Source organism: Ranitomeya variabilis, chromosome 1 (genome assembly GCF_051348905.1).
Source record: "Ranitomeya variabilis isolate aRanVar5 chromosome 1, aRanVar5.hap1, whole genome shotgun sequence".
NCBI lineage: Eukaryota > Metazoa > Chordata > Amphibia > Anura > Dendrobatidae > Ranitomeya > Ranitomeya variabilis.
Window position 1 is genome coordinate 226,418,552 of NC_135232.1, and position 61,605 is coordinate 226,480,156.

At 45.2% G+C, this 61,605-nt stretch overlaps 2 protein-coding genes across 7 annotated transcripts in view; both read left to right on the forward strand.

Moving 5' to 3' along the window:
* OGFOD2 (2-oxoglutarate and iron dependent oxygenase domain containing 2) overlaps positions 1–1,840 on the forward strand; it is a 15,480-nt gene extending 13,640 nt beyond the window's left edge. For both annotated transcript variants that reach the window (XM_077293178.1, XM_077293177.1), the window contains exons 6-7: positions 430–687; positions 1,432–1,840. In XM_077293178.1, the coding sequence (XP_077149293.1) occupies positions 430–687; positions 1,432–1,704 (531 nt within the window). In that variant the 3' untranslated portion in view covers positions 1,705–1,840. The remainder of the gene's footprint in view (positions 1–429; positions 688–1,431) is intronic.
* A 25,285-nt stretch (positions 1,841–27,125) lies between these two features.
* ARL6IP4 (ARF like GTPase 6 interacting protein 4) lies at positions 27,126–58,095 on the forward strand. 5 transcript variants are annotated; one of them, XM_077293179.1, is made up of 6 exons: positions 27,126–27,256; positions 31,364–31,558; positions 31,809–32,192; positions 32,293–32,410; positions 51,209–51,278; positions 57,323–58,095. In XM_077293179.1, the coding sequence occupies exons 2-6, from the start codon at positions 31,387–31,389 to the stop codon at positions 57,374–57,376; spliced, it is 798 nt and encodes a 265-aa protein (XP_077149294.1). In that variant the 5' UTR covers positions 27,126–27,256; positions 31,364–31,386; the 3' UTR covers positions 57,377–58,095. The 5 variants fall into 5 exon arrangements, with proteins under 5 accessions (XP_077149294.1, XP_077149297.1, XP_077149296.1 ...); XM_077293181.1 differs by having other exon boundaries at positions 27,163–27,183; XM_077293180.1 differs by lacking the exon at positions 27,126–27,256 and adding an exon at positions 27,319–27,483.
* Positions 58,096–61,605: the final 3,510 nt, after the last annotated feature.

A 61,605-nucleotide genomic window follows, 5' to 3' on the forward strand; every position in this document is an offset into this window, starting at 1 on the left:
CAAAGGAGTTTGTATATTCTCCCCAGGTTCTCTGGTTTCCTCCCACACTCCAAAGACGTATTGATAGGGAATGTAAATTGTGGGCAACAATGAGGACAGTGATGATGTTTATAAAGCGTGGTGGAATTAATGGCCTTATATAAATGAATAAAATAGAGAGGCAGAAAGACCATAACGTCATCCATAGGCCATAACCATAAATTCTGTTGATGCAGATCTCATATGCTTGATGCAAAAGTGGAGTAAGACTGGGATATAATACTCGTGAAGATTAATATTGTGATTGGTAAAAAATAGAGCTAAATTCCCTCCTTAGGTTTAATTGTTCATCATTTCCTTCACCCTGTGTTGTCATAAAAGTTACAATGACTATTAATTATCAGAAAAAATAGCAATATCCTATTTCACTTCTTTTGCCTTGCTACCTAGATCCTTCTGAATGAGCTTGGACTAGATGAGTCCTTCATTACCCCTCTCCGAGAAAAATATCTCTGTCCACTTGCATCTGTTTTATATCAAGATTGGGGAGGTGGTTGCTTGGATAGTCACAAAGCTTTCGTCGTGCAATATTCTGTAGATAAAGACTTGGATCTGAGCTCCCACTATGACAATTCTGAGATTACCCTGAATGTTTCACTGGGAAAAGAGTTTACTGATGGAAGCCTGTATTTCTCCGACATGAGAGGGGTAAGCATACTGCACACTTGTTTAGAATTTTTCATTTTTACTAATGCACCTTACTACACCCTGGCTGCTCTAGATCACCAGAAATACAAGCACTTGTGTTTTCACCACCCTTAGCTACCAGGATTTTCCCCATTTAGGCTTACATCACATCATTTTTTTTCTCCCATTTACTATTGAGAAGCCTGTAGGATAACATGCAATACCAAGAACATGCTAAATAATGTCAAGGTTGCAAAGATGCACTTGTAATGTGAAGACAGAAAAGACATCAAGAATCTGACTGTAGGTTTTTTTTGTTTTTTTTTACACAAATTGTACTGCAAAAACTGAGATTTTATAGAGGGGGTGGGAAGAAGGATTGAAATTTTGTGCAATTGCGATGATTTCCTGGCATAGCTATATTTCAAAACTATGCTCTACACAAACGCCAATCTTGACATATTCAGCAACGCAACATTTCGACATTTTTGTGGCTTTCAAATCTCATTCTATGCAATCATATCCTCAATCAATGTTCCAACGTTTTTGTTCAGTATTAGCTACTGAACAGTGGTATTCCATATTCTTCTACAGGATGCGTGCCCTGTAGGTAACGTGATGCACAGTACACTAGAATTACACATTAATATCCTTTGTAGCAGTACACCAATATACAGTCTTAAAGGAGTTCTACATCTTTGCCATCATGGTCAATAGGTCTAAAAAGGATAGACCATTTTAATGTCTCACTACTATTTCACTCAGGTGCCGTCCAATGAGAGAAGCTATACAGAGGTCGAACATACTGTCGGCCATGGAATACTCCACAGAGGTCAGCAAGTTCACGGAGCTCTTCCCGTTACGTCTGGGGAAAGATGGAACCTTATCATATGGATGAGGGCATCATCCATACGTAATAAACTGTGTCCCATGTGCAACAAGGAACCCCAACTAGTAGAGACCATGGGACTAGGAGATGGATTTACAATGATAAAGGAAGATGGAAGAGAAACAGTGGATGTTTGCACTTTAGTCTAAAAACATATAATTCAGTAAAAATGGCAATGTAAAACTCAAATATTGCTGTGAAAATTGATATTTAAAATGTTCCATCTTCTCTAGCTACAATAGTAATATAAATTGAACTTTTTGTAATAAAGTGATTTGTCCAACTTTACAATAGTTTCTTTTGTTCATATAAAGATAAATCTACGTTGCGGTCTTCATGAAAAATCCATGTGGACCCCCGTATCTCCCCATGGTAACAGATTACTTGGCTTGTAAAAGTTTGGGCACCTCTGGTGAAAAACTACTGTTGTGATCAGTTAAGCAAATTGAAGATTAAATAAATAAAAGGCCTAAAGTTAAAGAGGACACATTTTCATTGTATTTTAAGAAAAGAAAATGTATACCGTATTTTACGGATTACAAGGCGCAACGGATTATAAGACACACCCCAAAATTTGAGGAGAAAAATAAAACGTTTTTTTTTTTTTTAAATAAAATTGTGGTAATCCATGCGTATTATTGCTTCCCGGGGGTGATGGCCGTGGTGGAGCAGGATACCAGGGTCGCTGCTGGAGGAGGCAAGAGTGGCACCTTGTTGCAGGCCGCAGGCTGGGATGAGGGGGTTTTCGGATATGCGGCGCACCGCTGCGGGTGTTCGGTGCTGCTGGTGCTCTGCCGACATTTTGTGAAAGCCCAGCGCTCCGGCAGCGGCGCGCTGCACATCTGGACACCCCCTCATCCCAGCCTGTGCAACGCTCCACTCTTGCCTCCTCCAGCAGCGACCCTGGGACCCCTGCTCCATCGCTGCCGGTAAGGTATATCCGCATTATAATCGCACCCATTTTTTGGGGAATAAGTGCATTTTATAATCTGAAAAATACAGTATTTATTGTCATTTCTTTCATTTTAAAAATTACGAGATGAAAAATGTAACAATACAAAAGTTGGGCACCCTTGGAGATTTCTGTGCTCAGATAAGTTTGACCAAGATTTCAGACCTTAATTAGCCTGTTATACATACAGCTCTGGCAAAAATGAAGAGACCACCACATCAAACCCTGTCATGGGCAGCCCAATCTCCAGACCTGAACCCCATTGAAAACCTCTGGAATGTAATCAAGAGGATGATGGATAGTCACAAGCCATCAAACAAAGAAGAACCGCTTACATTTTTGTACCAGAAGCAGTGTGAAAGACTGGTGGAAAGCATGCCAAGACGCATGAAAGCTGTGATTAAAAATCATGGTTATTCCACAAAATATTGATTTCTGAACTTTTCCTGAGTGAAAACATTAGTATTGTTGTTTCTCAATGATTATGAACTTGTTTTTTTTGCATTATTTGAGGTCTGAAAGCACTGTTGTTGTTTTTGTTTTTTGTTTTTTACCATTTTTCCTTTTCAGAAAAAAAATACAAAATTTATTGCTTGGAAATTCTGAGACATGTTGTCAGAAGTTTATAGGACAAATAAACAATTTACATTTTACTTATTACACTCATTTTACTCAAAAATATACCTAATTCAACATATGTCTATTCAAATCCCAGGGCACTTTACAATACATACTAACCCCACATAAGTATTTGCGAGAAGAAGAGATCCCAAATAATTATTAACCCCTTCATGACCTTGGGATTTTCCGTTTTTCCGTGTTTGTTTTTCGTCAATATGGCCATGTGAGGGTTTAGTTTTGCGAAACAAGTTGCACTTTTGAACAACACCATTGGTTTTAGCATGTCGTGTACTAGAAAGCGGGAAAAAAATTCCAAGTGCGGTGAAATTGCAAAAAAAGTACAATCCCACTCTTGTTTTTTGCTTGGCTTTTTTGCTAGGTTCACTAAATGCTAAAACTGACCTGCCATTATGATTCTCCAGGTCAGTACGAGTTCATAGACACCAAACATGTCTAGGTTATTTTTTATCTAAGTGGTGAAAAAAAATTCCACACTTTGCTAAAAAAATATCGGATTACGTACCGGTAATGCTCTTTTATAGAGCCCACGACAGCACCCACTGAGAGAGGGGATCCGCCCCTGGGAACAGGAAACCTACAGAGAGATAAAAGGGGCGGCCCCCCCTCGCTCCTCAGTTGTTTTACAGAGAATAAGGAGGAACCGCCGCCAGGTTTTTTAGTTTAACAGGTTTAGTTATATATACATATTTACAACATCATATCATCTTACTCTATTATATACATCTCCCTATAAGACACCACGTGTAACTAAATAAAGAAAAGGGAGGGAATCGAATGGGTGCTGTCGTGGGCTCTATAAAAGAGCATTACCGGTACGTAATCCGATATTTTCTATTCGCCACGACAGCACCCACTGAGAGATTTACAGAGATTATAGATTGGGTGGGTTAACTGAGCCGAGAACCGATACCCCAAAGGTTAGATCAGAAGCAGCAGATAGGTCTAGTCTATAGTGCTTATAGAAGGTATTAGGCGAAGACCAAGTTGCAGCCTTACATATAAGGTGTATTGGCACGTTCGCTCTTTCTGCCCAGGAAGTCGACACGGCCCTAGTGGAGTGTGCTCCGATATGCAGAGGAGGATCTCTTCCCTTAGATTTGTACGCCAAGATTATAGCATCCCGGATCCAGCGCGACAGTGTGCACTTTGTGACTCTGGATCCTTTGTTTTTCCCCTGGAAAGACACAAAGAGAGCCCTACTCTCCCTCCAGTCCCTAGTTCTTTCTATATAGGTTAGAATAGCTCTTTTAACGTCTAGGGTATGAAGCCTAGCTTCTTCTGGAGTCGAGTGGTTCTCATAAAAGGTAGGTAACAAGATCTCCTGAGACCTATGAAAACTAGTGGCTACCTTAGGGAGATAACATGGATCTGTCTTTAAAACTATTCTGTCAGAAGTCACTGACAGGAATGGAGGATCTACTGATAAGGCATGGAGATCACTCACCCTTCTGGCAGATACTAATGCCACTAGTAATATCGTCTTTAATGAGACATGCTTCAAAGAGGCTGTCTGAAGAGGCTCAAAAGGGCTTTGTGTCAATGCATCCAGGACTAACGTCAGATCCCACTGTGGAATCTGTGGTACCTTAATAGGTCTTGATCTCTCGCAAGCAGAAATAAACCTAGATATCCATCTATTGCCTGCAACATCAGAATTAAACAGAGCTCCTAGAGCCGAAATTTGGACCTTTAATGTGCTAACCGAGAGTCCCAAGTCCAGACCCTTCTGTAGAAATTCTAATATTGAGAATATAGGAACTTCCGAAGAGAGTTGTGCAGTATGGAATTCAAGAAATTTCTTCCAAATCCTAACATAAATACTGGTAGTGGAAGGCTTCCTACTCCTCATGAGGGTATTTATTAACCCCCTTGAGAACCCTCTAAGCTCTAGTAATTGCCTCTCAAATTCCAGACAGTCAAGTTCATTCCTTTTACTTGAGGATGTAGGAACGGCCCCTGAGATAGAAGGTCTTTGGTCTGAGGCAGAATCCAGGGGTCTGAAATTGACATCGCTCTGAGCCACGAAAACCATGGCCTCTTGGGCCAGAATGGGGCTATCAGAAGGACTCTTGCTCCTTCTTCCCTTATCTTTCTTATGACCACTGGCAGTAGATTCCATGGAGGGAATGCATAGGCTAGGTCGAATGCCCATGTTATATGGAGGGCATCGAATATGTCTGGATTGTCCTCTCTGCATAGAGAGGCGAACATCCTCACCTGACGGTTTGCTCGTGTGGAGAACAAGTCTATCTGGGGTACACCCCATTTGGCTGTTATCAACTTGAACACTTTCCTGTTGAGCATCCATTCCCCCTGATGCAGAGTGTGGCGGCTGAGGAAGTCTGCACAAAGATTGTCTATGCCTCTGATATGAACTGCCGACAAGGATAGTAGGTGACCTTCGGCTAGCTCCATGATGTCTGAAGCAACTCCCATAAGATTTTCTGACCGAGTACCTCCTTGACGGTTCAGATAGGCCACTGCGGTTGTGTTGTCGGAGAAGACCCTTGTGTGAGAGCCTCTCAGCTGAGGGAGAAAGTGGAGCAGGGAATAAAATATAGCCTTCAACTCTTTTACATTAGAGGAATTCTCAAGCTCTGCATAAGACCAGAGACCCTGGGCTACCTGATCCTGAAAGTGTGCTCCCCAGCCATCGGGACTAGCGTCCGTGGTAACGTTAGTGGATGAAGTGATAACCCATAAAACTCCCTTAGATAGATTGTCCCAATCTAACCACCATGCAAGGGAGTGTATTACATCTGACGTTAGAACGACTGTGTCATCCAGCTTTCCTTCCCTCCTAATGTCCTCTTGTAATACAAATTTCTGTAGCTGTCTAGTGTGGAATTGCGCCCATTGGACTGCGGGAAGACAAGAAGTCAGGGAACCTAATAAAGACATGGCATTCCTCAATGACATACTACGCTTACTGATGGCTATACTCACTTTATGTATTATGGTGGTCTTTTTCTCATCAGGAAGCCTACATATCTGGTCAACTGAGTCCAATAGGAGCCCCAGAAATTTCTGACATGTCACAGGCTGGAGCCTGGATTTTTCCCAGTTTATAATCCAGCCCAGTTTTTGCAAAGAAAATACTACTTCCCCCAACCTCTTCTCACACTGTAGGGAATCTCTACCTACAATCAACAGGTCATCTAGATACGGAATTACTAGTGTGTCCCTTACTCGTAGGAAGGACATTACCTCTGATAGTAATTTGGTAAAAACCCTTGGAGCCATGGATAAACCAAATGGCATAGCCCGGTATTGTAGGTGACAGACCTGCCCCTCTATAACCACTGCTACCCGGAGAAATTTTTGGTGTAACTGGTGTATGGGGAGATGGTAGTAAGCATCCTTAAGATCCAATACTACCATGTAACAATTTGGAAACAAATTTTTAATAGCTGAACGAATAGATTCCATTTTAAATGTTCTGGGTTTTATAAAGGAATTTAATTTTCTCAAATTGATTATGGTTCTGAAAGAGCCGTCCGGCTTAGAAATTAGAAATAAGGGGGAGTAGAAGCCCTTCCCTATCTGGGATGGTGGTACTTTTATTAATACGTGTTTGGATATGAGGGATTTAATTTCCGTTTCAAGGGCCTCCTGCTGAGGCCTAGATTTTAAGGATGTAAGAAGGAAGGAATCCGGAGGTGTTTGGATGAAATCTAAAGCGAGGCCTGAAGAAACTAAATTGATGGCCCACGGATTGACCGTTATTTCCTTCCATTGCTCTGCAAAGTGTAGAAGTCTAGCTCCCACTGGCAGAACCGGGTCAACGGAATTTATCCGCTGGCTTAAAGGGACGTTTATTGAATAGATTTCCTTTTTGTTTGAATTCTTTATTATTATTCCATCGGTCTTTAAAGCCTCCCTTCTTGCCGAATGGTGGCTTCCTGAACGCCCTTCTGTAAGAAGGAATAAAGGGATTAGGGAACCCCTTCTTCCTTTCACCCGCCTTAGTGAGTATTTCGTCTAACACTGTTCCGAAGAGGTACTCACCCTGACAGGGTATGGCACACAATTTGGACCTGGACTGGGCATCTCCTTTCCAGTTTTTTAGCCATAAGGCTCTACGAGCCGTGTTAGTAAGACTGGCCGTTCTGGCCGCTAGACGGAGTGAGTCAATAGAGGCATCAGAAATAAATGCCGCAGCCCCCTTAATTAAAGGAATAGCGGAGCGCAATTTTTCCCTGGATACTCCGGCCTTAATGTTTTGGTCCAGCTGGTCGAGCCAAACTAGCATAGACCTGCTAGTAGATGTGGCTGCAATTGCAGGTTTAAAGGCAGTTACACAGGCCTCCCATGACTTTTTAAGTATTGTGTCAGATTTCCTGTCCATAGGATCTGATAATGAACCTGCATCTTCGACTGGCAGGGAGGAACGGCGGGAGGTGGATGCCACAGCCGCATCCACTTTAGGTACTTTGGACCAAGTGGTCAAGTCCTCATCATCGAAGGGGTATCTCCTTTTACATGAGACTGGCACAAACCCTTTTTGTCCTTTATTCCATTCCCGTTTAACCAGGTCCTTGATGGCCTGATTCACTGGAAATACATGGCCTTTCTTTTGCGAAAGACCAGCAAACATAGCGTCCTGAGGTGTCTGAGGTTCTTTAGACTCTGATACCCCCATAGTACCCCTCACTGACTTAATCAGATTATTTACACTGTCTGTAGGGAAACAGACGTAATCCTCGTCATCCGAGGAGCCCGATCTTTGAGAAACGTCTGAGCTGACCTCCCCACTTTCTGCTGACGTGTCTGCTGCAGGAGAAGGCGCCTTCCTGGTTCTTTTCCCCACATTCACCGCCGGACTACTACCCAAGGACTGAAGTTCTTCCCTTATCATGAGACGAATCTCCTTCATCCTGACCGAACTCTCCTGCTGCAAGGTGTAATCTATGCAACTCTGACATAATCTTTTAATATAGGAGTCCGGCAGGGGCTCATTACACATCGCACACTGCTTGTGCCTAGATTTCTCCGTCCGCTTACCCTATAAGATAGAAGCAGGAGAAACTACCATTAGCCCCCATAAAGCCAGCTACACATTTACCCAGGAGTAAGGTTAAATACCGTCTGCCGGGTTGTACGATCAGCTTTTGGTGCAGAGCGGCCTGACTTTTTCACCGATTTCTCAGTGGAGTCACTCCTCTTTGAGTGTCCACTGCCTTTCTCTTTGGCATCACCACTAGGCAGGATTAAATCCTCCAGTGGGCGCTCGATATCCTCCTGGGACGACATGTTGCGCAACCAGGAGAGCTCTAAACTGCCTTATATAGCACCGCCTGTGCCTCACAGCTGAGAAAACACTCCCCCTCTTTTTTTTTTTTTTTTATACCTGATCAACAGAGGAGATCAGCGATTATCCCAGGTGTGTGGCCCGCAGTCTCCTTCTCCAGCCGCAGATGCTTGCAGTAATTACCGGCAACCGCTGCGCCCATAGACGAGCCCAGGCTGCCCCCGCGACCCCGGAAGTTGAACCAAGCATTTCCGGGACGCCGCTGCTACTGCGCATGCGCCGGCGTCTCTGCTACACGCTGGAAGACGCTCTAGCGCTGTACCTGCAGCCCTGTTAGCTTCACTCTGGAGGGACCAGGAGGGGAACAAAAAAACCCCCGGGGAGACGCCAGCCTACCGCAGCTCCACCAGGAGCATATCTTCCTACCTGCCCCGGACCCCGGGCTGGACGAGGTAGGTGCCGCTCCGCAACATCGGTGGCCTCATACAACAGTGTCCCAGCAGGGAGACTGTTGATGGCTTCAGCAGATGAGGGGTCCACAGGATCATCCCCCCGTCTCTGTTTACCCGCTCTGGAGCCCCTGCCGCTCAGCAGAGTCGTACAGGCGGCAGTCCAGGCGGGTCTTCCTCTTGATAGCAACTCCATAGAGTCTTCTCTGTGGGTTCCCGTCTAGGAACAGGAAACCAACTGAGGAGCGAGGGGGGGCCGCCCCTTTTATCTCTCTGTAGGTTTCCTGTTCCCAGGGGCGGATCCCCTCTCTCAGTGGGTGCTGTCGTGGCGAATAGAAAAAAAAAAAAAAAAAAAATTGCGCCATTTTCCGATACCCGTAGCGTCTCCATTTTTCATGATCTGATGTCAGGTGAGGGCTTATTATTTGCATGCTGAGCTGGCGTTTTTAATGATAGCATTTCGGTGCAGATACGTTCTTTTGATCGCCCGTTATTGCATTTTAATGCAATGTTGCGGCGACCAAAAAAACGTAATTCTGGTGTTTCAAATTTTTTTCGAGCTACGCCGTTTAGCGATCAGGTTAATCTTTTTGTTTTATTATTGATTGGGCAATTCTGAATGCGGCGATACCAAATATGTGTAGGTTTGATTTTTTTTTTTTTTATTGATTTATTTTGAATGGGGCGAAAGGTGGGTGATTTAAACTTTTATATTTTTATTTTTTTCACATTTTTTTTAAACTTTTTTTTTTCTTTTGCCATGCTTCAATAGAAGCTGGCACAACGTGATCGGCTCTGCTACATAGCAGCGATCATCAGATCGCTGCTATGCAGCAGAAATGCAGGTGTGATATGAGCGCCGACCACAGGGTGGCGCTCACAGCTACCGGGGGATCAGTAACCATAGAGGTCTCAAGGACCTCTATGGTTACTCTGCAGAAGCATGGCTGACCCCCGATCATGTGACGGGGGTCAGCGGTGCGCTCATTTCCGGCCGGAAGCGCCGGTTTAATGCCGCTGTCTGCGTTTGACAGCAGCATTTAACTAGTTAATAGCGGTGGGTGAATCACGATTTCACCCACCGCTATTACGGGCACATGTCAGCTGTTCAAAACAGCTGACATGTCCCGGCTTTGATGCGGGCTCACCGCCGGAGCCCTGCATCAAAGTGGGGTATCTGACCTCGGACGTACTATCCCGTCCGAGGTCAGAAAGGGGTTAAATCCAATATTTATTAGTAAATGTCAAAAATAACATGATAAAAAAAGCAAACAATACCAAAAGGGATACCACCATACACTGATATCTATACCTATACACACAATGTGATATATAGTAAATATTAGCAAGTAACTCCATTGAAAAATAAATCAATCTGGACACAATTCCAAACGGTAATGTCCGTAGTCATATAATATAGTCAGCATATACAGCCCAAATAATACATAACTAACCTATGCTTATGGTGTCCCCGGAAGAAGCAGGAGGCGAAACGCGCATCGGGGTGAGGGGACACCATAAGCACAAGGTAACATAGACGTTTACTGCATTGTATTATATCTGGCTTCCATGCTGGTCCACTCTAGGGGGTTGTTTCGGGTCGCATACCTTCAGCATTTTTTGCCTATATAAACAGAGGCCATTGTTAGTTATGTATTATTTGGGCTGTATATGCTGACTATTTTATATGACTACGTGATTTAATAAGCGCCTTCTTGTGGACATTATCATTTGGAATTGTGTCCAGATTGATTGATTTTTCAGTGGAGTTACTTGCTAATATTTACTATATATCACACTGTGTGTATAGGTATAGATATCTGTGTATGGTGGTGTCCCCTACAGTATTGTTTGCTTTTTTTTATCATGTTATTTTTAACATTTACTAATAAATATTGGTTTTAATAATGATTTGGGATCTCTTCTTCTTCTCGCATATACTTATGTGGGATTAGTTGGTATCAAAAATATACCTATAGGGCTTGTTCACACTCTGCAGATTTTGCTGCGGATTTTTCCGCAGCGGATTTGGAAAAACCGCAGTGCAAAAACCGCTGCGGTTTTCACTGCGGATTTTCCTGCGTTTTCATCTGCGGATTCCTCTGCGGGTTTTCAACAGCACTTTCCTATTGTTGCATGTTGAAAACCGCTGCGGAATCCGCAGAAAGAAGTGACATGCTCCTTCTTTTTTTCCGCAGCAATTCCGCGCGTTTTTTAAAGGGATTTTCCGCAATGTGGACACAGCGGTTTTTGTTTTCCATAGGGTAACATTGTACTGTACCCTGCATGGAAAACTGCTGCGGATCCGCAGCAAAAAACGCAAAGTGTGAACATAGCCATAAAGAGAAAAATCAGAAAAACCGAACATTTTGCAGTGGTCTCTTAATTTTTGCCACAGATGTGGCTCTCCTTTCTTTCACATCCTATGATATCTCAAAGTTTGCTAGACAAGATTCCTTAGGGCTTGTTCACACTTTGCAGATTTTGCTGCGGATTTTTCCGCAGCGGATTTGGAAAAACCGCAGTGCAAAAACCGCTGCGGTTTTCACTGCAGATTTTCCTGCGTTTTCATCTGCGGATTCCTCTGCGGGTTTTCAACAGCACTTTCCTATTGGTGCATGTTGAAAACCGCTGCGGAATCCGCAGAAAGAAGTGACATGCTCCTTCTTTTTTTCCGCAGCGGTTCCGCAATGAATTTTCCGCATCGTGGGCACAGCGGTTTTTGTTTTCCATAGGGTAACATTGTACTGTACCCTGCATGGAAAACTGCTGCGGATCCGCAGCGTCAAATCCGCTGCGGATCCGCAGCAAAAACCGCAAAGTGTGCACGAGCCCTAATACTTGAGTTTTCAGCTAATTCGTTGGACAGGGCATCAAATCTTCTCAGGGCTTTACTTATGCTACTATCTGGAAGAAAGCCAGAAGAGAAAGCCGACCATAAAGTCCAATCATAGTACGGTGAAAAAATCAATAATATTTATTAATTTTAATTTGACCCCCTGATGTAAGCACCATCCAGGAGAGTGAGACCCATATTACATTTGTAAGCATTACTGTTCCTCCACTTTTGGTTTGATTTTTTTTTTTTTTTTTTTTTTTTTTCAGAATTCTGTTTGGTCTCTTCTCTATTCAATATGTCACTCATGTTGTTCTAATGTGCCTGTATACCATCCTACACATCATTCATGTCTACACCATGGACTTATGTTGATATTCACTGGAGCTTTTTTTGCACCGAGCACTTTATTACTTGACATTTATTCTATACAACTCCTTGTATGCACTTTACTTTTCTATGGTTGTTCTTTGTTATTTATTCTCATTAATTATAACACTGTATCAACATTGAGATTGGCACTATAAAATCAGCCAGATTACATCTTACTGTTTATGGCCAATTTTTCTTATCTGGGTGCGGCCTTGTTTTTAATTCTTTGTATACATTGATCTGTTGTTCCTATTATTATTGCCTATGTATTATGGAAATTAATAAATATTGATTTTTTTTCACCGTACTATGATTGGACTTTATGGTCGACTTTCTGTTCTGGTTTTCTTCTATGATTTTCTGACTGTCCTTATGTAATTACTAGCTGTTTCCAGCCAGCTAACGCTCGGCACGCTCATTGCTATCTAATTAACGCTGCTGGTGATTAAACTAAAGTAAATAATGACAACATTCAATAGCGCTTACGCAGGTGGTAAATTAACTTAAAATGAAGTTAATAACAATAACAATTATTAAAAATCTGAATAATACTAATACATTTTATTCACAGTGTAAAATCAAAAACAAACTGGATTCAGTAAGATGTGCGTTTTTTATTCATTCCAGCATCTAAACAAATTTTATAACGAAGCATAAATTGGTGGGGGGCAGGATTATGTGTAGTAATGTGGTGGGGGGCGGGATTATGTGTGGTAATATGGGGGGCAGGATTATGTGTGGTAATGTGGTTACAGGGGTACTATTTAAATCCACATGATACTTATATTATTTAAACATTGGCACCCTGCCACTGTGAGCATTCCTTTGTTTTGTTTTTTTGTTTTATACCCTCCAGAGCAGTGTTGTTGGGCATAAAGGAACAGCATGATGCCCCAACCATCTTACTGCCCCCCTCTCCTCTCTGCTAGGATCATGTCAAGGGCGAGTCTATTCTGAAAGGTCATGGTCAAGTTAGCACCCAACTGCTCAGCTATCCCCCGGAATGCATCCCTACTAAAAATTAATAAGTCTCTATTGGTTATAGTAGACTAGCTATTGAACCCGTTCTACGCCCGGGTGGCGAGCATTTATATTGGTATATGGTCTCCATCCTGGTATGTGCTGCTCCCATGTTGCTCTCCCATCCTGTCATGTGCTGCTCCATCCTGCGCCCCCATCCTGTCATGTGCTGCTCCACCGTGTCATGTGCTGCTCCATCCTGCATCCCCATCCTGTCATGTGCTCCCATCCTGCGCCCCCATCCTATCACGTGCTGCTCCATCCTGCGCCCCCATCATTGCGGGCGGCTGTGCTGAGTGCGGGCGGCTGTGCTGAGTGCGGGCGGCTGTGCTGAGTGCGGGCGGCTGTGCTGAGTGCGGGCGGCTGTGCTTGAGTGCGGGCGGCTGTGCTGAGTGCGGGCGGCTGTGCTGAGTGCGGGCGGCTGTGCTGAGTGCGGGCGGCTGTGCTGAGTGCGGGCGGCTGTGCTGAGTGCGGGCGGCTGTGCTGAGTGCGGGCGGCTGTGCTGGGTGCGGGCGGCTGTGCTGGGTGCGGGCGGCTGTGCTGGGTGCGGGCGGCTGTGCTGGGTGCGGGCGGCTGTGCTGGGTGCGGGCGGCTGTGCTGGGTGTGGGCGGCTGTGCTGGGTGCGGGCGGCTGTGGGTGGCTGTGCTGGGTGCGGGCGGCTGTGCTGGGTGCGGGCGGCTGTGCTGGGTGCGGGCGGCTGTGGGTGGCTGTGCTGGGTGCGGCGGCTGTGCTGGGTGCGGGCGGCTGTGCTGGGTGCGGGCGGCTGTGCTGGGTGCGGGCGGCTGTGCTGGGTGCGGGCGGCTGTGGGTGGCTGTGCTGGGTGCGGCGGCTGTGCTGAGTGCGGGCGGCTGTGCTGAGTGCGGGCGGCTGTGCTGAGTGCGGGCGGCTGTGCTGAGTGCGGGCGGCTGTGCTGAGTGCGGGCGGCTGTGCTGGGTGCGGGCGGCTGTGCTGGGTGCGGGCGGCTGTGCTGGGTGCGGGCGGCTGTGCTGGGTGCGGGCGGCTGTGCTGGGTGCGGGCGGCTGTGCTGGGTGCGGGCGGCTGTGGGTGGCTGTGCTGGGTGCGGCGGCTGTGCTGGGTGCGGCGGCTGTGCTGGGTGCGGCGGCTGTGCGTGGCTGTGGGCGGCTGTGCTGGGTGCGGCGGCTGTGCTGGGTGCGGTGGCTGTGGGCGGCTGTGGGTGGCTGTGCTGGGTGCGGCGGCTGTGCTGGGTGCGGCGGCTGTGCGTGGCTGTGGGCGGCTGTGCTGGGTGCGGCGGCTGTGCTGGGTGCGGCGGCTGTGCTGGGTGCGGCGGCTGTGCGTGGCTGTGGGCGGCTGTGCGTGGCTGTGCTGGGTGCGGCGGCTGTGCTGGGTGCGGCGGCTGTGCTGGGTGCGGTGGCTGTAGGCGCCTGTGCGTGGCTGTGGGCGGCTGTGCGTGGCTGTGCTGGGTGCGGCGGCTGTGCGTGGCTGTGCTGGGTGCGGTGGCTGTGGTGGTTGCGGCGGCTGTGGGTGGCTGCGTGGCTGTGCTGGGTGCGGCGGCTGTACTGGGTGCGGCGGCTGTGGGCGGCTGTGCGTGGCTGTGCTGGGTGCGGTGGCTGTGGTGGTTGCGGCGGCTGTGGGTGGCTGTGCGTGGCTGTGCTGGGTGCGGCGGCTGTACTGGGTGCGGCGGCTGTGCGTGGCTGTGGGCGGCTGTGCGTGGCTGTGCTGGGTGTGGTGGTTGCGGCGGCTGTGGGTGGCTGTGCGTGGCTGTGCTGGGTGCGGCGGCTGTACTGGGTGCGGCGGCTGTGCGTGGCTGTGGGCGGCTGTGCGTGGCTGTGCTCGGTGCGGCGGCTGTGCTCGGTGCGGCGGCTGTGCTCGGTGCGGCGGCTGTGGACGTAAGTGGCGTAAGTAACAAATAGCTGTGGCATGAAGTGCCACAGCCTCATGGCACAGCAATTTGTTACTTGCGGAGGGTGAGTATACTTACCTGTCCCGTTCCACCGACGCCATTCCGGGCCATGAATATCCCCCTGCTCCCGGAATCTGCGCCTGCGCAGTCTGCGCTTTCCGGCGCCATTTTCTTGAAGACACATTGCAGTGTGTCTTCAAGAAAATGGCGCCGGAAAGCGCGGACTGCGCAGGCGCCTTTTCCGGCACCAGGAGGACAGATTTTCTGTGTCGATTCCGGGAGCAGGGGGATATTCATGGCCCGGAATGGCGTCGGTGGAACGGGACAGGTAAGTATACTCACCCTCCGCCTCCTGGCTCGTCCCTGTTTCTCTGTTGGAGATCGCGGCGTGCGTTCAGCGCTTACGCATACCGCGATCTCCTGGGAGCGTCGCTCTGTGGGGTCCAGACTGCGCCGGCGCTTGCGCAGTCTATAAAGGCTTCGGACAGAGTGACGCTCCCAGCGTTATATTATAGATATGATTTATCCAGTCCACTTTTTTTGCTGTAACGATGGAGAATAGCTATTCAAATCCTGCTGCTACTTGATCTCTGGCTTTGAACTTGGCTGAACTCCAATAGTGTCTATGTGAGAGTCGAAAGAAGTAGGAATGCTGGTGTGACGCTTGTGTCTCTGGTTTTCCGTTGCATAGACCGTGTCTTTATTTGGAGTCACAATCTGGAATGGTATCAGGAATTTAACAATACCACATGTACCCTTCCATTCCACTGTCACTTTTGGATAAAAGCCACTATTTCCATGGCCTTGTACCAAGTTAGTGGTTGTGGGACTGCAGTATGAGGAACCTAAGTGCTTTAAGTCAGTGGTACCCGTTAAACTGTGGAAATACGTGTAATTCCCGGGATAGAGGCTAACTGCATTGGCCTTTAAGGCCATGTGCACACGTTCAGTATTTTTCGCGTTTTTTTCGCGTTTTTTCGCTATAAAAACGCGAAAAAAAGGCTAACATATGCCTCCTATAATTTACAGTGTTTTCCGCATTTCTTGTGCAAATGTTGCATTTTTTTCCGCGAAAAAATCGCATTGCGGAAAAAAAAGCAACATGTTCATTAAAAATGCGGAATTGCGGGGATTCCGCACACCTAGGAGTGCATTGATCTGCTTACTTCCCGCACGGGGCTGTGCACACCATGCGGGAAGTAAGCAGATTATGTGCGGTTGGTACCCAGGGTGGAGGAGAGGAGACTCTCCTCCACGGACTGGGCACCATATAATTGGTCAAAAAAAAAGAATTAAAATAAAAAATAGTGATATACTCACCTTCGATGTCTTCCCGCCTCTCCGCTGCATGCTGCCGCTTCGGTTCCTATAGCTGGTGTGCGGTGAAGGACCTGCGATGACGTCGCGGTCCTGTGATTGGTCGCGAGACCGGTCATGTGACCGCGACGTCATGGAAGGTCCTGCGCACACACACCAGCTATAGGAACGGACGCCGCTGAAGAGATCAGCTGTCTGCAGGTGAGTATAACCATTTTTTTATTTTTTTTATTATTTTTAAACATTCTATCTTTTACTATGGATGCTGTATAAGCAGCATCTATAGTAAAAAGTTGGTCACACTTGTCAAACAGTATGTTTGACAAGTGTGACCAACTTGTCAGTCAGTTTTCCAAGCAATGCTACAGATCGCTTGGAAAACTTTAGCATTCTGCAAGCTAATTACGTTTGCAGAATGCTAAAAAAAACGCAAAAAGAAAAATGCGGATTTCTTGCAGAAAATTTCCGGTTTTCTTCAGGAAATTTCTGCAAGAAATACGGACGTGTGCACATACCCTTAGGCAAAACCGTCAATGAAAAAGACCTGGGTGTATGGGTGGATGACAAACTCATATTCAGTGGCCAGTGTCAGGCAGCTGCTACAAAGGCAAATAAAATAATGGGATGCATTAAAAGAGGCATAGATGCTCATGAGGAGAACATAATTTTACCTCTATACAAGTCACTAGTTCGGCCACACTTAGAATACTGTGCACAGTTCTGGTCTCCGGTGTATAAGAAAGACATAGCTGAACTAGAGCGGGTGCAGAGAAGAGCGACCAAGGTTATTAGAGGACTGGGGGGTCTGCAATACCAAGATAGGTTATTACACTTGGGGCTATTTAGTTTGGAAAAACGAAAGCTAAGGGGTGATCTTATGTTAATGTATAAATATATGAGGGGACAGTACAAAGACCTTTCTGATGATCTTTTTAATCATAGACCTGAGACAGGGACAAGGGGGCATCCTCTACGTCTGGAGGAAAGAAGGTTTAAGCATAATAACAGACGCGGATTCTTTACTGTAAGAGCAGTGAGACTATGGAACTCTCTGCCGTATGATGTTGTAATGAGTGATTCATTACTTAAATTTAAGAGGGGACTGGATACCTTTCTGGAAAAGTATAATGTTACAGGGTATATACACTAGATTCCTGGATAAGGCGTTGATCCAGGGAACTAGTCTGATTGCCGTATGTGGGGTCGGGAAGGAATTTTTTTCCCCATGGTGGAGCTTATTCTTACCACATGGGGTTTTTTTGACTTCCCCTGGATCAACATGTTAGGGCATGTTAGGCTATGGGTTGAACTAGATGGACTTAAAGTCTTCCTTCAACCTTAATAACTATGTAACTATGTAACTAAGTTTGGACTCTCCGTTTCAGTCCAGCCCCAACAAACCCGTTGAGACGTCATTTGTCCAGTTTGGACCTCCCCCTAGGAAGTTCTGACCGATCCTAGATATTGGGAATTATTTCAGCTAGGAGGTCACGCGAGGAGAATTCAGCCCAACCCAGAGGGGCGGTGGCAAATATGGGAGGGAGCGAGCTAGGGGTTAAAACCTAGCTACCCACCTTTAGTCTGTCATTGTTCTGTCATGGAAGCCACGTCACGTTACATGTGGGGACGGACCAGAAACTAAGCAGGTGCCTGTGGATACCAGAGCTTCCCTCCATCCACTCGTGATAACAAATGGTACGTGACACATACACTATGTTCCAAATTATTATGCAAATTACATTTTTATCAGATTTTCCTAAATGGTCGGTGCAAATGACAGTCAGTCTAATAAAAGTCATCACCTGTTAGATTATACATTGAATTTTATTGAAGAAACCTCCCAATGATAACAGTATAATCTCCAAAATGAATAAAAACTCAAAATGCACTGTTCCAAATTATTATGCACAGTAGAATTTCTAAACATTTGATATGTTTTAAAGAACTGAAAATGCTCATTTGTGGAATTTGCAGCATTAGGAGGTCACATTCACTGAACAAAAAAGATATTTAACGCCAAAACATCCCAACAGGCCAAGTTATATGTTAACATAGGACCCTTCTTTGATGTCACCTTCACAATTTTTGCATCCATTAAACGTGTGAGTTTTTGGAGAATTTCTGCTTGTATTTCTTTGCATGAAGTTGGAATAGCCTCCCAGAGCTGCTGTTTGGATGTGAACTGCCTCCCACCCTCATAGATCTTTTGCTTGATGATCCTCTAAAGGTTCTCTATAGGGTTGAGGTCAGGGGAAGATGGTGGCCACACCATGAGTTTATCTCCTTTTATGCCCATAGCAGCCAATGACTCAGAGGTATTCTTTGCAGTATGAGATGGGGCATTGTCAGCATGAAGATGATTTTGCTCCTGAAGGCACGTTTCTGCTTTTTAGACCATAGAAGAAAGTTGTCAGTCAGAAACTCTATATACTTTGCAGAGGTCATTTTCACACCTTCAGGAACCTTAAAGGGCCTTACCAGCTGTTTCCCATGATTCTGGCACAAAACATGACTCCTCCACCTCCTCGCTGACGTTGCAGCCTTGTTGGGACATGGTGGCCATCCACCAACCATCCACTACTCCATCCATCTGGAACATCCAGGGTTGCTCAACACTTTATCACTAAACAAGACTGTTTGGAAATTAGTCTTCATGTATGTGTGGGCCCAATACAACCATTTCTGCTTGTGAACACTGTTTAAGGGTGGCCGAATAGTAGGTTTATGCACCACAGCAAGCCTTTGAAGGAGCCTACACCTTGAGGTTCGAGGGACTCCAGAGGCACCAGCAGCTTCAAATATCTGTTTGCTGCTTTGTAATGGCTTTTTAGCAGCAGCTCTCTTAATCCGATGAACTTGCCTGGCAGAAATCTTCCTCATTATGCCTTTATCAGCACAAACACATTTGTGCTCAGATACAGCCACAAATCTCTTAACCGTACGATGATCACGCTTATGTTTTTGGAAAATTTCTAATGTTTTCATCCCTTCACCAAGGCATTGCACTATTTGATGCTTTTCAGCAGCAGAGAGATCCTTTTTCTTTCCCATGTTACTTGAAAACAGTGACCTGCTTAATAATGTGGAACATCATTTTTAAGTAGTTTTCCTTTAATTAGAATCACCTGGAAAACCAATTATCACATGTGTTTAAGATTGATTTCAGTGATCCATTGAGCCCTGAGACACAATACCATCCACGAGTTTATTTGAAAAACAAAACAATTAAATCTTTATGACACTTAAATCCAATTTGCATAATAATTTGGAACACAGTGTACAGCTGACTGCTATGCCCTACCTGTACCCTACTTGTATCTGAACTTCTGGCTGTAATTTCTGTATATAAGGCCGGCGTCACACTAGCGATTTTTACGGACGTATGAGAGGTGCAGAAAATACGGATTGCATACGGTACCATGATTCTCTATGGCCCAGCTCCTATCTGCCATATTTTACTGATCCGTATTATACGGTCTTGTACGGCCGTAGAAAATCGCAGCATGCTGTGTTTGTCACCGTATTACGCAAAAAAATCGCCAATGAAAGTCGATGAGGGTGAGAAAAATACGGATTACACACGGACCATGCGTGTGACTTGCGAGAAATACGCACCAGTGTTATAGAGAAAAGCCGGCAATTCAGTGCGGTGTACAGTAAAATCACACTGACAGAATAGGTAGAATAAATGCCTACACATAGAATAGGTGTGTATATATATATATATATATTAGCAAAAAAATGGAACAGCACAAATATATATATATATATATATATATATATATATATATATTTCATACAGCGATAGATATCATAAAAGCTGGTAATTCAATTGCCGGCTTTTGCTATCTCCTTCCCAAACCCGACATGATATGAGACATGGTTTACATACAGTAAACCATCTCATATCCCTATTTTTTTTTTGCATATTCTACACTACTGATATTAGTAGTGTGTATGTGCAAAATTTGTACCCCCTAGCTATTAAATTAAAGGGTTAAATCGCAGAAAAAATTGGCGTGGGCTCCCGTGCAATTTTCTCCACCAGAGTGATAAAGCCAGTGACTAGAGAGGGTCCATGGTTATTGGCCCCCCCCCCGGCTAAAAATATCTGCCCCCAGCCACCCCAGAAAAGGCACATCTGGAAGATGCGCCTATTCTTGCACTTGGCCACTCTCTTCCCACTCCAGTGTAGCTGTGGGATATGGGGTAATGAAGGATTAATGTCACCTTGCTATTGTAAGGTGACATTAAGCCAGATTAATAATGGAGAGGCGTCAATTATGACACCTATCCATTATTAATCCAATAGTACGAAATGGTTAATAAAACACACACATTATTACAAAGTACTTTAATGAAATAAAGGCACAGGGTGTTTTAATATTTTATTAAACTGTTAATCGACCTGAAGACCCTGTAAAAAAGGAAAAATAAAAAAACAACAATATCCCATACCTTCTGTCGTTCAGGTCACGTCCCACGATGTAAATCCATCTGAAGGGGTTAAATCATTTTACACCCAGGAGCTCTGCTAATGCAGTTGCTCCTGTCTGTAAAACTTGGTGAATGACTGGAATGCAGGGGAATGTCCTGTAGTTACCTTGAGTCGCGATGAACTCATATGAACTCGAGCCTGGGAATTTTTCCCACGGGATTTCCCCGGGGTTTTACAGCCACAAGCACTCCATTAGCAGAGCTCCTGGGTGTAAAATGATTTAACCCCTTCAGATGGATTTACATCGTGGGACTGCCAGAATGACGGAAGGTATGGGATATTGTTGTTTTTTTATTTTTCCTTTTTTACAGAACGAGGGTCTTCAGGTGGATTAAGAGTCTAATAAAATATTAAAACTCCCTGTGTCTTTATTTCATTAAAGTACTTTGTAATAATGTGTGTGTGTTTTATTAACCATTTCGTACTATTGGATTAATAATGGATAGGTGTCATAATTGACGCCTCTCCATTATTAACCTGGCTTAATGTCACCTTACAATAGCAAGGTGACATTAACCCTTCATTACCCCAAATCCCAACGCTACACGGGAGTGGGAAGAGAGGCTAAGTGCCAGAATAGGCGCATCTTCCAGATGTGCCTCTTCTGGGGGCAGATGTTTTTAGCCAGGGGGGTCCTATAACCATGGTCCCTCTCGGCTATTAACCCCTTAATCCCATATGACGTACTATCCCGTTGAGGTGGGGTGGGCCTTAATTCCCACCGACGGGATAGTACGTCATATGCGATCGGCCGCGCTCACGGGGGGAGCGCGGCCGATCGCGGCTGGGTGTCAGCTGACTATCGCAGCTGACATCCGGCACTATGTGCCAGGAGCGGTCACGGACTGCCCCGGCACATTAACCCCTGGCACACTGCGATCAAACATGATCGCAGTGTTCCGGCGGTATAGGGAAGCATCGCGCAGGGAGGGGGCTCCCTGCGGGCTTCCCTGCATCTTTTATCTCCTACCCTGCAGGCCCCGGATCCAAAATGGCCGCGGGGCTGCATCCGGGTCCTGCAGGGATTACTTCCGGGTCCAGTGCAGGCGCTGGTATGCCTGCAGCGCTGTCAGTCAGATCGCTGATCTGTGATGTCCCCCCTGGGACAAAGTAAAAAAGTTAAAAAAAAAAAATTCCACATGTGTAGAAAAAAAAAAAAAATTCCTAAATAAAGAAAAAAAAAATATTATTCCCATAAATACATTTCTTTATCTAAATAAAAAAAAAAACAATAAAAGTACACATATTTAGTATCGCCGCATCCGTAACGACCCAACCTATAAAACTGTCCCACTAGTTAACCCCTTCAGTGAACACCATAAGAAAAAAAAAAAAAAAACCGAGCCAAAAAACAACGCTTTATTATCATACCGCTGAACAAAAAGTGGAATAACACGCGATCAAAAAGATGGATAGAAATAACCATGGTACCGCTGAAAACGTCATCTTGTCCCGCAAAAAACAAGCCGCCATACAGCATCATAAGCAAAAAATTAAAAAAGTTATAGTCTTCAGAATAAAGCGATGCCAAAAGAATTATTTTTTCTATAAAATAGCTTTTATCGTATAAAAACGACAAAACATAAAAAAATGATATAAATGAGATATCGCTGTAATCGTACTGACCCGACGAATAAAACTGCTTTATCAATTTTACCAAACGTGGAACGGTATAAACGCCTCCCCCAAAAGAAATTCATGAATAGCTGGTTTTTGGTCATTCTGCCTCACAAAAATCGGAATAAAAAGCGATCAAAAAATGTCATGTGCCCGAAAATGTTACGAATAAAAACGTCATCTTGTCCCGCAAAAAACAAGACCTCACATGACTCTGTGGACCAAAATATGGAAAAATTATAGGTCTCAAAATGTGGAGACGCAAAAACTTTTTTGCTATAAAAAGCGTCTTTTAGTGTGTGACGGCTGCCAATCATAAAAATCCGCTATAAAAAACGCTATAAAAGTAGATCAAACCCCCCTTCATCACCCCCTTAGTTAGGGAAAAATAATAAAATAAAAAAAATGTATTTATTTCCATTTTCCCATTAGGATTAGGGCTAGGGTTAGGGCTAGGGTTAGGGTTGGGCTAGGGTTGGAGCTAAAGTTAGGGTTAGGGTTGGGGCTAAAGTTAGGGTTAGGGTTGGGGCTAAAGTTACGGTTAGGGTTGGGGCTAAAGTTAGGGTAAGGGTTTGGATTACATTTACGGTTGGGATTAGGGTTAGGGGTGTGTCAGGGTTAGGGGTGTGGTTAGGGTTACCGTTGGGATTAGGGTTAGGGGTGTGTTTGCATTAGGGTTTCAGGTAGAATTGGGGAGTTTCCACTGTTCAGGCACATCAGGGGCTCTCCAAACGCGACATGGCGTCTGATCTCAATTCGAGCCAATTCTGCGTTGAAAAAGTAAAACAGTGCTCCTTCCCTTCCAAGCTCTCCCGTGCGCCCAAACAGTGGTTCCCCCCACATATCAGGTATCAGCATACTCAGGAAAAATTGGACAACAACTTTTGTGGTCCAATTTCTCCTGTTACCCTTGGGAAAATACAAAACTGGGGGCTAATAAATCATTTTTGTGAAAAAAAAAAAGAATTTTTATTTGCATGGCTCTGCGTTATAAACTGTAGTGAAACACTTGGGGGTTCAAAGCTCTCAAAACACATCTAGATAAGTTCCTTAGGGGGTCTACTTTCCAAAATGGTGTCATTTGTGGGGGGTTTCAATGTTTAGGCACATCAGGGGCTCTCCAAACGCAACATGGCGTCCCATCTTAATTCCAGTCAATTTTGCATTGAAAAGTAAATTGGCGCTCCTTCCCTTCCGAGCTCTGCTATGTGCCCAAACAGTGGTTTACCCCCACATATGGGGTATCGTCGTTCTCAGGACAAATTGCACAACTTTTGTGGTCTAATTTCTTCTCTTACCCTTGGGAAAATAAAAAATTGGGGGCAAAAAGATCATTTTTGTGAAAAAATATGATTTTTTATTTTTAATGCTCTGCATTATAAACTTCTGTGAAGCACTTGTTGGGTCAAAGGGCTCACCACACATCTAGATAAGTTCCTTAAGGGGTCTACTTTCCAAAATGGTGTCACTTGTGGGGGGTTTCAATGTTTAGGCACATCAGGGGCTCTCCAAACGCAACATGGCGTCCCATCTTAATTCCAGTCAATTTTGCATTGAAAAGTAAAATGGCGCTCCTTCCCTTCCGAGCTCTGCTATGTGCCCAAACAGTGGTTTACCCCCACATATGGGGTATCAGCGTACTCAGGACAAATTGTACAACAACTTTTGGTGTCCATTTTCTCCTGTTACCCTTGCTAAAATAAAACAAATTGGAGCTGAAATAAATTTTGTGTGAAAAAAAGTTAAATGTTCATTTATATTTAAACATTCCAAAAATTCCTGTGAAACACCTGAAGGGTTAATAAACTTATTGAATGTGGTTTTCAGCACCTTGAGGGGTGCAGTTTTTAGAATGGTGTCACACTTGGGTATTTTCTATCATATAGACCCCTCAAAATGACTTCAAATGAGATGTGGTCCCTAAAAAAAAAATGGTGTTGTAAAAATGAGAAATTGCTGGCCAACTTTTAACCCTTAAAACTTCCTAAAAAAAAAAATGTTGGTTCCAAAATTGTGCTGATGTAAAGTAGACATGTGGGAAATGTTACTTAAGTATTTTGCGTGACATATCTCTGTGATTTAAGGGCATAAAAATTCAAAGTTGGAAAATTAAAATTTTTTTGCCAAATTTCCATTTTTTTTCACAAATAAACGCAAGTTATATCGAATAAATTTTACCACTATCATGAAGTACAATATGTCATGAGAAAATAATGTCAGAATCGCCAAGATCTGTTGAAGCGTTCCAGAGTTATAACCTCATAAAGGGACAGTGGTCAGAATTGTAAAAATTGGCCAGGTCATTAAAGGGAACCTGTCACCCCGTTTTTTCCGTATGAGATAAAAATACTGTTAAATAGGGCCTGAGCTGTGCATTGCAATAGTGTATTTTGTGGACCCCGATTCCCCACCTATGCTGCCGAAATACGTTACCAAAGTAGTCGTATTCGCCTGTCAATCAGGCTGGTCTGGTCAGATGGGCGTGGTGTCTTCCCCCAGATCTTGCTTAGTTTTCCGTTGGTGGCGTAGTGGTGTGCGCATGTCCAAGGTCCCGAATCCACTGCACAGGGGAGTGAAAAGAGCGCGATGTCCGTTATTTCATTGGTGATCGGTGGGGGCGGTCCCGCATCTCTGCTTCAGGAAAATGGCCACCGCGATCTCCATCTGCGCACGCGCGGCATCCCGCGGCCATTTTCCTGAAGCCGCGGCCAGCAGAGCGCCGCTTCTGCGCACGCGCGGCCAAAGGAAGATGGCCGCCCCACCGATCACCAATGAAATAGCGCACATCACGCTCTTTTCACTCCCCTGTGCAGTGGATTCGGGACCTTTGACATGCGCACACCACTACGCCACCAACGGAAAACTAAGCAAGATCTGGGGGAAGACACCACGCCTATCTGACCAGACCAGCCTGATTGACAGGCGAAAACGACTACTTTGGTAACGTATTTCGGCAGCATAGGTGGGGAATCGGGGTCCACAAAATACACTATTGCAATGCACAGCTCAGGCCCTATTTAACAGTATTTTTATCTCATACGGAAAAAACGGGGTGACAGGTTCCCTTTAACGTGCAAACCACCCTCGGGGCTTAAGGGGTTAATATCTGCCCTGAGTCACTGGCTTTCCCACTCTGGCGGAGAAAATTGCGCGGGAGCCCACGCCAATTTTTTCCGGGATTTAACCCTTTAAGTTAATAGCTAAAGCTTCAAAATTTTACACAGACACTTGTTACATTAGTAAAAAGGAATATGTAATAAAAGAAGGGATATGAGATGGTTTACTGTATGTAAACCATGTCTCATATCCTGTCGGGTTTGTGAAGGAGAGAGCAAAAGCCGGCAATTGAATTACCGGCTTTTATGCTATCTTGCGCTGAATTAAATATAAATATATATGTATGTGTCTCACTGATATATATATATATATATATATATATATATATATATATATATATATATATATATATATATATATATATATATATATATATATACCTATTCTATGTGTACACATTTATTCTACCTATTCTATTCTGTCAGTGTGATTTTACTGTACACCGCACTGAATTGCCGGCTTTTCTAGAGAACACCGGTGCGTATTTCTCGCAAGTCACACGCATGGTCCGTGTGTAATCTGTAATTTTCTCACCCCCATAGACTTTCATTGTATTATTTTTTGCGCAATACGCTGACAAACGCAGCATGCTGCGATTTTCTACGGCCGTACAAGACCGTATAATACGGATCAGTAAAATACGGCAGATAGGAGCTGGGCCATAGAGAATCATTGTACCGTATGCAATCCGTATTTTCTGCGCCTCTCATATGTCCGTAAAACACGCCAGTGTGACGCCGGCCTTAGGGTACGTGTCCACCTTCAGAATGGGCGGCGGTTTGGACGGAGCGGCAAACCCGCTCCGCCCCCTTCTGTAGACGTGATGATGCCGGATGTGTTCATTGTACACATCCGGAATCTCCGCACCCCACACATAGGTCCCTGTGTTTTACCTTGCATCGGCGCAGTGTCGCCGCAAGGAACACGGACATGCTGCGATCTTAAAAGACGTGTCGCATTCACAGGAGATTGTATGTCACAAATCGACACTATGAGAAATCATTAGATACAATGTTGCAATGCGACACGTCACGTCAATATATTGTTTAGTTAACAAATTTTATTTAACGCAATATATTGCAAAAATCTATTAGTGATGAGTGAACATGCTGGGATAAGGCATTATCTGAGCATGTTCCGGTGCTGAGTGTCTTCAGCGCACTTCAAAAATAGGTTCGAGTCACCGCGGCCGCATGTCTCGCGACTGTATGACACCCACAAGACATGCAGGGATCGCCTGTTAGTTATGGCTTGTTTGATGTGTTGCGGCTGTCAAACAGTCGTGAGACATGCGGCCGCGGGGACTAGAACATATTTTTCGAGCATGCTGAAACACTCATTTAGCACCGGAGCATGCTCAGATAACACCTTGTCCGAGCACATTCACTCATCACTAAAAGATTTTTGCAATATATTGAGTTAAATAAATTTTTTAATTAAACTCAATATATCAACGTGACGTGTCACATTGCAACATTGTATCTAATGATTTCTGCATATCTATCTCTATCTATCTATCTATCTATCTATCTATCTATCATCTGTGTGTCCTCGGAAGCCGGACAACCCTGTAATATAACAAACGTCACATTTCTCAGGTACACTCCCACATTCACACACTGGAGACTTCCGGAACTATAAGTGAGTACCTATGTATCCGGGGACATTTTAAAGTGTTGCACAAAGCGTCCGTCAGGTAAATAAATGCACGAAGTTACTGGTGCACACCCCGCAGTGGCGTCGCTGTTGTTATTGGCCCTTACATCCAGGTGAGGGGACCATTATTACTATGTCTTGCTGCAATGTAACAAATCGCTGCCGCTGAAGAGATGAAATACTAGTGCGCATGCGCGCTGCCCTCTGTAACTGGGACTCTGCAGCCGTGATGCATTGTACCGGGGATCCGTGTACGGAGCGCCCCACTCTCCGTGTCTAACTCGTACTGTGCTAGCAGCATGAGAGCCGAGGTTGTCACCTCTAGGTCCTGAGGAGGAAGGTGAGGCTGGACATGTGCTGTGCACTAAGGCTGCAGCCATTACTGCTGTGGCTGTGAAGTGCCAGCTCCTAGTTATTACTGACGTGAATAAAACAGCCTGCCATGGTGATAATGGATTCTGCTAATCTTGTAAGGCGAGTGCCTCAGTGCATTGCCCTGGACAGCGGCTATTATAGGTTGCCTCTGAGACTTGGCTGCATTCACACTATCGAATTGTCAAACGTGGTAAGCCTGTGATGCCCGGGCAGACCGTGGGGCTACAGCATCTGGTAAGCCTGCGATGCCCGGGCAGACCGTGGGGCTACAGCATCTGGTAAGCCTGCGATGCCCGGGCAGACCGTGGGGCTACAGCATCTGGTAAGCCTGCGATGCCCGGGCAGACCGTGGGGCTACAGCATGTGGTAAGCGTGCGATGCCCGGGCAGACCGTGGGGCTACAGCATCTGGTAAGCCTGCGATGCCCGGGCAGACCGTGGGGCTACAGCATGTGGTAAGCGTGCGATGCCCGGGCAGACCGTGGGGCTACAGCATCTGGTAAGCCTGCGATGCCCGGGCAGACCGTGGGGCTACAGCATGTGGTAAGCGTGCGATGCCCGGGCAGACCGTTGGGCTACAGGATGTGGTAAGCCTGCGATGCCCGGGGAGACCGTGGGGCTACAGCATGTGGTAAGCCTGCGATGCCCGGGCAGACCGTGGGGCTACAGCATGTGGTAAGCCTGCGATGTCCGGGCAGACCGTGGGGCTACAGCATGTGGTAAGCCTGCGATGCCCGGGGAGACCGTGGGGCTACAGCATGTGGTAAGCCTGCGATGCCCGGGCAGACCGTGGGGCTACAGCATGTGGTAAGCCTGCGATGCCCGGGCAGACCGTGGGGCTACAGCATGTGGTAAGCCTGCAATGCCTGGGCAGACCACAGGGCTACTGCGCTGGGATTACAGTCTCCTCTAAGTATTTATGAGACGTGTTAGGCCAGGCATGGCAGCCATTGTGTGGGCTGTGATATACAGTTGTGGAAATTGACCTTTCTAGAGCAGCTCATGCTTGTTACATAACCATTAATGGGGGCAGCAACTTTTTTTTTTTTTTATTACCATTAGACTAGATACCGATTTTATATATATTTTTTCCATCTTTTGGGGGGAGGGTTGTTTAGGGGTTTTTTTTAGCATTTGTACCCCTAGGAGTAGCCATTTATGGCATATTAAATTATTATGCCATAATTATCTTTAATGGGAACTTATCACATGATTCATGGGGTGCCTGAACAACAGCAAGCAGGAAATGGAGACAGATAGATGTTTGTAATGCAGATATGTTTTACTCAGACGCTGAGACGTTTCCAAGAAAAACATAGCTCAAAACAGGGATAAAGTAACTATCGGTAGTCCAAGAGGTATGTCGGCACCACTTTCTACCTGCCCGCTCAGACTTATTTATTATGCTTATATAGCGCCATCATATTCCAAGGCGCTTTATAGGCATTATCCTCACTATCCCCATCGTGGCTCACAATCTGAATTCTCTGTCATTATGTCTTGGAGTGTGGAAGGAAATCCGAGAACCCAGAGGAAACTCACTCAAACAAGGGGAGAACATATAAACTCCTTGCAAATGTTGTACTTGGTGGGATTTGAAACCAGGACCTCAGCGCTGCAAAGCAACAGTACTAACCACTGAGTCAGCATGTTTTCCTTATTGTCACATCTTCCCGTATGTGTAGAGTTGGGAGTAGGCAAGGAGAAGCTGGCCAGGACATACGTTTTGGACTAGTCGCCTTGCCCCCATCCATTCTTTCACCTGTTTTTTTTTTTTCTTTGAAACGTCAAAACATAGATGTTTGTAATGTAGAAGTCATCCTCATGGTGCCCATAGTTCGGGCATCATAAAACGTGACAGGTTCCTTTTTAAATAAAAACTATTGAAGTATCTGCTAAATAACTACACTGCTCAAAAACATAAAGGGAACACTAAAATCCCACATCCTAGATATTACTGAATGAAATATTCCAGTTGTAAATCTTTATTCATTACATAGTGGAATGTGTTGAGAACAATAAAACCTAAGAGATTTCAACGTAAATCACAACGAATATCCCATGGAGGTCTGGAGTTGGAATGATGCTCAAAATCAAAGTGGAAAATGAAGTTACAGGCTGATCTAACTTCAGTGGAAATGCCTCAAGACAAGGAAATGATGCTCAGTAGTGTGTGTGTGGCCTCCACGTGCCTGTATGACCTCCCTACAACGCCTGGACAAGCTCCCGATGAGGCGGCGGACAGTCTCCTGAGGGATCTCCTCCCAGACCTGGACTAAAGCATCTGCCAACTCCTGGACAGTCTGTGGTGCAACGTGATGTTGGATGGTGCGAGACAGGATGTCCCAGATGTGTTCAATCGGATTCAGGTCTGGGGAATGTGCGGGCCAGTCCATAGCTTCAATGCCGTCATCTTGCAGGAACTGCTGACACACTCCAGCCACATGAGGTTTGGCATTGTCCTGCATTAGGAGGAACCCAGGGCCAACCGCACCAGCATATTGTTTCACAAGGGATCTGAAGATCTTATCTCGGTACCTAATGGCAGTCAGGCTACCTCTGGTGAGCACATGGAGGGCTGTGCGGTCCTCCAAAGAAATGCCACCCCACACCATTTCTGACCCACTGCTAAACCTGTCATGCAGAAGGATGTTGCAGGCAGCAGATCGCTCTCCACAGTGTCTCCAGACTGTCATGTCTGTCACATGTGCTCAGTGTGAACCTGCTTTCATCTGTGAAGAGCACAGGCCACCAGTGGCGAATTTGCCAATCCTGGTGTTCTGTTGCAAATGGCAAGCGTCCTGCACGGTGTTGGGCAGTGAGCACAACCCCCATCTGTGGACGTCAGGCACTCAGACCATCCTCATGGAGTCGGTTTCTAACCGTTTGTGCAGACATGTACATTTATGGCCTGCTGGAGGTCATTTTGCAGGGCTCTGGCAGTGGTCCTGTTCCTCCTTGCACAAAGGCTGAGGTAGCGGTCCTGCTGCTGGGTTGTTGCCCTCCTATGGCCTCCTCCACATCTCCTGGTGTACTGGCTTGTCTCCTAGTAGCGCCTCCAGCCTCTGGACACTACGCTGACAGACACAGCAAACCTTGCCACAGCTTGCATTGATGTGCCATCCTGGATGAGCTGCACTACCTTAGCTACTTGTGTGGGTTGTAGAGTCCGTCTCATGCTACCACGAGTGTGAAAGCACAACCAACATTCAAAAGTGACTTAAACATCAGACAGAAAGCATTGGTACTGAGATGTGGTCTGTGGTCTCCATCTGCAGAACCACTCCTTTATTGAGTGTGTCTTGATAATTGCCAATAATTTCCATCTGTTGTCTATTCCATTTGCACAACAGCATGGGAAATTGATTGTCAAACAGTGTTGCCTCCCAAGTGGACAGTAGAATATTCTTGAAGTAGATGACTAAACAAAAGTATGTGACCTTGCCCCCTTTACAGCTGCAATGCTAATGAATTGGCAGAGTCCAAATGGATAGAAATACTTTGCTCTTAGTAGCTCTCTAAGGATGAAATTTAGATATTTATTTTGAACAGACAAGCCTCTGGAATGGTTATTTTATGGTATCTTGCAAAGTAATATAAAATAATAAACTTTTATTACCCATAATCATTTTAAGGCTTCTTGGGATATTCCTAGTGTATAATGCATTACAAGGAACAACTGTTAAGCAAATTAAAATGAATATAATAGAGCACACTAGATCTGCAGTTTATGACATTTTCTGGTCACTGACATTTTAATGGTTTTAAATGGATTAGTTTGATGTGCAACTGCTGCCATTTTATGGTAGCATGGCAGTTTGATAACAGATTACATTTGCTTTACAGAAATCCTTTCCAAAGGAGCCACCATGGACAAAGTTGATAAAAAAAGGAAACCTCGCAGTAGAAGTCGTTCAGAGTCTCATCATAAATCTCTGAAAAAGAAATCTACTTCTCGCCATAGAGAGAGCAGCAGCAGTATTTCACCTCAACGGAAGAGCTCTTCTCATGCCAAGTATCATGCTGATACCTCTAGGAAAGGTTAGTGATGCAGTCAGTTAGGGCACAACTTGGGCACAGTCCTCATTACAGTCCTGTGCTGGACAGAAATCTATTGCCCCTTACCCTCCTCAATACCAGTCAATTGTTTATTAGTGAGTGTAGAGCGCGTGGCCCTTAGAAGCACACGTGGTCTCTGGTATATGGGCACAGTGAACCAGATAGCCAAGACTCTCTTACTTACACAATTTTCCTTAACATTTGACTCATAAAATGTTATTTTTTATTTCAGAGAAAGGAAAGCGAAGAAAGAGGAAAGTGAGCACTTCTTCGTCGTCTTCATCATCATCATCATCATCATCTCCATCAAAGAGGAGGAAAAGAAGAAAACGGAAGGCTAGTACATCCTCTTCCTCTAGCTCATCGTCATCATCATCCTCATCATCAAGCGGTTTAGATAAATCAACAGACTTCTGTGGAAACGGGAGTCAGAAGAAAAAGAAAAGGGATAAAAAGGTAAAAAAGAAGAAAAAGGCGAAAAAGAAAAGCAAAAAACATAGCAAGAAAGATATGATCAAAGTGAAATGCCAGGGAACCCCAGACAGGAATGAAGAATTCCATCCTGGACCCTCTCTGGATCTGTGGCAGAAGGAGTCTATGGAAAGCACTGGTCCAGGTAATGAAGCTATAATTCTAGACTCTGGAAACCAAACGAGTATTTAAGATTGTTTCAGTGTTAATAGATTCATTCACCAAATTTTTTGTTTGTTCATAAGTTTTGACAGATGAACAAAAATCTCGTATTCAAGCAATGAAACCAATGACCAAGGAAGAGTGGGATGCTCGGCAAAGTGTTATCCGCAGAGTTGTGGATCCAGAAACTGGTAGAACGAGGTGACTATTATGCTTAATAGAAAATTCACATTCCCATTGATTTGTTTGCAAAACTTTCACTATTTTGTGAGCAGAGCCAAACCTGTTTGGAGCTAGTAAAATGACAGTAGTATACTACAGGCAGAAAGCTACATTTAGCACCTTATTGCTGACTGCTGTATGTAGTTCTCTGCATCGGTGTCTGCTAACAAACATCGATACAAGAGGAGCACACAGCACTATCATTAAATGTCAGCAGCTGTGTGCTTCCTGCCCTGCAAGAGCAGTCTGTTTGCTTATGCAGGAAGACATGGATGCTGTCAATGACCACATCCTGCTTTGTGCATTCAGGTGAAAAAAGAAAAACATAGTTGCCTGGGCATTTTCTAATCTCCATTGATGCTGGATTTTGTCCAGCTCTGTGCTAAACCATACAGTTAAGGTACCTTCACACGAAATGACTTTGTAACGATATCGCTAGCGATCCGTGACGTTGCAGCGTCCTGGCTAGCGATATCGTTTAGTTTGACAGGCAGCAGCGATCAGGATCCTGCTGTGATGTCGCTGGTCGCTGAATAAAGTTCAGAACTTTATTTGGTCGTCCGATCGCCGTGTATCGTTGTGTTTGACAGCAAAAGCAACGATACCAGCGATATTTTACACTGGTAACCAGGGTAAACATCGGGTTACTAAGCGCAGGGCCGCGCTTAGTAACCCGATGTTTACCCTGGTTACCAGTGTAAAATGTAAAAAAAACAAACAGTACATACTCACCTTCGCGTCCCCCGGCGTCTGCTTCCCACACTGACTGAGCGCCGCAAAGTGAAAGTGAAAGCACAGCGGTGACGTCACCGCTGTGCCCTGCTGCTGCCGGCGCTCAGTCAGTCAGTCAGTGCAGGAAGCGGACGCCGGGGGACGCGAATGTAAGTATGTACTGTTTGTTTTTTTTACATTTTACGCTGGTAACCAGGGTAAACATCGGGTTACTAAGCGCGGCCCTGCGCTTAGCAACCCGATGTTTACCCGGGGACCTCGGCATCGTTGGTCGCTGGAGAGCGGTCTGTGTGACAGCTCTCCAGCGATCAAACAGCGACGCTGAAGCGATCGGCATCGTTGTCGCTATCGCTGCAGCGTCGTTTCGTGTGAAGGTACCTTTAGGTCCAGAAATATTTGGACAGTGACACAAGTTTTGTCATTTTAGCGGTTTACCAAAACATATTAAAGATGGTTATATAATCAATATACACAGACTCTCCGCTTCATTTTGAGGGTATTCACATCCTAATATATCTTTAATATGTAGCTGCCTCTTTTTAAGGAGACCACAAGTAATTGGACAATGATCTCATAAGCTCTTTCATGGGCTATTCTTTTCATAATCTATTATGAATTAAGCAGAGAAAACGTCTGGAGCCGATTCCAGGAGTGGCATTTACATTTGGAAGCTGTAAGTGTGAACCCAATTTATTTGTGCAGGGAGATTTACATGGAATCATGGTCCCAATAGCAAAAGTCCTACTTGGACTCGCCCCCCAAATAATATTTGACAGGGTCACAGCACATAGGTGCAGTCACAGAAGGGAGCACATACCTGCCAACTGTTTTTTCTAACCGAAACCATTTTTACTTAACACAGAAACCAATCTTACAGTCTGTTTGATACAGAAAATATAACGTAACAAAATATCACATCTCCAGGATTTCAAAACTTGCCCTCCTTTCTCCTTTCCCTTCTGATTTTGCATAAGACTATCATCCCTCCTTGAAATACAAATCGCAAAAGCATCGTGGACTGCCCTGCCCATAAACTACAGTCATGGCCAAAAGTATTCACACCCCTGCAATTCTGTCAGATAATACTCAGTTTCTTCCTGAAAATGATTGCAAACACAAATTTCTCAGTCGCCCATGACAGCACTACCGGAGAGAGGGGATCCGCCCTTCAGGGACAGGAAACCTACAGGATAAAAGGGCGGTACCTCTCCCCTGCGTCAGTTTTGGTTTCCTGTCCCTGACGGGGAACCTTCTTGGACGGTACCTGTATGAAGACCGACCGACGAGGATCCGGAGCCGGCCAGTCCGGGTTCTAGCAGCAGGGACACCCCTGCCACGGCTGGTCCGGTATCCGAAGCCGCCACAGCTGCGACCGATGGGTCTGTAAGTGTGAGCGGGGGGAAGCGCAGCCGCCACTCCGGATAGGAGTCAGGGGCTTCAGCGCGCTGCCACGCACAGAACGCCGGATTTCCAAAATGGCGCCGCACCGGAAGTAGTAAGAGAGCTTCCGGTTCAGGGGCGCTGCGGCTGACTGCACCAAGATGGTGCTGCCCCGGGACTGGAGTTCTTCATTTCCGGGTTGCTGGCTGCATGCGCAGTGGTGCGGTAATGAAAAAAAAAAAAAAAAAGACGCTTCCTCAATCTAGCAGCCACAGGGGGAAGGTCTAAGCAACCTTTATATGGAAGATGCACATGGAGGCTCCTTGCTGCATGCTGTTCCAGGGTAGTACCATGGAGGACAGCGATCAGCAGCTCCAGCCGCCACCACAGCAGCAGCAACGCCATCGGCAGAAATCGGACGTCCAGAAAAAGCGAACTTCTGCAGACAACCGGAGTTCTCGGTCTGGTAGCCATTTCACGCAGAGTAGTAAAAATTCCAGCGTGGTAAATCAGCTGCCACCCACGGTTCATGCATCTCAGGATCTGACCCTTCCTCCAGAGCCGGTACCTGTGGCTGCGTCAGTTTGGTGAGTCATTTTCGTGAAAGTTCACTTTTTGTAATTGGGGTTCCCCTTCTCCATTTACCTTAGGCAAGGAAGAGAACGGGGAAGATGAAACATAGAACCTGCCCTTTATGTGAAAAAGCTCTGCCACAGACGTGGGATAAGAAGCTATGTGACTCCTGTATAAAACGAGTCCTCTGTGAGGAGACCCCAAACTTCGCCTCCGAGTTACGATCTGTAATTAAATCGGAGGTCGAGACTGTGTTTAACTCCCTTAAAGGTGGAAAGAGTGCTAGCAGGAGACAACCTATTCCCCTTGAGAATTCTGACCCCTCCAGCTCCGAGAGTAAGAACTCGGATACGCAAGATTCCTCATTTTCTTCTTCGGATAATGAGAGTGGAGGTCGCCATTGTTTTCCCCTAGATGAGGTTGATGGCCTTGTTAAAGCGGTAAGATCAACAATGGGGGTGCTGGACCCTTGTCCTGATAAAACTGTGCAGGACATTGTTTGGGGGGCTATCCCAGAAAAAGCGTAAAGTGTTCCCCCTTAATGAAAATATACAAGCATTAATTAAAAAGCAATGGGAGAAACCGGAAAGGAAAAACGCATCGGTTCCCTCTATTAAAAGAAAATACCCCTTTGAAGATGAGGCTTCTGTCTCATGGGATAAAGCCCCCAAACTAGACGTTGCGGTGGCTAAGGCCTCGAAAAAGTTCGCCTTACCATTCGAGGACATGGGAACCCTGAAAGATCCTCTCGATAAGAGAGCAGATACTTTTCTTAAAGGGGCCTGGGAATCAGCAGGAGGATGCTTAAGGCCTACCATAGCGGCAGCCTGCACGTCACGGTCTTTAATGATCTGGGTTGATAACCTAGAGAAACAGCTCAGGGATGGGGTCCCCCAGAAATAAAATCTTGGAGTCTATCCCTATGATTAGAGGAGCTGCGGCATTTTTGGCAGATTCTTCGGCCGACTCAATCAAATTAGCGTCTAAATCTGCAGCCCTTTCAAATGCAGCGCGTAGAACTTTATGGCTAAAGAGCTGGCCGGGGGACTTACAAACTAAGCAAAAACTTTGCTCCATCCCATGTGAGGGCAAGTTTCTTTTTGGAGAGACTCTGGACGATATCCTACAAAAAGCAGGTGATAAAAAGAAAGGGTTTTCCCGTTCTGGCCCCAACATATAATAAGCGGCCCTTTCGGAATAGAAAATTCTTTAAAAGGAGACCGCCAAGGGAACAAACCCGATGGGATGACGGGAGAAGGAAGGATAGAGGGTTCCTTCCCAGGGTGGGAGGGAGATTATCTCAATTCCTCCCGGCCTGGGAGAAGATTTCGACCAGCCTTTGGACATTAAAATTGATACGAGAAGGGCTTCACATAGATTTTCTATCCTTACCCCCACGGAACTATGTAGTAACACCGCTGAGGTTGTCTCCTCTACAACAAGAAGCCCTAGAACTAGAAATCGTAAAACTGATAGACAAAGCTGTCATCCAAGAGGTCCCCCCTCTGGAGAGGGGGAAGGGATTTTACTCTCCCTTGTTCCTGGTTCACAAACCAGACGGAACCTTCCGGACCATAATAAACTTACGGAAGTTGAATACTTATGTAAAAAAACACAGATTCAAAATGGAGTCAATAAAGTCAACGATAAAAAATCTGTTTCCAAACTGTTTTATGATAGTTCTAGATCTCAGCGACGCGAATTATCACGTCCTCATCCACAAGACCTCTCAGAAATTCCTCAGACTGGCGGTAGTCATGGAAGGACAGACAAAGGAATACCAATACAGGGCTCTTCCCTTTGGCATATCAATTGCACCCCACGTCTTCACAAAGCTGATAGCGGAGATGATGGTACATCTGAGAGAGGAAAACGTCTTGATTATTCCATATCTAGACGACTTTCTGATTGTGAGCAACTCGGCCGAACTCTGCCGTCAGCAATGCGACAGTGATAGACGTTCTAAAAAAATTGGGCTGGCTAGTGAACCTCCAAAAGTCAAAGCTGGAACCAACCAGGGTTCAAGAATTTTTGGGTCTCACCTTGGACTCAAATTCTCAAATGTGTCACCTTCCACACAAGAAAAAACAAAAGATAATCCACTTAGTATTGGAAGCACGTGCAAACCCTACCATGACCCTAAGGAAAGCGATTGCATTGCTGGGGTCCCTCTCTGCTTGTCTCCCAGCAGTTCAGTGGGCACAGCTCCACACAAGACCTCTCCAGTGGGATGTTTTAAGAAACCAGAAACTACTGGGGGGGCGGTTAGAGGGTCGCATGACTCTAGGTTTGCCTACTATTCGTTCCCTAGCTTGGTGGTTAAATTCCAGCAACTTATCAAAAGGGGTTCCCTGGGTGATAGAGAGGTCTCAGATAGTTACCACAGACGCAAGTCCCACAGGGTGGGGGGCTCACCTGGACAACAGAGTCGCTCAGGGGTTATGGACAAATCAGGAGCTCAGGTCTTCCTCAAATCAAAAAGAACTGAGGGCGGTAAATCATGCGTTACTGTACTTTCTAGACGAGCTACAAGAACATCATGTCTGAGTATTCTCGGACAACAGAGTAGTGGTAGCTTACTTAAACCACCAGGGGGGAACCAGATCCCAAACATTAATGGAAAACCACCTCCGAAATTTTCAGCTTGGTTCAAAACAATTTCCTTTCCCTATCGGCCCTACATATAAAGAGGGTAGAAAACCAGAAAGCGGACTTCCTGAGCCGTACCCAATTAAAACAGGGGGAGTGGTCTTTAAATCAGGGTATCTTCAACAAAATCACAGATCTATGGGGAATCCCTGTGATAGACCTCTTTGCCAATGCCCGCAACAGGAAAGTGGAAACTTTCTGCTCCCTAGATTCCAGGGGGAACCCTCAGGCTGTGGATGCATTCACAATTCCCTGGACACAAACACTTGCGTATGCATTTCCCCCCACTATTCTCATTCCAGCAGTCCTACGGAAGATCAGGCAGGACAGATCCAGACTCATCTTAATAGCCCCCTTCTGGCCCAAGAGAGCCTGGTTCTCATGGCTGAGGATGCTATCGATCACCGATCCCTGGGTTCTTCCGGACCTCCTGGCACAGGGACCGGTGTTCCACCCTCAGGCCGGTTTCACACGTCAGTGGCTCCGGTACGTGAGGTGACAGTTTCCTCACGTACCGGAGCCACTGACACACGTAGACACATTGAAATCAATGCATCTGTGCAGATGTCATTGATTTTTTGCGGACTGTGTCTCTGTGTGCCAAACATGGAGACATGTCAGTGTTCGTGGGAGCGCACGGATTACACGGACCCATTAAAGTCAATGGGTCCGTGTAAAACACGTACCGCACACGGACGTTGTCCGTGTGCAGTCCGTGTGTCATGCAGGAGACAGCGCTACAGTAAGCGCTGCCCCCCCCCACGGTTCTGAAGCCGCCATTCATATCTTCTCTGCAGCAGCGTTTGCTGGAGAGAAGATATGAATAATCCTTTTTTTTTTTTTCTTTTGTTTCTCGTGTTTAACATAAAGATCCATGTCCCCACCCCCTGTGCGCCCGCCCGCTGTTATTAAAATATTCACCCGCCTCCCTCGCAGTGTCCTGTCCTGGCCGCAGCTTCTCCTGTATGCGGTCACGTGGGGCCGCCCATTACAGAAATGAAAATGTGGCTCCACCCCTATGGGAGGTGGAGCCGCATATTCATGACTGTAATCGGCGGCCCCACGTGACCGCTCATACAGTAGAAGATGCGGCCAGGACAGGAAGCAGCGCCAGCGAGGGAGCCGGGTGAGTATTTTAATAACAGCAGGTGGGCGCACAGGGGGTGGGGACATGGATCTTTATGTTAAACACGAGAAAAAAAAAAAAAGGATTATTCATATCTTCTCTACAGCAAACGCTGCTGCAGAGAAGATATGAATGGAGGCTTCAGCACCACGGGGGGGGACAGCGCTTATCTCTAGCGCTGTCTCCTGCACGGTGCGTGTGGTACCCAGTCGGCACACGGGCAGCACACGTGTGCCACACTGATGTGCCACAGAAACGCACGGACACGGATAATTACCGGTACCGGAATTATCTGGACGTGTGGGACTGCCCTCAGTCAGAGAATCTCTATCTGACAGCGTGGAATTTGAGAGGTCACTTTTGAGGGAAAGAGGTTTTTCTGACAAACTAGTATCTACTCTACTCTAATGAAAAGTAGAAAACCTGTGACCACAAAAATTTACGGTAAAACCTGGAAAAAATTTCTATCCTCCTCTGGGGTAAGGTTGCAGGATGGGGTTCCAGTTGCTGAAATATTAGAGTTTCTACAAAAGGGGTTAGACCTAGGCCTTTCAGTAAGTACCTTTAAAGGTACAAATAGCAGCTCTAGGAGCATTATACTGTGAAAACATAGCAGCCAACCCTTGGGTAATACTGTTTGTCAGAGCAGCCGCAAGGTCTAAACCCATAACTATACGTAGATTACCATCCTGGGATTTGAACTTAGTATTGTCAGCTCTAACAGAATCCCCGTTCGAGCCTATAGAATCGCTACCCCTTAAAATTCTTTCACTTAAAACGGCCCTTCTAATAGCCCTGACATCGGCCCGTAGGATAAGTGACCTCCAAGCCCTATCTGCAAACCCTCCCTTTACACAAATCCTGGACGATAAGGTTATACTAAAAACAGACCCTGCCTATTTGCCAAAAGTTGCGTCAACATTCCATAGATCTCAGGAAATAATCCTTCCTTCTTTCTGTCCAGACCCTAGAAATAAGAAGGAAGAGAAATTCCACACACTAGATGTGAAAAGGTGTCTAGTCCAATACCTTAAAATCACCCAGCAGCATAGGAAGGAAGGGTCTCTTTTTATCTGCTTCCAGGGGCCCAGGATAGGACTCAAAGCTTCTAAGGGCACTATTGCTCGATGGGTAACAGACGCAATAGCCTTGGCGTACTCATCCACCTGGAACGCCATTCCACAGGGACTGAAGGCCCACTCTACAAGGGCTATGGCGACCTCTTGGGCCGAAATTTGATCAAATTTGTAAGGCGGCCACCTGGTCATCACCTTCAACCTTCTTCAGGCACTACCGCTTAGACCTAGACTCTTCATCTGATCTAACCTTCGGAAGAAGGGTTCTGCAGGCTGTAGTCCCTCCCTAAGCAATAATCTCTGCAATTCTCTCTGGTAGTGCTGTCATGGGCGACTGAGAAAGTCGTAGTTACTCACCGATAACGGTGTTTCTCAGAGCCCATGACAGCACCTGCTTATTCCCCCCCCCCCCCCCTCATCACGTGTGCGGTGAGCACATTATTTTGTGTGAAGTGGTTTTTCCATATAGACACGGTGTTTACTTGTTAAGCAATATGATAAAATTGTGTATTTTTTGTTGTTGTGACTAACCTGGAGGACTTCCGATGCTCTGTAAACAAAACTGATGCAGGGGAGAGGTACCGCCCTTTTATCCTGTAGGTTTCCTGTCCCTGAAGGGCGGATCCCCTCTCCGGTAATGCTGTCATGGGCTCTGAGAAACACCGTTATTGGTGAGTAACTACGACTTCTTTGGTATTATTATCTTCATTTAATTTGTCTTAAATGAAAAAACACAAAAAGAATTGTCCTAAAGCCAAATTGGATAAAATTCCACACCAAACATAAAAAAGGGGGTGGACAAAAGTATTGGCACTGTTCGAAAAATCATGTGATGCTTCTCTAATTTGTGTAATTAACAGCACCTGTAACTTACCTGTGGCACCTAACAGGTGTTGGCAATAACTGAATCACACTTGCAGCCAGTTGACATGGATTAAAGTTGACTCAACCTCTGTCCTGTGTCCTTGTGTGTACCACATTGAGCATGGAGAAAAGAAAGAAGACCAAAGAACTGTCTGAGGACAGGAAAGCAAATTGTGAGGAAGCATGAGCAATCTCAAGGCTACAAGTCCATCTCCGAAGACCTGAATGTTCCTGTGTCTACCGTGCGCAGTGTCATCAAGAAGTTTAAAGCCCATGGCACTGTGGCTAACCTCCCTAGATGTGGACGGAAAAGAAAAATTGACAAGAGATTTCAACGCAAGATTGTGCAGATGTTGGATAAAGAACCTCGACTAACATCCAAACAAGTTCAAGCTGCCCTGCAGTCCGTGGGTACAACAGTGTCAACCCGTACTATCCGTCGGCATCTGAATGAAAAGGGACTGTATGGTAGGAGACCCAGGAAGACCCCTTTTCTTACCCCGAGACATAAAAAGCCAGGCTGGAGTTTGCCAAAACTTACCTGAAAAAGCCTAAAACGTTTTGGAGGAATGTTCTCTGGTCAGATGAGACAAAAGTAGAGCTTTTTGGGCAAAGGCATCAACATAGAGTTTACAGGAGAAAAAAAGAGGCATTCAAAGAAAAGAACACGGTCCCTACAGTCAAACATGGCGGAGGTTCCCTGATGTTTTGGGGTTGCTTTGCTGCCTCTGACACTGGACTGCTTGACCGTGTGCATGGCATTATGAAGTCTGAAGACTACCAACAAATTTTGCAGCATAATGTAGGGCCCAGAGTGAGAAAGCTGGGTCTCCCTCAGAGGTCATGGGTCTTCCAGCAGGACAATGACCCAAAACACACTTCAAAAAGCACTAGAAAATGGTTTGAGAGAAAGCACTGGAGACTTGTAAGGTGGCCAGCAATGAGTCCAGACCTGAATCCCATAGAACACCTGTGGAGAGATCTAAAAATGGCAGTTTGGAGAAGGCACCCTTCAAATATCAGGGACCTGGAGCAGTTTGCCAAAGAAGAATGGTCTAAAATTCCAGCAGAGCATTGTAAGAAACTCATTGATGGTTACCGGAAACGGTTTGTCGCAGTTATTTTGGCTAAAGGTTGTGCAACCAAGTATTAGGCTGAGGGTGCCAATACTTTTGTCTGGCCCGTTTTTGGAGTTGTGTGTGAAATGATCAATGTTTTGCTTTTTGCTTCATTCTCTTTTGTGTTTTTTCATTTAAGACAAATTAAATGAAGATTATAATACCAAAGAATTTGTGATTGCAATCATTTTCAGGAAGAAACTGAGTGTTATCTGACAGAATTGCAGGGGTGTGAATACTTTTGGCCATGACTGTATTTTCTATCTGGCCTATTATGCTGTTCTTAAAGAAGAAACAAATTAAATATTAGGTCTCTGGCCAACTCATCCTTGAGCATTTAATCCAATCCTCCCACTGTTTGCCAAATTAAGCTTTTATATAGACCTGTTTTTCCATTAGAATAACACTGTTTAAACCTCCCACTACCTCTTCCATTAAGGGAACATTGTTTGCCAACCAATGCCTAACTATAGTCTTTCTAGTTTGATATATGCAAATTGCCTCTTCTGAGAAAGAGGACTTAACTCTATAGCGCCACCTGTTGGAAGTAGCGATCCTACAAGTCACAATCAACCCTTTAGCTGGTATGTCACTCTCCATAAGGAGAAACGTTACCCCTTAGACCCTAGTTTGATATAGAATTTTAGCTATTGCCAATTGTATAGGAGGCAAACCTCTAACCTCCACATAACCTAGCACACATACCTTGGGAGCTAGAGAAATAGAAGTATTAAAACTCCTGAGATCAGCTTACCAAAATGTACCCACAGCCCAGCTAGATCCGTATAGGACCAGAACGTATGGACTAAATCTACCCCTTCCTAACCACACCATGGACACCAATCATCTGCACTAATGCCCATTCTAAATAGCATTCTAGGAGTTCTATAGGCTGTATGTATAAGAAGTAATTGAGATCTTCTTGGTGGTATTAATAGATACCTTTCCTGGTGACTCCAGGATATCCTCCCACTCCTGAGTGACTAATCCTACATCCCTCTTCCATTTAGCATAAGGTATAGGGCTACAAATCAAATTTATAGTCAAAAAGCAAAGTAGAGGTAATCGTTAAAATATAACTTTTATTACTGTTATTTAAAATATGGGGCCCTCAAAATTGTAAGACGAATTGTCAAGCTCTGCCACATAAAGAGTTAGTAGTGTGCAAAAATAGCAGAACCTATATAAATGTGGTATTGCTCTAATCGATCAGAACAAGTCTCGGTTTGCAATTAACTTGTGCTCTACGCTGATCACCTACTTTGAGATTTATGTCTAAATATGCAAGAAATGTGATTCAGAAAAAAGCATTCACTGTATTGAGGAAGAATGAGCCAAATTGCTCTCTTTAACCCTTTCTGACCTCGGAAGGGATAGTACGTCCGAGGTCAGATCCAGATCACGAAAAATGGAGATGCTACAGGTAACGGAAAATTGCGCAATTTTTTTTTTTTATTTTTTTTAGCAAAGTTTGGAATTTTTTTTTCACCACTTAGATAAAAGATAACCTAGACATGTTTTGTGTCTATGAACTCATAATGACCAGGAGAATCATAATGGCAGGTCAGTTTTAGCATTTAGTGAAGCTAGCAAAAAAGCAAAAAAAAAAACAGGCATGGGATTGCACTTTTTTTTTTTGCAATTTCACCGCACTTGGAATCTAGTGTTCCCTTTTTTTTTTTTGAGATATATATCCCCCCAGACGAAGGACTTCTGATCCGAAACGCGTGCCGGGGTGCGTGTCTGCCCATATTCACCGAACCATTCAGGTAACCATGTTTCAGGCCATTTACCGTATTTTTCGGATTATAAGATGCACTTTTGTTCCCCCAAATTTTGGGGGAAAGTGGGGGATGCGTCTTATAATCCGAATCTGTGTGCTGTGCTATAGAGGAGGGGCAGCAGCCCTGGAGTGGTGTCAGGGGGCTGGGGTGGGCTGGCTGCGGGCTGCAGAGACAGCAGGAGGTCCTGTGCTCCCGCTCATTAGCCTCATGTAATATTCACTGCTCCTGCTGTCCATCACCTCAGGTGCTGAAGCTGCCCGAGTTCATTTACAGGGGAGCAGCGAATATTACATGTGCCTGCATCTCCCCCCTCCCATCATGGATATGGTCCCCCAGTCACTGCAATACGCCCCTCCGTGCTGCTGGCAGGCACATGCTTCCCTCTACCTGTGCTGCTGGCAGGCACATGATAAAATAACAAACACTTAACTCACCTTCCGATGATGGCTCCGTGCTCAGCTCCTCGTTGTGCTTCCTGTGTCTGTGCTGACATCCAATCATGTGATCGGCACAGTGATGACATCACTGTGTGCCCAGGTCACATGATCCGATGCCTGGGAAACAGGAAGCACAACCGAGGAGCTGTGAGCACGGAGCCATCATCGGAAGGTGAGTTAAGTGTTTGTTATTTTATCATGTGTCTGCCAGCAGCACGGGGGGGGGGGGCATGTGTCTGCCAGCAGCACGGGGGGGCATGTGTCTGCCAGCAGCACGGGGGGGCCATGTGTCTGCCAGCAGCAGCACGGGGGGGGCATGTGTCTGCCAGCAGCATGGGGGGGGCATGTATCTGCAAGCAGCATGGGGGGGGCATGTGTCTGCCAGCAGCATGGGGGGGGCATGTGTCTGCCAGCAGCATGGGGGGGGCATGCGTCTGCCAGCAGCACGGGGGGGCATGTGCCTGCCAGCAGCACAGGGGGCCATGTCGTGACCAGGGGGGCATGTGCCTGCCAGCACAGGGGGGCATATAGTGACCCAGGGGGGGCATGTCTGCCAGCACAGGGGGACAGATTGTGACCAGGGGGGCATATAGTGACCCGGGGGGGGGGGGGGGTGCATGTGCCTGCCAGCAGCACAGGGGGCATGTTCCTGCCAGCAGCACGGGGGGGGGGCATGTATCTGCAAGCAGCACGGGGGGGCATGTGTCTGCCAGCAGCACAGGGGGGCATGTGCCTGCCAGCAGCACAGGGGGCCATGTCCCTGCCAGCAGCACAAGGGGACATATTGTGACCAGGGGGGCATGTGCCTGCCAGCACAGGGGGGCATATAGTGACCCAGGGGGGGCATGTCTGCCAGCACAGGGGGACATATTGTGACCAGGGGGGCATGTGCCTGCCAGCACAGGGGGGCATATAGTGACCTGGGGGGGGGGGGAGACATGTGCCTGCCAGCAGCACAGGGGGCATGTTCCTGCCAGCAGCACAAGGGGACATATTGTGACCAGGGGGGCATATAGTGACCCCGGGGGCATGTGCCTGCCAGCAGCACAGGGGGCATATAGTGACTGGGGGGCCATGTGTCTGCCACCAGCACAGGGGGGCGTATAGTGACATGGTGGGCATGTGCCTGACAGCAGCATAAGGGGGCATGTGCCAGCACAAAGATGGGGGTTATATAGATACCAGGATGAGGGACATATGATTTGTAAGACGGACACTGGCAATATAAGACAGACCCCCATTTTACATAAAAAAAAATATTACATGTGCCTGCATCTCCCCCCTCTCATCATGAATATGGTCCCCCAGTCACTGCTATACGCCCCCCCCCCCCCCCCCCCCGTGCTGCTGGCAGGCACATGCTTCCCTCCCCCTGTGCTGCTGGCACGCACATGATAAAATAACAAACACTTAACTCACCTTCCGATGATGGCTCCGTGCTCACAGCTCCTCGTTGTGCTTCCTGTGTCTGTGCTGACATCCGATCATGTGATCGGCACAGTGATGACATCACTGTGTGCCCAGGTCACATGATCCGATGCCTAGGAAACAGGAAGCACAACCGAGGAGCTGTGAGCATGGAGCCATCATCGGAAGGTGAGTTAAGTGTTGGTTATTTTATCATGTGTCTGCCAGCAGGGGGGGGGGGGGGGCGTGTCTGCCAGCAGCACGGGGGGGGGGGGGCATGTGTCTGCCAGCAGCACGGGGGGGGCATGTGTCTGCCAGCAGCACGGGGGCATGTTCCTGCCAGCAGCACGGGGGGGGGGCATGTATCTGCAAGCAGCACGGGGGGGCATGTGTCTGCCAGCAGCACAGGGGGGCATGTGCCTGCCAGCAGCACAGGGGGCCATGTCCCTGCCAGCAGCACAAGGGGACATATTGTGACCAGGGGGGCATGTGCCTGCCAGCACAGGGGGGCATATAGTGACCCAGGGGGGGCATGTCTGCCAGCACAGGGGGACATATTGTGACCAGGGGGGCATGTGCCTGCCAGCACAGGGGGGCATATAGTGACCTGGGGGGGGGGGGAGACATGTGCCTGCCAGCAGCACAGGGGGCATGTTCCTGCCAGCAGCACAAGGGGACATATTGTGACCAGGGGGGCATATAGTGACCCCGGGGGCATGTGCCTGCCAGCAGCACAGGGGGCATATAGTGACTGGGGGGCCATGTGTCTGCCACCAGCACAGGGGGGCGTATAGTGACATGGTGGGCATGTGCCTGACAGCAGCATAAGGGGGCATGTGCCAGCACAAAGATGGGGGTTATATAGATACCAGGATGAGGGACATATGATTTGTAAGACGGACACTGGCAATATAAGACAGACCCCCATTTTACATAAAAAAAAATATTACATGTGCCTGCATCTCCCCCCTCTCATCATGAATATGGTCCCCCAGTCACTGCTATACGCCCCCCCCCCCCCCGTGCTGCTGGCAGGCACATGCTTCCCTCCCCCTGTGCTGCTGGCACGCACATGATAAAATAACAAACACTTAACTCACCTTCCGATGATGGCTCCGTGCTCACAGCTCCTCGTTGTGCTTCCTGTGTCTGTGCTGACATCCGATCATGTGATCGGCACAGTGATGACATCACTGTGTGCCCAGGGCACATGATCCGATGCCTAGGAAACAGGAAGCACAACCGAGGAGCTGTGAGCATGGAGCCATCATCGGAAGGTGAGTTAAGTGTTGGTTATTTTATCATGTGTCTGCCAGCAGGGGGGGGGGGGGCATGTCTGCCAGCAGCACGGGGGGGGGGGCATGTGTCTGCCAGCAGCACGGGGGGGGGGGCATGTGTCTGCCAGCAGCACGGGGGGGGCATGTGTCTGCCAGCAGCACGGGGGGGGCATGTGTCTGCCAGCAGCACGGGGGGGGCATGTGTCTGCCAGCAGCACGGGGGGGGGGCATGTGTCTGCCAGCAGCACGGGGGGGGCATGTGTCTGCCAGCAGCACGGGGGGGGGGGCATGTGTCTGCCAGCAGCAGGGGGGGGGGCATGTGTCTGCCAGCAGCACGGGGGGAGCATGTGTCTGCCAGCAGCACGGGGGGGGGCATGTGTCTGCCAGCAGCAGGGGGGGGGCATGTGTCTGCCAGCAGCAGGGGGGGGGCATGTGTCTGCCAGCAGCACGAGGGGGGGCATGTGTCTGCCAGCAGCACGAGGGGGGGCATGTGTCTGCCAGCAGCACGAGGGGGGGCATGTGTCTGCCAGCAGCACGAGGGGGGGCATGTGTCTGCCAGCAGCACGAGGGGGGGCATGTGTCTGCCAGCAGCACGAGGGGGGGCATGTGTCTGCCAGCAGCACGAGGGGGGGCATGTGTCTGCCAGCAGCACACGGGGGGGCATGTGTCTGCCAGCAGCACGGGGGGGCATGTGTCTGCCAGCAGCACGGGGGGGCATGTGCCTGCCAGCAGCACGGGGGGGCATGTCCCTGCCAGCAGCACAAGGGGACATATTGTGACCAGGGGGGCATGTGCCTGCCAGCACAGGGGGGCATATAGTGACCCAGGGGGGGCATGTCTGCCAGCACACGGGGACATATTGTGACCAGGGGGGCATATAGTGACCCCGGGGGCATGTGCCTGCCAGCAGCACAGGGGGCATATAGTGACCGGGGGGCCATGTGTCTGCCACCAGCACAGGGGGGCATATAGTGACATGGTGGGCATGTGCCTGACAGCAGCATAGGGGGGGCATGTGCCAGCACAAAGATGGGGGTTATATAGATACCAGGATGAGGGACATATGATTTGTAAGACGGACACTGGCAATATAAGACAGACCCCTCATTTTACATAAAAAAAATATTTTTTTGTCTTTTTCTTCACCAAATTTGGGGGTGCGTCTTATAATTAGGTGCGTCTTATAAAGCGAAAAAATACTGTACCTTGTAGTACTTATTCAGGTGTGCTATTCAGCGGCCATACCAGTATGAGCGCATATGTTCGCTACCTTTACTGGACACATAGGCGGTGTTTGGCAATGTGCAGGACAGTCTATAGCACTATATATTGCTGACATTTGCAATACTTCTCTCCTCTCATACTACATATACATTTTCACATTGCCTTGCCCCCATACTATATTACTACTATATTGGTTGCCTGCCTTTTAACCTTCATGCACATGTCTGTTTATTTTGCCTGACTGCCACAGATGTGTCTATCTATCTATCTATCTATCTATCTATCTATCTATCTATCTATCTATCTATCTATCCATCTATCTGTCTATCTGTACAGAGCCAACGTTTGGACACACCTTCTCATTGAAAGATTTTTCTGTATTTTCATGACTGTGATAATTGTACAGTCACACTGAAGGCATCAAAACTATGAAATAACACATGTGGAATTATATACTTAACAAACAAGTGTGAAACAACTGAAAATGTCTTATATTCTAGGTTCTTCAAAGTAGCCACCTTTTGCTTTGATGACTGCTTGGCATTCTCTTGATGACCTTCAAGAGGTAGTCACCGGAAATCGTCTTCCAACAATCTTGAAGGAGTTCCCAGAGATGCTTAGCACTTGTTGGCCCTTTTGCCTTCACTCTGAGGTCCAGCTCACCCCAAACCATCTCGATTGGGTTCAGGTCTGGTGACTGTGGAGGCCAGGTCATCTGGCGTAGCACCCCATCACTCTCCTTCTTGGTCAAATAGCCCTTACACAGCCTGGAGGTGTGTTTGGGGTCATTGCCCTGTTGAAAAATAAATGATGGTCCAAATAAACGCAAACTGGATGGAATAGCATGGTCGCTGCAAGATGCTGTGGTAGCCATGCTGGTTCAGTATGCCTTCAATTTTGAATAAATCCCCAACAGTGTCACCAGCAAAGCACCCCCACACCATCACACCTCCTCCTCCTCCATGCTTCACGGTGGGAGCCAGGCATGTAGAGTCCATCCGTTCACCTTTTCTGCATCGCACAAAGACGCGGTGGTTGGAACCAAAGATCTCAAATTTGGACTCCTCAGACCAAAGCACAGATTTCCACTTGTCTAATGTCCATTCCTTGTGTTCTTTACCCCAAACAAGTCTCTTCTGCTTGTTGCCTGTCCTTAGCAGTGGTTTCCTAGCAGCTATTTTACCATGAAGGCCTGCTGCACAAAGTCTCCTCTTAAGGAAGGGGTTACACTAGCGTATTGCATCCGATGTGAGAGCATCGGATGCGATATGCTAATGACCCTCGGCTCCTGCACTGCTGCGTCAGGAGCCGAGTGTCATGCGTCTGTGCTCCAAGCCTGTCACACAGAGAGGATCGGAGCACAGCTGCGGAGGAGGCGGAGAAATGACTTTCTCCATCTCCTCCATTGCTGGGGTCAGCGTTTAACGCACATCACTCGGATTATATCCGAGTGATGTGCGCTGTCTTACTCGCACCCATAGGCTTATATGGGTGCGAGTGAGATGATTCTTGGCCGAGTGTAGGTGACCATCACAGCATGCTGCGATTTCACTCGCGCACTGAAAACGGCCGAGGAAAAAATCGGGGATGTGAGCTGCCCCATAGAAAAATCACATAGCACTCGGACCAGTATTCTTCTATCGCATATCTCGTCCGTATTACGCTATAGTGTGACCCCGGCCTTACAGTTGTTGTAGAGATGTGTCTGCTGCTAGAACTCTGTGTGGCATTGACCTGGTCTCTAATCTGAGCTGCTGTTAACCTGCGATTTCTGAGGCTGGTGACTCGGATAAACTTATCCTCAGAAGCAGAGGTGACTCTTGGTCTTCCTTTCCTGAGGCGGTCCTCATGTGAGCCAGTTTCTTTGTAGCGCTTGATGGTTTTTGCAACTGCACTTGGGGACACTTTCAAAGTTTTCCCAATTTTGCGGACTGACTGACCTCTATTTCTTAAAGTAATGATGGCCACTCGTTTTTCTTTACTTAGCTGCTTTTTTCTTGCCATAATACAAATTCTAGCAGTCTATTCCGTAGGCCTATCAGCTGTGTATCCACCAGACTTCTGCACAACACAACTGATGGTCCCAACCCCATTTATAAGGCAAGAAATCACACTTATTAAACCTGACAGGGCACACCTGTGAAGTGAAAACCATTCCCGGTGACTACCTCTTGAAGCTCATCAAGAGAATGCCAAGAGTGTGCAAGCAGTCATCAAAGCAAAAGGTGGCTACTTTGAAGAACCTAGAATATAAGACATAATTTCAGTTGTTTCATACTTTTTTGTTAAGTATATAATTCCACATGTGTTAATTCATAGTTTTGATGCCTTCAGTGTGAATGTACAATTTTCATAGTCATGAAAATACAGAAAAATCTTTAAATGAGAAGGTGTGTCCAAACTTTTGCTCTGTACTGTATATTTTTATCTACTTAAATGTTAAGGTCACAAATTTTTAATTCTCACAAGGAGTAATAAGAGAAATGGTCCTTACAATCTCTCCCAAGTGCATAATCTCTCCCAAGTGCAGCAGTACTACATAACAAATTGTAGGGTCTACTTTCTCCTATTACGTAACTCTTGTAAAAAAAAAATAGGGGCTAAATGAACATTTTATTAAAAAAATAATAATTTTTCACCCCAATTCATGTGAAGCGCTTGAAGGATTAGCAAACTTTCTGACAGCGGTTTTTAATACTATTGACTGTGAGCTGCTTATCACAGGAGGGGGTGTGGTCAGACCAGGGCTCACCTGCTACTGTAGTCCAGCAGTAATTATCACCTTGTAATAAAACCTTTATTGTAAGTAAACAGCACACAGCCAAAAAAGTGGCACATTGTTGAATTTAGTGTCTCCGCTGCTACCTCATGCTGTCCTCAGATTACATAGCAAAAACCTGCTGTCAGATTCCCTTTAATGGTGAAAGCGGCAGTTTTCTTCCAGATACCACATTTTTTGTTTTTACCCATGTAACGTACAATATATTTAGAGCACAGTGCACCTCTTGTTTACTTTCATATACACTCATAGCCAAATACAACCAATGATTGTATTAGACTGTATATATTTGTTGTGTTCTTATAGGACCATACAAAATTACTGACCTGCACTGTGTTGTTTCTTGTGCAGACTTATTAAGGGAGACGGTGAAGTACTTGAAGAAATTGTAAGCAAAGATCGGCACAGAGATATCAATAAGGTGTGTATGTAGTAATCCTGCTTTAAGTGGTTGATGAAATCCTCTCCTAGAAGCTGCAGATAGGACCTCCAGTAGTCACTTGTAATCTGTAGGGGAACCAGGCAAGAATTCCTCTTCTTCAACTGTAGTTATACAGCTCCTGTAGATATCAGTGTGGTAAATGCATGGCCGGGGGACGCTGCTTGACATTTATCTATTTACTCACTGTGTTTGCCGTATTTGTTAATGTTGCGTTTTTTCTTTTAACCAGATATTCCTTTTCCTTATTTAGCACATACAGCGTTTGCTAAAGACTTGAAAAGGTTGTTGTTGAGAATTGTTACAATGTAAAGTTAACCATTTTATAGGAAAGGAGGTAATGTTATTTATCCCGAGAATGGGCAGCAGTGTGCATGCTCAATTTCTGCTACATTTATTTTCTATGAGACTGCGGGAGAAAGCGACTTATTATGATTGTCTATGGGACTGATGGAAAAAAAGCCAATGAATCAAGTATAGATCATGCATGTGCCTACAGGCAGGGCTCTGCAGAGCCCCATATTGGTGGAGCCAGCAATTAAGACTTCAGTGATCTGTAAAGCTATGTTCACACATTGCATTTTTTGCTGCGTTTTTTCCCACATGCAAAACTTTCTCTCTTGGCAGTAAAGAAGCTGCTTACAAAAAGTAGGTTTTGCTTTGTTTTTTTTGCTGCCTCTTTGCTGTGTTTTTGTTCTCTTGTGCATGCCGATAGTTTAGTGCCCCTCCAGAAAATCATGATGCAACTGCCTTAAGGTTTTTGCACCAAAAAAGCAGCAAAATCCGATGCCTGCGTTTTTTGCAGCGTTTTTGCACTTGCCCATAACATTCTATGGGTGGGTGAAAATGCTGAAATGACATCCAAAAACGCAGTTTCCCAAATCTGCCAGGAAAAAAACCAATGTGTGTGCATAAGATTTCTGAACTCTCATAGCTTTAGCTGGTGCTGTAAAAATTGCAGCTTAAAATTTGCACAAGAAACGCAACGTGCGAACATAGCATTAGTTATTCCCTAAACTATGGCAAGGGGATATTTTGTTTCCACAGCAGACAGCACTAGAAAGTTTATCTTGCAAGAGTGCTGCCTCACAAGAAGAGAGAAAACAGAGTAAAGTGCATTTACACGGAAAGATAACCAAGAATGAGCATTCTTATGGGCGCTTGTTTCATGATGATCTTTCTGCTGCTGATCACCCAAATGAACGAGTAAATCACTTGTTCAACAGGTGAAATGATCATTTGCGCAGCACAAAAGATCATTGTTCTTGGCGGTGCATTACCTTGTGGAAATAGGACTCTTTCTGCCGAGAACTTTGGCAGCCTATGAGTACTGAACGCTCTATTACAGATTGTTCGCTATTGTTTACCACGGTCTGCCTGCTGCCGATACGCATTAAAACGGCAGTCGTTAAGGGTACTTATTCTCCATTGCCGTTTTAAAACACAGCTGACACCTGATGCCTCTTTCAGTATCGGACCCGTCCAGTTTTGCGACTGATGATTAACCCCCTTAAATACCGCTGTCAATCACGACAATGGTATTTAAGTTTTTACAAGGGGGTTACAAGGCCCCCTCAGTAACCATCGGACCCCCGAAATGAGAATTGTGGGTCCCGATTCTTACCATGGTAGCCTGATGTCATGTGATGACCTCTGTGTATGGTGGCCATTGAGATCCAGCTCTAAGCTGGCTCTCCCAGGCATAGAGAGTGAGACACTGATAATGTCATACACTGCTGTACATGAGTACTGCAGTGTATGAGACAAGTGATCAAAAAATATATATATATATATATATATATATATATGTCCCACAGTGACAAAGTGTAAAATGAAACATGTAAAAAGAAAAAAGCTCACACAAACCAGTTTTGCCACTCAAAACGCAGTATTTCTGATGAAGCAAAATAAAAAAAGCATGCATAATTGGTAAAAAGCGATTAAAAAGTCATATATTAAATAAAATGGTATAAATGAAAATGCCAAACCGTCTCGCAAAACACAATCCCTTAAAAAAAAAAAGCGAAAAAATTAAAAAGTTACAGCTCTACAGAATATGATGATGCAAAAGCAAATTTATTTTGCTAAAATGTTGTTTTTAGTGTGTAAAAATAGCAAAGCATAAGAAACAATCTAAATCTGGTATCGCTGTAATAGTACTGACCTGACAAACAAATCGGTCTTATTGCTCTTATCGCACGGTGAATGGCGCAAAAATTAAAAAATAAAACCAATAACTGAATTGCTGGATTTTGTTCATTCTGTGTTTCAAAAATCTGAATAAAAAAGTGATCTCAAAATATTATGTACCCCTAAATGGTACCAAAAAAATCTACAACTCGTCCCCCAAACAAGAAGCCGTTATAGCTCTCGGAATATGGCGACAAAACCCCCCCACTTTTTATTAAAAAAAAAAACAGTGTTACTGTGTGATATTAGCAAAACTTAAAAAAAAATATATATATATATATAAATCTGGTATTGTGTAACCACACCAACCCAAACAATAAATACACCTTATCATGTATAGCGCACGGTGAACACCTCAAAAATAAAAATAAGAACTATTCTTGTATTGCTGTCTGTTTGTTCATTTTACCACTCAAAAATCGGAATAAGGTTTGGCTCACATTTATCCTGTGCTCTCCACTGAGCATTTACGTCTGGGTTTCCGTGTAATTTCCCCAAAACCATGATTCAGATAAAACCCTGGATGGAATCATTTATGAGGCAGATCGAGTCACTGGTCTTCATTCCGGCGTTATCCCATCATTTTATATCTCTGCATGTCTAAAACAATGGATATTACCGGAACAGACTCCAAATGGAGTACGAAATGTCAACATCTGCCTCATTATGGTGGATGGTTCCGTTTCATCTGAATCACATTTTTGTGGGATTTACACGGAAACCCTGAGGTAAGTGCTCAGCGTAGAACACAAGAATGTAATCCAGCCTTGTTCTGGAAGCGGTAAAAAAAAATATTATGTACCCTATAAAACCCCTAATTTATCCTGCACAAAACCAGCCTGTGGCCAGGGCTTTGTGGTGCTCTGCTTAGATATTTATCTGTATTGGCTTATGACAGGTCACTGATCCCTCAGTGACCTGCCCCCTATTTTACATACTCAATATACTACTGTGGGGTTAGAAAATAATGTGACTTCATCAAAATGGTAGCAAGTATCTATTTATGCCTATAATATTGCTGGGTTAAAAAAAAATTCACTTAATCAAAATGGCGGCACATGCGCAGTAGCATTTATTGCTTGCCAATAGATGCTACCGCGCAAGCGCCATTTTGCTGCAGCCAAAAATTTTTTTGCTCCAATAAAATGGCAGCAGCATCTATTAGCGATAGATGCTACATCACAATAGTATATTCAGTATGTAGATTAGGGGGATCTACACTGTATGAGGACAAAATGTATGGGTACCAGACTTGCATTTTTGCAATTCTCCAGGAAAAAAGCCTGGCGTTGATGTTAGAAAATAGTTATTGCAGCCGTAGATTAATTCATTGAGAGGTGTAGTTTCTACAATGGGGTAACTTTTGGGGGTTTTCAGCTGTTCTGGGACCGTAGGGACTCTGCAAATGTCGCATATAAACTATTCTAGCAAAATCTGTGCTCCAAAAGCCCTGATGTATGGCCTAACAGTAATTTCTGACAACATATGGGACAGCACCATGTTCAGGAGAAATTGCATAATGAAGTGTGGGGTCTTATTTCACTTATTAACCCTTGTGTACCTGACAAGTTTACCACAAATACAAAAATTGCATTTTTACCACTAAAATGTCATATTTCCATGTCTCAATGTTCTAAAATTCTGTGAGGCAGCTATGGATTCAAAATACTCACTACACCCCTAGATGAATTCCTTTAGGCCATGTGCACACGCTGCGGGTCTGCAGCGTTTCCGCAGCGGTTTACCATGCGTTTACAGTACAATGTAAACCTATGGGAAATGCAATCCGCAGTGCACATGCTGCGGAAAAATCCGCGCGGAAACGCAGCGGTTTACATTCCGCAGCATGTCAATTCTTTGTGCTGAATCCGTAGCGGTTTTGCACCTGCTCCATAATAGAAAACCGCAGTGGAATCCGCACAAAAACCGCGGTAAATCCGCAATAAATCCGCAGGAAAAAAGCAGTGCTTTTACCCTGTAGATTTATCAAAATCAGTGCGGAAAAATCCGCACACCATTCTGCAGAGTGTGCACATACCCCTAGGGGTCTATTTTGCAAAATGGGGTCACTTGTGGGGGGTTGCTGCTGTTTTCACTTGTCAAGGGCATGGCATTCACAATTTATCCCAGGCAAATAGCTTTTTTTCCTTTCCTAGCCCTACCTTGTGCCCAACCAGAAGTTTTTTGAGCACATATGGGGTATAGTTGGGTCCAGGACAATTTGTGCAACAAATTATGGGGTCCGTTTTCTCCCATTATCCATTGTGAAAATTACACATTTGGGGCTAAAACAACATTTTTGTGGAAAAAAAATGAAAATTTTCAATATGACGACATAATGTGATCAAATTCTGTGTAGTACCCGTGGGTTCAAAATGCTCACTATACCCCTGGATAAAATCCTTGAGGGATGTAGTTTCCAAAATGGGGTCACTTGTCAAGGGGTTTTCACTGTTTAAGCACATCAGGGGCTCTCTAAACGCAACATGACGCCCGTAGACCATTCCATTAAAGTTCCAAAACGTCATGCCTTCCTTTCTGAGCCCTGCCAAACAGTAGTTTTCCTCCACATATGGGATATCGACGTACTCAGGAGAAAATGGACCCAAAAATTTGTTGTGCAATTTCTCCTGTTACCCTTGTGAAAATAAAAAAAAAAAAAACTGGGGCCAAAATACATTTGTGGGTAAAAAGTGATTTTGTATCTTCAAAGCTCTGCTCTAGATAAGTTCGTTAAGGGGTCTAGTTTCCAAAGTGGGGTCACTTGTGGGAGGTTTCTACTATTTAGGCACATCAGGGGCTCTCCAAATGCAACATGACCTCCACTCTCGATTCCAGCCATTTTTGTGTTCAAAAAGTCAAACAGTGCTACTTCCCGTCCGAGACCTGCCATGCGCCCAAACAGTGGATTTCCCCCACATATGGGGTATCAGCGTACTCCGGAGAAATTGCACAACAAATATTAGGGTCCATGTTTTCCTGTTACACTTGCGAAAATTAAAATTTTTGCCCCAAATTCTAAGTAAATTCTTGTGAAAAAAAGTTAAATGTTCATTTTCTTTCTTTCACATTGCTTTAGTTCCTGTGAAGCACCAGAAGGGTTAATAAACGTCTTGAATCTGGTTTTGAGGACTTTGAGGGGTGCCGTTTTTAGAATGGTGTCCTTTTTTGGTATTTTCTGTCATATAGGCCCCCCAAAGTCACTTCAAATGTGAGGTGGTCACTAAAAAAATGGTTTTGTTGGAAAAATGAGAAATTGCTGATCAACTTTTAACCCTTGTAATTTTCTAAGAAAAAAAATGTTTAAAAAATTATGCAGATGTAAAGTAGACATGTGGGAAATGTTATGTATTAACTATGTTGTGTAACATAACTTTCTGATTTAAGGGCATAGAATGAAAAGTTTGAAAACTGCTAAATTTTCGCTGAATTTCCGATATTTTCACAAATAAATGCAAGGCAAATCGAACAATTGTTACCACTATTATGAAGTACAATATTTCTCCAAAAACAATCTCAGAATCAGTGGGATCCATTGAAGTGTTTCAGAGTTATAACCACATAAAGTGACACTGGTCAGATTTAAAAAAATTTGGCCTGGTCATTAAGGTCAAAATTGGCTCGGTCACTAAGGGGTTAAACAACCGCCGACCGGTAAAGGTTTAGTGACGCTGGTCAGTCCATGTAAACAAGGCCCTATGTCTTCCACGTCTAGTAATTTAATGTTTGCATTTGTCAAGATCTTGAAGGTAGAGGGAAGGACACCATTAATATCTCCAGGAAAGCTGACTTAGGCTGTCTATTAAAAGCGTTGTTTTTTATGTTATATTTTTCAGCATGCGACAGCAAGTGATGGTCTAACTTTCCAGATGAGGTCAGGGATGTTATAATGGCTATTTTCATCAAACGATTGGACTTTCCTGTCTACACATTTTGCATGTTGGTAAATCTTACTGTATATATTTACAGATGTTGGATCGAATTCTTTTTAGTATTAAAATCTATTTTTTACAATGTACACAGTTTGTATGCAATTGAATTTTTTTCTATGCAGAAGGCAGCAACCTATAAGTCCTGTGATCACATCAGTAAATAAAAGCAACCGTGTATTCTTACTTTGTGTAAGGTCCATTAATTTTTACAAGTTTTTTTTCCGCCAAAGCTTGTGGACTTTCTAACCTTATTTTATGCTTTTATATGTCAGCTCAGTATTATCAGATTGGTATATATTTCAGTCCTGTATGACTCAATCTGCAGAGAAAAGGATATCTAAAATATACAAAATGAGCAGAGGAAGGTCTTTATGTCAGATGTAGTGATTAGGCCATGTAGAGCTAAAATGTGCTTAAAACAGTCAGACACATGCTAATTATTGCTCAAGAAATGTACAACCTATTTCAAATTGCTATGCAAATAACATTACATTTTCTCAGGAAGGATTGGTACCCTGATGTTTTCCATCTCTTAATCTTTGCTGATCCATTGCTGTAGCTATAGAAGTAGATGCTCCTGTGTTACCAGTGACTTAAATGAGCAGATTCTTTAATATTAATTTTTTATTTTTTTTACTGTACAGATTTGTTCTGTAAAATAAAAAATCGTTCCTCTGCACTGCCTCATTGGATAACATTACTCTGAATGCTTTGTGTGCTACCTGTCTTATCTTTTCTTTGATTTATGTTCTCTGATCATGGGTTTATGACAACTACTGCTCACTACTCAACTACGTCTGATAATGAGTAATCCTGATAATGAGTAATTGATTTAAAATGTACCGTAGTCTTCTTTAAACAATTCAATATATATATGGGTCCCCTGCACTTTTCTATCCATCAGTTTCATATGAATGTTTGTTTTTATTCTGTTTTGTATAGTGAAAATACATTGTGATTTATTCCATTCCGTGCCCTGTATAGTTCCACTCTGCTGAAAGCATATATCTGTATTGCAGTGATCTGGACTCTGGTCATGCACATGGCCCAAATACATGCATGATGCCTACCTCTTGGCAGCTGGGTAACCTGGTGATAACTGCAGCAAGTCTGAAGAACATTTGATTTAGTTACAAACATAACTCTGCAAACAAATGCGATTAGTTTCCAAATAAATAGATGTCGATACATCAGTTCAAGAAACTGTAGAATGAGCATTGGCTGTGTACAGGCAAGGAACATTATAATTGAAGCAAGATGTCCTATCACTTCCAGTGACACTGATGTTTGGATGATGTATACTGTTATAAACAATCAGTCTGACACCTCAGCCCACTGCTTTCCAGCTGGAAGATCCTTTACACTCGTATCTTGGCAGGATGAAGTGGAGTCTGTCAGCAACTCATTATATGTGAGACAGCACAAGGAACTTATGACTGCTTATAAATAAGTCAGTAAGATATACATCTCTGGCAAAAATTAAGAGACCACTGCACAGTTTTATAAATATCAGCTTCTCTACATGTCTGACAACCATTCCATTCCAGTGTCAGTTGAATTCCAGTGTACACCTCCTTCTACTTAATGTGCTTCTGATTAGGTGATCACCGGAACCAAATTATTTAATGAAGGAAAGTATAAAAAAACCCTGCTGTGGTGTTCACAATCCTCTTTCAATAGGACAAGCTGGATGACAAAACAAGTGCTAGTAATAACCCAAAAGTAATAGGAATGAACAAATAATGTTTAACCATGCCAAAGGAGTTGAAAAGAAAAGTATTGAGTGAGGAAAAGAAGGGCTGAATTCTGGCTTTCCTAGCAGAGGGACACAGTGAGCATCATGTTGCCTCCATCCTTAAAATTTCTAAGACGACAGTCCATTACAACAAGGTCAAGCAGCACACATTGGGGACAACAAGGCTACAGACCGACAGAGGGCGAAAACGGCTGTCCCACTGACCGGGATGACCGTCATCTTACTCAAATGTCACTCAGCAACCGCAGGATGACATCAGGTTACCTAAAAAAGGAATGGCAAATGGCAGCTGGGTTGAAGTGCACGGCCAAGAACAGTTCGTAACAGGCTCCTAGAGGCAGGGCTCAAGTCATGTAAAGCTAGAAAAAAGCCTTTCATCAAGTGTCTTTTAGTGTGTGACACCTGCCAAACATAAAAACCCGCTATAAATAGTAAATCAAACCCCCCTTTATCACCCCCTTTAGTTAGGGAAAAATAATAAAATAAAAAAATGTATTTATTTCCATTTTCCCATTAGAGTTAGGGTTGGGGCTAGAGATGGGGTTAGGGTTTGGATTACATTTACGGTTGAGATTAGGGTTAGGATGTCAGGGTTAGGGTTGGGATTAGGGTTAGGGGTGTGTTGGGGTTAGGGTTGGATTAGGGTTATGGTTAGGGTTGAGATAAGGGTTAGGGGGTGTGTTGGGGTTATGATTGGAGTTAGAATGCGGGGGTTTCCACTGTTTAAGCACATCAGGGGCTCCCCAAACGCGATATGGCATCCGATCTCAATGCCAGACAATTCTGCGTTGAAAAAGTATACCGGTGCTCCTTCCCTTCCGAGCTGTCCGGTGCGCCCAAACAGTGGTTTACCGTCATATATGGGGTATCGGTGTACTCAGGACAAATTGGACAACAACTTTTGCAGTCCAATTTCTCCTGTTACCCTTGGGAAAATAAAAATTGGGGGGCTAAAAAATCATTTTTGTGGGAAAAAAATTATTTTTTATTTTCACGGCTCTGCGTTATAAACTTTAGTGAAACACTTGGGTTTTCAAAGTTCTCACAACACATCTAGATAAGTTCCTTGGGGCGTCTAGTTTCCAAAATGGGGTCACTTGTGGAGGTTTCTACTGTTTAGGCACATCAGGGGCTCTGCAAACGCAACACGATGCCCGCAGACTGTTCCATCAAAGTTTGCATTCCACAGCGCCACTATTTCCCTTCCGAGTCCCGACGTGTGCCCAAACAGTAGTTTTCTCCCACATGGGATATCAGCGTACTCAGGACGAATTGCACAACAATTTTTGCCGTCCAACTTATCCTGTTATCCTTGGGAAAATTAAAAATTTTCACAAAAATGATCTTTTCGCCCTTAATTTTTTTTTTTTACGGCTCTACATTATAAACTGCTGTGAAGCACTTGGGGGTTCAAAGTGCTCACCACATATCTAGGTAAGTTCCTTAGGGGGTCGACTTTCCAAAATGGTGTCACTTGTGGGGGGTTTCCACTGTTTAGGCACATCAGGGGCTCTCCAAACGCGACATGGTGTCCGATCTCCATTCCAGCCAATTTTGCATTGAAAAGTCAAACTGCGCTCCTTCCCTTCAGAGCTCTGCCGTGTGCCCAAACAGTGGTTTACCCCCACATATGAGATATAGGCGTGCTCAGGACAAATTGTGCAACAACTTTTAGGGTCCAATTTTTCCTGTTACCCTTGGTAAAATAAAACAAATTGGATCTGAAGTAAATTGTTTGTGAAAAAAAGTTATGTTCATATTTTTTTAAACATTCCAAAACTTCCTGTCAAGCACCTGAAGGGTTAATAAACTTCTTGAATGTGGTTTTGAGCACCTTGAGGGGTGCAGTTTTTACAATGGTGTCACTTTTGGGTATTTTCTATCATATAGACCCCTCAAAGCGACTTCAAATATGATGTGGTCCCTAAAAAAAAATAAAATAAAAAATGGTGGTGTAAAAATGAGAAATCGCTGGTCAATTTTTAACCCTTTATAACTCCCTAACAGAAAAAAAAATTGGTTCCAAAATTGTGCTGATGTAGACATGTGGGAAATGTTACTTATTAAGTATTTTGTGTGCGTACAGACCAAAAGTTTGGACACGCCTTCTCATTTAAAGATTTTTCTGTATTTTCATGACTATGAAAACTGTAAATTCATGCTGAAAGCATCAAAACTATGAATTAACACATGTGGAATTATATACTTAACAAAAAAGTCTGATACAACTGAAATGATGTCTTATATTCTAGGTTCTTTAAAGTAGCCACCTTTTGCTTTGATGACTGCTTTGCACACTCTTGGCATTCTCTTGATGAGCTTCAAGAGGTAGTCACCGCAAATGGTTTTCACTTCACAGGTGTGCCCTGTCAGGTTTAATAAGTGTGATTTCTTGCCTTATAAATGGGGTTGGGACCATCAGTTGTGTTGA

What these genes read in the sequence shown, in the direction of transcription:
- ARL6IP4 (XM_077293179.1), top strand. Translation starts at nt 31,387, where the DNA reads ATGGACAAAGTTGATAAAAAAAGGAAACCTCGCAGTAGAAGTCGTTCA. An exon ending in TGCTGATACCTCTAGGAAAG is followed by an intron (nt 31,559 to 31,808) that starts GTTAGTGATGCA and finishes TTTTTATTTCAG; the next exon opens with AGAAAGGAAAGCGAAGAAAG. An exon ending in GGCACAGAGATATCAATAAG is followed by an intron (nt 51,279 to 57,322) that starts GTGTGTATGTAG and finishes TATATTTTTCAG; the next exon opens with CATGCGACAGCAAGTGATGG.